This window comes from Arachis stenosperma, chromosome 3 (genome assembly GCF_014773155.1).
Source record: "Arachis stenosperma cultivar V10309 chromosome 3, arast.V10309.gnm1.PFL2, whole genome shotgun sequence".
Lineage (NCBI taxonomy): Eukaryota > Viridiplantae > Streptophyta > Magnoliopsida > Fabales > Fabaceae > Arachis > Arachis stenosperma.
Window position 1 is genome coordinate 73412940 of NC_080379.1, and position 66767 is coordinate 73479706.

A 66767-nucleotide genomic window follows, 5' to 3' on the forward strand; every position below is an offset into this window, starting at 1 on the left:
CTGCAAAACCTCCATTTATCATGTGAACGTGTCTTTCAGGGGTTCGCGGGACTTGTTCGGCCCGACCTTCATTGTCTCCCCGTCTTCTCTTCCTGGTCTCTTCTCCTTTCTCTGCTATGTATCTGTCGAGCTTTCCTTCTCTGGCTAGCTTTTCTATAACATTCTTTAGGTCGTGGCAGTCATTGGTAGAATGACCGTAGAGCTTGTGATATTCACAGTATTCGGACCGATCTCTCCCCGCTCTCTTGTGTTTTAGAGGTCGGGGTGGTGGGATCCTTTCGGTGTGGCATACTTCTCTGTAGATGTCTACCAGGGAGACTCGGAGGGGGGTGTAGTTGTGGTACTTCCGTGGCTTGTCCGAGTTGGGTTCTTCTTTCTTCTTCTGTTCCCGATCTCGATCTCGGAATGGGTAGGTTGATTCCTTCCTAGAAGAGTCTCTTAGCTGGGAGGTTTCCTCCATATTGATATATTTTTCTGCCCGCTCCTGTACCTCGTATAGGGAGGTCGGGTATCGTTTGGATAGGGATTGGCTAAACGGTCCCTCTTTTAGGCCGTTTGCTAGTCCCATGATGGCCGCTTCAGTGGGCAAGTGTTGTATGTCCAGGCAGGCTTTGTTGAATCGCTCCATGTATTCTCGGAGAGTTTCTTGGATACCTTGTTTGATCCCGAGTAGACTGGGGGCATGTTTTGCCTTGTCCTTTTGAATGGAGAACCTTGTTAGGAATTTTTTGGTTAGGTCTTCGAAGCTGGTGATTGATCTTGGTGGCAGTTTGTCGAACCACTTCATAGCTGACTTGGTGAGAGTGGTGGGGAAGGCTTTGCACCGAATCGCGTCGGAGGCGTCGACTAGGTACATTCTGCTTCTGAAGTTGCTGAGGTGGTGACTTGGATCGGTGGTGCCGTCGTAGAGATCCATATCGGGTGGTTTGAAGTTTCGTGGTACCTTCTCCTTCATGATCTCTTTTGTGAAGGGATCATGATTGCCTTCGGGGGTGGTGTCGCGTTCTGTCCGATCTTTCAGGTTGGCCTCTATTATCCGCAGTTTTTCTTCTAATTCTCTGCGCTTGCGAGCCTCCCTTCTCAGATCTTGTTCAGTTTCTTTTTGCTTCTTTATGTCCTCTTCGAGTTGTTTCAGTCGGTTTTGTTGTGCCCAGACTGCTTCTAGAATTTCCGAGCTCTTTTCTCTTTCGGGATTTTGTGAATCTTTGTTTGGGAGTGATGTCTTTGGGCGATTCTGTTTGTTTCCTCCTGGAGTGCGTGGTGATAGAGGGCTGTCCGGTCGTTCTCCGGTGTCAACTTCCTCCTCTTGTTCTGAAGCAGCGTGGTCATTGTTGAGAGGGTCGTCCGCCATGGTAAAGGGATGACTTCCAGGTCCCCGGCAACGGCGCCAATGTTCCGGGGGTTACCTGAAACGTGGAGCTCGGTCGTCTGGCAAGACCCGAGGTGGGGGTTCCGTGACCCGAACTTGATGCGCTGAGCGGCGGGTGGTTGTACCTGCAATGACACTCCGATGCTTAAGTTAGCATGGGTCCAAGCAGATATGTGTAGAATGTAGAATGTCTCTCATACCTGGGTGCTCCAGTGTATTTATAGTAGTTGGCCGTGATCTTCCCTGGATAAGATATTCTTATCTTATCTTATCTTTTGGGAGTTTTATCTCTATCTTTGTGGAACCGCCTCTTCTAGGCCTTTTCGGCCTTTAGATTTTGGGCTGTGTTCCTTCTGATGGGCCTTCCTTGCATCATCGTCCGAGGTCCGACCTTTAGGCGTGAGCCTTAAGATGAGGTCGGACCTTTCATGATTTTGCCGAGCTGGAGGAGCTCGGTCAGGGTATGAACAATTGCAATGCTAGTCTAAGACTCCGGTCCAGGAATTAGACATGGCTTCACAGCCAGCCAAGCTTTCAAAGAAAGCTCCGGTCCAAAACACTAGACATGGCCAATGGCCAGCCAAGCCTTAGCAGATCATTGCTCCAATAGCAAGATTGATAGAGATCAACAAGCTCTTGTGATGATTAGTTGAAACCTCGGTCCAATAAGATTAGACATGGCTTCTCAGCCAGCCAGATTTCAGCAGATCATCATGAAACTCTAGAATTCATTCTTAAGAATTCTGAAAAATACCTAATCTAAGCAACAAGATGAACCGTCAGTTGTCCATACTCGAAACAATCCCCGGCAACGGCGCCAAAAACTTGGTGCACGAAATTGTGATCATCAATGGCGCCATCAACATGGTACGCTCATTGCAATCTCAACTTTCTATCACAACTCCGCACAACTAACCAGCAAGTGCACTGGGTCGTCCAAGTAATAAACCTTACGCGAGTAAGGGTCGATCCCACGGAGATTGTTGGTATGAAGCAAGCTATGGTCACCTTGTAAATCTTAGTTAGGCAGACTCAAATGGGTATGGGTGATATATGAATAAAACATAAAGATAAAGATAGAGATACTTATGTAATTCATTGGTAGGAATTTCAGATAAGCGTATGAAGATGCTTGGTCCCTTCCGTCTCTCTGCTTTCCTACTGTCTTCATCCAATCCTTCTTACTCCTTTCCATGGCAAGCTTATGCAAGGGTTTCACCGTTGTCAGTGGCTACCTCCCATCCTCTCAGTGGAAATGTTCAACGCACCCTGTCATGGCACGGCTATCCATCTGTCGATTCTCGATCAGGCCGGAATAGAATCCAGTGATTCTTTTGTGTCTGTCACTAACGCCCCGCCCTCAGGAGTTTGAAGCACGTCACAGTCATTCAATCATTAAATCCTACTCAGAATACCACAGACAAGGTTAGACCTTCCGGATTCTCTTGAATGCCGCCATCAGTTCTTGCCTATACCATGAAGACTCTGATCTCACGGAATGGCTGGCTCGTTTGTCAGGCGAGCACTCGGTTGTCAGGCGATCAACCATGCATCATGTATCAGGAATCCAAGAGATATTCACCCAATCTAAGGTAGAACGGAGGTGGTTGTCAGTCACACGTTCATAGGTGAGAATGATGATGAGTGTCACGGATCATCACATTCATCAAGTTGAAGAACAAGTGATATCTTGGACAAAGAACAAGCAGAATTGAATAGAAGAACAATAGTAATTGCATTAATACTCGAGGTACAGCAGAGCTCCACACCTTAATCTATGGTGTATAGAAACTCCACCGTTGAAAATACATAAGAACAAGGTCTAGGCATGGCCGAATGGCCAGCCACCCAAAGAGGGTTCAATCATCAAAACATGATCAAAAGATCCTAAGATTGAAAGATCCAAAATACAATAGTAAAAGGTCCTACTTATAGAAAACTAGTAGCCTAAGGATGAGTAAATGACATAAAAATCCACTTCCGGGCCCACTTGGTGTGTGCTTGGGCTGAGCAATGAAGCATTTTCGTGTAGAGACTCTTCTTGGAGTTAAACGCCAGCTTTTATGCCAGTTTGGGCGTTTAACTCCTATTTTGGTGCTAGTTCCGGCGTTTAACGCTAGGAAATCTGAAGGTGACTTTGAACGCCGGTTTGGGCCATCAAATATTGGGCAAAGTATGGACTATCATATATTTCTGGAAAGCCCAGGATGTCTACTTTCCAACGCCGTTGAGAGCGCGCCAATTGGGCTTTTGTAGCTCCAGAAAATCCACTTCGAGTGCAGGGAGGTCAGAATCCAACAGCATCTGCAGTCCTTTTCAGTCTCTGAATCAGATTTTTGCTCAGGTCCCTCAATTTCAGCCAGAAAATACCTAAAATCACAGAAAAACACACAAACTCATAGTAAAGTCCAGAAAAGTGAATTTTAACTAAAAACTAATAAAAATATACTAAAAACTAAACCAAATATACTAAAAACATACTAAAAACAATGCCAAAAAGCGTACAAATTATCCGCTCATCACAACACCAAACTTAAATTGTTGCTTGTCCTCGAGCAACTGAAAATCAAATAAGATAAAAAGAAGAGAATATGCAATGAATTCCAAAAACATCTATGAAGATCAGTATTAATTAGATGAGCGGGGCTTTTAGCTTTTTGCCTCTGAACAGTTTTGGCATCTCACTCTATCCTTTGAAATTCAGAATGATTGGCTTCTTTAGGAACTCAGAATCCGGATAGTGTTATTGATTCTCCTAGTTAAGTATGATGATTCTTGAACACAGCTACTTATTGAGTCTTGGCTGTGGCCCAAAGCACTCTGTCTTCCAGTATTACCACCGGATACATACATGCCACAGACACATAATTGGGTGAACCTTTTCAGATTGTGACTCAGCTTTGCTAGAGTCCCCAATTAGAGGTGCCCAGGGTTCTTAAGCACACTCTTTTTGCCTTGGATCACAACTTTATTCCTTTCTTTTTTCCTTCTTTTTTCCTTCTTTTTGCCTTGGATCACAACTTTCTTTTTTCCTTCTCTGGAAAAGATGCCTGGCGTGCCACGCCCATTGTAACCCTTGGAGTCCCTTCTCTTGAAAAGATAACTGGCATGCCACGCCTGGCCTTGGCATGCCACGCCCATTGTGGTTCATCTCCTTGGCATGCCACGCATGGCCTTGGCGTACCACGCCCATTGAAATCTTCATGGGTTCTCCTCTGGAATTGTTAACTGGTGTGCAATGCTCTATAGCTGGCGTGCCACGCCCATAGAAGCTCTTTCACCTTGCTATCTAGACTTGATAGCTGGCGTGCCATGCCAAATCAGATTGTTAGCTCTTTTGTTGCTATTTTCACCTGAAATTCAAACAAGGCCCCTTTCAAAGCAATGTACCATAAAATTCATCATTTAGTTCAAGCAATTACATCAATTGAATGAGATTTTTCTACTTCTATGGTCCTTTTAGATAAGAGAAAGAGGTAGATGATGCAAGTCATCACAACACCAAACTTAAGTTTTTCTTGTCCCCAAGCAAATTAATGTGAATTGTTCTCAATTGATTGAGAATTGACCCTTAAAAGGATGTATTTACAATTAAAGATAGAGGCTAAGTATCAACTCATGCATGAACTCTATTATTGCTTTCCATATCATAATGAACTCCTAGACTTTTGAGGACCCTTTTAAGTGCTTGCTTCTAGAGCCCTTTCTATTGATTGCTAATGCGTGAGCATCTTTTCTATCTTTTCCTAGTGAATTTGCATCTATTTTGTTGAGTTTAATTAGGAATTAATTATATTTTAGCCATTATGGATGCTATTTTGAGTTTTGTGCAATTTTATTTATTTTAGGTAGCATTCGGAGGGATTTGATGAAGTTTCTACAAAGAAAAAGAAGAAACCAAAGAGATGACCAGCGAAGACCGACGCGGTCGCATGGCTCACGCGACCGTGCAGAATGGAGAAATCGCAATGACGCGATCGCGTGCCTGACGAAAACACGTGGACTGGAATCTGCACAAATGACGCGAGCGCGTGGACGACGCTGGTTACGATTTTGGGCCGCATTTTGACCCAGTTTTTGGCCCAGAAAACACAGATTGGATGCTGCAAATTAGACAATCAAGTGGTCCCCACCCATCAGCTGAAGACTTGTTAATTAATTTGAATTTAAATTCAAATCTTATCTTGGAGGAAAAGATATTATTATTTTTATTTTTAGATAATTAGATTTTAAATTTATTAGGATTAGTTATAAATAGGAACTCTGTACATTTAGACATATATACATACATTGTTATTGGAACCCTTATTTTTCTTCTCTGAACCATGAGCAACTAATCCTCCATTGTTAAGGTTAAGAGCTCTGTCTATTTTCATGGATTCATTCGTTTGATATTTTTAATTTAATTCATGTCTTGATTTATATTTCAATAATTGTTTTCGCTCTTTATTTTATGAATATGGGTCGAACGGAAGTATGACCCATGTTCTAATTGAGTTCTTGTAAAACTTGGAAAAGCTCTTTACTTGAACAACAGCTTGTAAACATATTATACTGAATTTTTAATTGTTTGTATTTAACGGGATACGTGACATATAATCCCCTTATTTGTGGATAATTAGGATTCTTTTGACATATAAACTAGAAATTGATCATCACCCTCTAATTGGAATTAATGGACCAAGGAATTGGCAATTAATGAATTTTAGAGGAGACTAGGAAGGTCTAAGGAATTAGGGTCTAGTCACATATAGTTTGCCATGAAATTAAATCCTGCATGATTAAATTAATTAGTAATAAAAGTTAATCCGGAAATTAGATAACTCTGAAACCTTAACAGTTTTCTCCATATTTTATTCCCAATTTATTTATTTGTCTATCCTTTTTATATTCTGAGTTTGAATTTAAACCTTTTGAATATCTCAAAACCATTTTTTGCCTACCTAACTAATCCTATCAAATGCTATTGTTACTTGATCCATCAATCCTCATGGGATCGACCCTTACTCACGTAAGGTATTACTTGGTACGACCCGGTGCACTTGACGGTTAGTTTGTGGGTTGTAAAATACTGCACCAAGTTTTTGGCACCGTTGCCGGGGATTGATAATGATTAACAACTATTAATTGTTTGATTGCTTAGATTAGGCATTTTATTTTTAATTTTATTAAAAATATATTTTTAATATATATATATATATATATATAATATAATTTCGAAAATATATATATATATATATATATATATTCTCTTATTTTACGTGAACCCCCTCCCTGTTTCGTTTTAATTTTTTTCTTTTATTACTTGATTTTCGAAAAAAAAAATATATATTTTAATTAAATTTTAAATTTTCAAAAACAAATTTAAAAAAAAAATAATTTTTTAAATAAATAAATAGCACTAATATCTTTCTTAATTTCTGAAATTAAGTTTGGTGTTACCTGGTTATTTGTTCTATTTATTTATTTATTTATTTAGTATTTTTTTATTTCTTTACACAGGTTACCTCACTGGAAATTCTCTACACTCTGACGTAGAGATTCCCATTCTTTCTTGTTTTCTGTTTGTTTATGCGTAGGAAAAGAGACAAAGAACATCTTTTAGGCTTTGATCCTGAACCTGAAAGGACTTTTAGGCGGCGTTTACAACAAGTAAGACTTTACAAGGCTGTAGAATCCACTATAGATCCGACTAATACTGAGAATGCCAATGCGGCAAACCCAAATGGGAATGAACAAAGGAGAGTACTTGGCTCTTTCTCTGCTCCTACTGCAGATCTGTATAGAAAGAGCATTGTGGTGCCTCTTATTACTGCGAACAACTTTGAGTTGAAGCCTCAACTGGTCACTCTGGTGCAACAAAACTGTCAGTATCACAGTTTTCCCCACGAAGACCCAAATCAATTTATTTCTAGTTTTCTGCAAATTTGTGACAATGTGAAGACAAATGGAGTAAACCCAGATGTCTATAAACTCATGCTCTTCCCGTTTGCTCTGAGGGACGGAGCAAAGCTATGGCTAGATTCCCAATCCAAGGAGAGTTTGGACACTTGGAACAAGGTGGTTACTAAGTTTCTCACTAAATTTTTCCCACCAAAGAAGCTGACTAAGCTTAGGGTGGAGGTTCAGACATTCAGACAGAAGGATGGTGAAACTCTGTATGAAGCTTGGGAGAGATACAAGCTACTAACTAGGCAATGCCCTCCGGACATGTTCTCCAAATGGACTCAACTAGATATCTTTTATGAAGGCTTGGGTGAAATATCCAAGATGTGCTTAGACAATTCTGCAGGAGGTTCATTGCACAAGAAGAAGACACTTGAGGAGACTATTGAGCTGATTGAATTGGTTACAAGCAACCAATATTTATACTCCTCTAACAGGACCTTTGTGAATTCTGAAACCCCTTAAAAGAAAGGCGTGTTAGAAATAGATGTTGTTAATGCTCTTCTTGCTCAGAATAAGCTGATGTCTCAGCAAATAAATCTACTTACTCAACAGATGGGTGGCATGTAAGTCTCAGCTATCAACACCCAAAATCTACCACATGAAGTCTCCTATGACATGGCAGGTAATTTTGTGCAAAATGATAATTATGATTATGCTCAACCTTTTTTTGAATAGGTGAATTACAAGGGGAGTAGTCCCAGAAATCCCAACAATGACCCATATTCTAAGACATACAACCAGGGATGGAGAAATCACCCAAATTTTGGATGGAGGGATCAACCTCAGAGACCTCAAAACTTCAACAATAATTCTCAGGGCAATTTCCAACAGAACAATGATTTGGAAGCAATATTGACAGGTTTTAGACAGGAAACCAGAGCATCCATCAAGAACCTAGAGACTCAAATGGGTCAAATAGCCACCAGAGTTAATGAAATTGATCAGAGGACCACTAATAGCCTTCCCAGTAACACAATTCCAAATCCAAGAGAGGAATGAAAGGCTATCTCCGTAATAAGTAGACAAGTGGCAAGTACAAAAGTACAAGTTATGCAGGAAACCAGAGCCTCCATTAGAAATTTAGAAGTGCTAGTGGGCCAACTGAGCAAGCAAATACTTGAGAGGCCTGCAAGTACATTTCAAGGTGATATAGTGGTGAACCCAAGAGAAGATTGCAAGGTTATTCAATTGAGAAGTGGTAAAGTAGCTGGCTCTGAGACCAAGGCGAATGAAGAGCTAGTTGAAAAGGAAGCTCTAGAGGAGAAGAAAGGAGAATTGGAGCACGCCCCTCCAAAGCGTGCGGACAATCCATTCCCAGACTCTCTTGACACTCATCCTACATTGCCAAAGGCTCCTGACTACAAACCTAAGATGCCATATCCTTAGAGACTTCAAAAGGAGACCAAGGACAAGCAGTTCTCAAAGTTCTTGGAAATCTTCAGAAAGTTACAAATCAATATTCCTTTTGCTGAGGTTTTGGAGTAAATGCCTATCTATGCCAAATTCATGAAGGAGTTGTTGTCAAAGAAAAAGCGTTTAAAGGGAGATGAGACAGTAGTCCTGACTAAGGAATGTAGTGCTGTCATTCAGAATAACTTGCCAAGAAAGATGCCAAATCCAGGGAGCTTTCAAATTCCATGCACCATTGAGAGCACTACCTTTGAGAAAGCACTATGTGATCTAGGGGCAAGCATAAATCTAATACCCTTATCTGTGATGAAGAAGCTGCAAATCCAAGAGGCACAACCCACAAATATAGCATTGCAGATGGTAGATAAATCTATGAAGCCTGCATATGGATTAGTGGAGAATATCCTGGTCAAAGTGGGTAAATTCTTCCTCCCAGCAGACTTTGTGATTCTTGACACGGGGGAGGATGAGAATGCCTCTATAATTCTAGGAAGACCATTCCTAGCCACTGGAAGAGCTCTGATTGATGTAGAAGTAGGTGAATTAGTGCTTAGAGTGCATAATGAGCAACTGGTCTTTCATGTCTTCAAAGATATACATCCAACAGGTGAAGAAGAGAGGTGCATGCAGGCTGAGCTTATTAATCCAAACCTTCAAAAACCCCCTGATGATGCACAGCAGAATCTACAGCTCAAACCTCCCTTGGTAATAGTCAATAAAATTCCTCCTGATATCAAACCTAAGTTTGGTGTTGGGAATGCATCATCTACCAAGGAGGAGGTTCCCAAAAAGAAGAAAGTACCAGAGGATGGACAAACAAAAAGATTCTCACTGAAGGTTTCTCCCCAGGAATGAAGGTGGTGTTGACCAGCAATCCAGCATGGGTTTATACAGTAATCTGAATCCTCTCTCTGGAGCATATTGAACTACGTTATAGAGACACCGGAAAGAAGTTCAAAGTAAGGGGTGAAGAGCTGAGCCTCTATGATCCTCCTCCTTAGAGGAGCTGACCGTCAAGCTAGTGACGATAAAGAAGCGCTTGTCGGGAGGCAACCCGATGATTTTGTATCCTTAGCTATTTTTATTTTATGTAGTAGTAATTTTCTTATTTGTTTTTTATTGAGTTCTTACTGATTTTCTAATAATGCTGCTATTTTATCACAGGAACCGAACACCTCAAGCTCTATATATAAAAAAAAGCGCATACGACGCGCAAGCATCACTGACGCGAACGCGTCGAACATGTGTGAGTCTAAAAAATTTTTTTGACAGATAGTTGCGCAGGAGTGGTGCCAGAATGGAGCCTTTCGCACAAACGATCCCACGCGTTTGCGTACCCCACGCGTTCGCGTCGTTTGTGATTTTCACCATTCACGTGGGCGCGTCATTGACGCGAACGCGTGACCTGCAAATTCGATGTAAAAGAGTGTTTGGGCAGAGAGTTGTGCGGGCATGGGGCAGGAAGTGTGCTAAAAGCACAAGTTAGAGCACCCGGACGCATGACTAACGTGTTTGCGTCAGTTGCACATATGGCCATCCGCGCGAGCGCGTGCATGATGCGAACGCGTCGTATGAAAAATTGGCTCCCAAGCCATGCGAACAGAAAGTCGCACGGCTCGCAGCTGGCTTCGCACGAATCGCATAAAATCCAGGGCATGCGGACGCGTGCCTGATGCTAACGCGTCATTATGAAGAATGCGCGACCCACGCGTACGCGTGCCGTACGCGTATGCGTCGCTTGCACCGCCCAGTTTTCTCTCTCTTCCAATCCTAAATTCTCTCTTATTCTTTTATCCTCTTCTCTTTCTCTCCTCATAATATTTGTTTCTTCTATTTTCAGTTCTTCTTTTCTTGAGGACAAGCAAACCTTTAAGTTTGGTGTTGACGCTGCACTTATTGGTTTTTTCTGGCACAAAAGGGAGGCGAATCATCTTAACTGAGGAACATAACCTAAAGAATAAAGCGACCGCTAGGATAACTAAGGTGGTTGAGTTCCTTTCATTTTTATTCCTCCCCTCTTTTTCTATGTTATGTTCCGGTTTTCTGTTATTTTACTTTGTCTGTTGCATGATCCTTTATTAGTTAGAATCCTAGGACTAGTTTAGTTTTCTTTTAATTATTTTAATGCTGAAAAGATGTTTCATGTACCACTCACTGAACTTGAATCTAGAAAGAAAAGAAAAAGAAGTGATATATTGTATGAGAAATTGAGTTAATTTTAAGAATAGTCTGATTTACTTAAATGTGGTGGTATTTTCTGTGATTTTTTTGAATGCATGATATGAACAGTGCATATTTGAATTTGAATCAAGGGATGTTAATGTATAATGAACAGGAATTTAGAGAATTATTATGACTTCTCTGAAATTTAGAAAAATTTAATCCTTGAAGCAAAAGAAACAGCAAAATAATAATAATAATAAATAATAAATATATATTTAAATAATAATAATTAATAAATAAAAAGCAAGGTCCAAGGCTCTGAGCATCAATGACTAGGGAGGTCAGACATGATTAAAAGCTCAAAGAGTTGTTTCCCTAGTCATATGCTTGTGGTGTGATTGTGTCAAGTAATCCTGGATACAAAACACTTAGAGTCGAGATCAATTGCATTTAACAGAGTATGCCAAAGGCTTTGACCACCATTGTTTGGGATTAATTAAAAGAAAAATCAAAACTCAAAGAGAGTTCCCCAGTTAAGTGCTTGTGGTGTTTTTGTGTCAAGTAAAGCTTGAGACAAAATATTTAAAGTCACGGCTAGGCTCAAGGTGCAAAGCACCAAATAAAAATAAATTAAAGTAAATTTTGCTGTGTTCAAGGATTAAACTGAAATATAAAAGAACAGAGAATTCATAATATTATCCGGATTCAAATTCTGAATGACAATGACATCCTCCTTATTCAAATGAGAGTGAGAGGCCAAACCTATTCAGGATTATAGTTATAAACCCCACTATAAGACGAGACACGAGCTTAATCAAACTCTCATTCTCATGCAAATTCACATCCTAATCTTATATTAGTTTTGGTTGCTTGAGGACAAGCAACAGTTTATGTTTGGTGTTGTGATGCGTGAGCATCTTTTCTATCTTTTCCTAGTGAATTTGCATCTAATATGTTGAGTTTACTTAAGAATTAATTATATTTTAGCCATTATGGATGCTATTTTGAGTTTTGTGCAATTTTATTTATTTTAGGTAGCATTCGGAGAGATTTGATGAAGTTTCTGCAGAGAAAAAGAAGAAACCAAAGAGATGACCAGCGAAGACCGACGCGGTCGCATGGCTCACACGACTGCGCGAAATAGAGAAATCGCAATGACGCGATCGCGTGCCTAACGCGAACGCGTGGACTGGAATCTACACAAATGACGCGAGCGCGTGGACGACGCGAACGCGTCACATGCGCGATCTGCAATAATACAGAAAATGCTGGTTATGATTTTGGGCCGCTTTTTGACCCAGTTTCTGGCCCAGAAAACACATATTGGAAGCTGCAAATTGGACAATCAAGTGGTCCCCACCCATCAGCTGAAGACTTGTTAATTAATTCGAATTTAAATTCAAATCTTATCTTGGAGGAAAAGATATTATTATTTTTATTTTTAGATAATTAGATTTTAAATTTATTAGGATTAGTTATAAATAGGAACTCTGTACATTTAGACATATATACATACATTGTTACTGGAACCCTTATTTTTATTCTCTGAACCATGAGCAACTAATCCTCCATTGTTAAGGTTAGGAGCTCTGTCTATTTTCATGGATTGATTCGTTTGATCTTTTTAATTTAATTCATGTCTTGATTTATATTTCAATAATTGTTTTCGCTCTTTATTTTATGAATATGGGTGGAACGGAAGTATGATCTCCACTAACGTTTGCAAAGTAAAAAGACCCACGTTAACAGCCACGTTAACTACATTAACGTGGAATTTAACGTGGAAGGAAAGGGAGATGCCAACGTTAGTGGAAAAGGTGATCTCCACTAACGTTTGCGAAGCAAAAAGACCCACGTTAACAGCCACGTTAACTACATTAACGTGGAAGTTAACGTGGAAGGAAAGGGAGATGCCAACATTAGTGGAAAAGGTGATCTCTACTAACGTTTGCGAAGCAAAAAAGACCCACGTTAACAGCCACGTTAACTACATTAACGTGGAAGTTAACGTAGGCAAAAATCTCACCTGGCAGCCTGACCATGCCTTCTTCAAACAAAAATAACTTGAGCCACAAAACTCCAAATGAGGTGATTCCAAAAACATTTGAAAGTAGGATTCCAGAGCTTTCCAAGCATATATGGAACTACATGGTGGACACTAAATTTGAGGGAGAAAATCTGCCCCGAAAGTGCAAAGATGAACATGGTATCAACATGTAGTAAGGCCAACTGACCTCTTCACATTCCAAGCCGTGTAACTCGAGCTGTAGAGCTCTAAATGATGCGCTTCCAAAAACGTTGAAAAGTAGACATCCAGAGCTTTTCAACAATATATAATAGTATGGGGTGGACATCAAGTTTGACCTCCAGAACCTGGCAACATTAAGCCCCTGGTCGCTAGCGTTATCGTGACTCACGTTTTCCAGTAACGCTAGCGACTGTGCCAGCGTCCTTGTCCACTTCAAAGGAGCATAACTTGAGTTACAGAGGTCCAATTGAGGTGATTCTAGTTGCGTTAGAAAGCTGACATGCAGAGCTTTCCTAAGATATCTAATAGTCTATAGTGGGCATGAAATTGGAGGACAAACAAGAGATATCTTTTAAGCCCCAAAAACACCAATTGGTAACAAGTGCAACGCTAGCCACAATAACTTTGGCACTAACGCCACACTTGTAGCGTTAGTGTGGCTAACGGTAGCACTAACTTTAGCACCTGGACCTCAACTTGATTCACTTCTCTTTCAAGGACCACCCAACCTCAAGGAAGCAAGCCCACAATCGTCAACCAATCAAGGCCACAAGAAGCATCTAGAATAGGAATTTTCATTTAATTGTAATTTGCTTTTAATTTCATTTTGTAATTTAGGAGAGCCTATATAAAGGCCTTAGTTTGTACATTCAAGGTAGGCTGGAAATTGGGGATTGAAGAGGTGTCTTCGGACTCCCTCCCCTCACACACTTTTCCTTCTCTTTCTTTTCTTTGTACTTTTTATTTATGAATTTGGAAGTTTCAATGTTAGTTTTAATCTTCATCTTTACTTTTTTGCACTTTCTTTCTTTTCTATTTTGGTAGAGCAATGATCAACTATCTCTTTTCATTGGGTTAGAGAGCTCTATTGTGATTCAATGGATCAATTGTAGTTCTTATTCTTCTTCTTCTTTCTTTTCTCTTGATTTTACTAGAGAGCTTTCGATCTTCATCCAATTGGGTAATTGTCTTGGAAGAGAAATTGCTCATACTTGGATTTCCTCGGAACCTTGGAAGAGGAATGAGGAAATCATGCCAGAAATGCTTTCTCACATTGGATTAGGTTGGGGGTTGGATGGATATTGTGACATTTAATCCTACCAATACTTTGATCTATGAATGTGTGTGGTATAATCAGTGACCAAACTTCATCTCTTCCCATGAGCAATTAAATCAAGGAATTGGGAAATTGTTCAAGCTTAGAGAGATTGGATTGCCAAGGAATTGGGATCCAATCACTTAAGATTGCCAAGGAGATCAATGAATGCATTGATTGAGGAAGAGATGAGAATGAACTTGATTCGGAGGATTCAATATCTCTTGATCACAATGTTCATTTTATTTTTAGTTCTGACATTTACTTTTCTTGCCATTTTACTTTTCTGCACTTTATTGCTTTCTTTACTTTTATGCCATTTACATTTCCTTGTTACTTATCACTCCAATATGATTCGTCTAACTAGGATAATCAATTCACTATTGATTGCTTAATCCGTTAATCTCTGTGGGATTCGACCTCACTCTATTGTGAGTTTTACTTGACGACAATTCGGTATACTTGCCAAAGGAAAATTTGGTGAGAGAAAAGTTTCCCATGCATCAAGTTTATGGCGCCGTTGCTGGGGATTAACTGTGATTAACAAACTGCCGGTTAATTGATTTACTAGATTAAACACTTTTCTTTTGTCATTGTTTTCTTTTGTTTCTTTATTTTGTTTTGCTAACTAACTGTTCGTGATATTGCCTCATTGGGAATTTCCTCAACTGTGACAAGGGGAATTCCAAATCTCTTTTATCTTAGTGATTGTTGTTTGATACAGAGTAATTTGAAGAAAAATGGAGTATAGATCATCTTTTGGTCAATCAAGTTACTTGGGATACTTCTCACCACCACAAAATAATTCATGCTATTATGATAATGGTGGCTGGGAATATCAAGAACATGAAACGGGGTGCTTCCCAGGATCACAAAATGGTCCATATTTTGATGACTTTGGTCACTACTCAAGCTGTGTCTGGGAAGATCAAAACCAAAGAGATTTCACTTATTCACACCCCAATCATCAAGAGCCATCATTCTTTAATTATTCAACCTCACCTCCTAGCTTTCCGCATCAAAACCCTTCATCACTTGGACATGCCTCAACACAAAATTCTTTCCCACGTCCATATAATTCATCTCACCACTCGCACAATGCATTCCATTACACACAAAATTCTTCTCACAGTCCACAAAACCCATATCATTACCCAAAAAAGTCATACCACTCTCAGAACATACAACCACAAAACAACCAATTCCATTGACAAAGTAGCCACCCTCAACCTCCAAATTTCACCCTAGCTGCACACCCTCCTCTCGAGGATAAGCTATCAAGGATAGAGAACCTATTGGCAATTCTCTTGGAAGAATCTAAGGACACGAAGACTTTCCAAGAGGAAGTAAAATCCATTCTGCAGAACCGGGTGGTTGCCATTAAAAAGCTTGAGGCACAAGTTGGATATCTATCAAAGCAATTCCATACCTATAATTCCCTTAGTGACACCATGTCAAACCCACGGGAGGAATTAGAAGAAAAAGAAAAGGAAGCACCCATACCAAGTGAGATTTCTATGAAGAAGGAGGAGGTTGTGAGAATATATAAGCCTAAGGCTCCATACCCACAGAGGTTACTAGTGGTGACAAAGGAACATGCAAACTCACTCCCAAAAGACTTAATGCAACATCATGTAGAAAAAAGGGAGGAAGTCAATCAAGGGAGCCCACACTCCAATGAAACAGAGAGTTGCATAGAGGGTGAGTTCATTGAACCACCAATTCAAGAAGCACTTGATGAAGGGGATGCTCTAACCATCATACAACACCCAAGTCCTGAAATCAAGGTGGTGAAGGCAATCAACATGAGCACTAAAAAGAGGATGGTGACCAAGAAAAGAATGACAATATCCATGAAGAAGAAAAGGTCAACCAAAAGCCATCCTACCCCTACCCCAACAAGCAAGTTTACTCAAGCTAACAACAAAAGAAAGCTTGCTGGGGAGAGGCACTCTAAACAAGGGGCATTAACTGGCTCCTCTTTCCTCTTGAGGTCATTCCTGTTAACAAATTGGAAGAAGAGGAAGAAAGTCATGAAAAACATGTAAAGCTAATGACATTAAAAGAGCGCTTGTTGGGAGGCAACCCAACCGTAGGTAACATTTTCTTTCCTTGCTTAGTTTACTTTCAATAATTTGGCATATGATTGCATTCTAAGTTTGGTGTTGCCATGCAACAATTTCATTTTCAATCTTCACTGGGTACTTGCAACATTCTAAATTGAGAGTGTCACACTAAGTTTGGTGTTGCCACTTATTTTTCATGCAAGGTACCATGCACACCACTTATTAATGCAATCAAAATGTCTCTGTTTGTATCTCGTGCCTTTATTGTATCCTTAATCTGGCTTGCTGAAACACATGCATACTCACACTTCATTCTAAGACATTCATGATCCAGAATAGACCCCATCACCACTGTTTTAATTGTTGCTTGAGTATAAGCAAGCATTCTAAGTTGGGTGGGGGAAGGAAAAGAATAAGAGGAAAAGGGCAACAACAATGAAGAAAAACTACAAGGTGGTAAAGTTCCTTTCTCCTCTTACTTATTTCCAGCACTTTAAATTGCATGATTGTCTTCTATTTTCTTTGTATGCATGTGTGATTACTCCTTGTGAATAAGCATAATTTGATATTTGATTTGTGACATGTTGCTATGATATCATGATTATCATCTTGAGTTTTACTTGTACCCAATATCTTTAATAATGCAACAAAGAAATCATTCTTTTGAAAGGAAAATGTTGAAAAATTTTATAAATCATGGGGCAAGCAAAAGATTAAGAGGAGTGGAGGTTCTAATTGTATGATTGTGTATTGAGGTTGCATGTTTGTGAAAACTTGCATGGGAGCTCATAGACAGGAAATGAAGTTTAGAGAAGTATTATGAAATTTCTCAAACATCTATTGATCCAAGAAGCAGTAACAAAAGAAAACAAAAGAAAAAGAAAAAAAAAACAAATAACAAGCCCAAGGCTCTGAGCATCAATTACTAGGAAGAAAAAGAAAGAAACAAGAACTCAAAGAGTTATTGTCCTAGTTAAATGCTTTTGGTGGATTTGTATCAAAGAGAGAGGCTTGAGCAAGTAAATCCTAAGGGGTGCTTCAACACCTAATACTTTAGACCAACTGGTTTGGGAGTATTGATTGAAAGATTATCTTAAAAAGTCGCTTTGATACATGACACCTAGAGTCGAGGCCAAGATACAAAAAGAAAAGAAAAATGCTAGAAACTAAGTACTGCTTCAAGGTGACAATCTATAAAGAGACTTCCATAATATCATTTGAATGAAAGTCCTAAGATCTAAGACTTGCAAAATGTGAGGACTAATGAGCACTGGAATCCTTGCATAAGCATACAAATTAGAGTTCACCTCATTGTCACTTATTCACTTCATCCACTAAGGCATCATAAGAATTTCTTCAATACATTCCAATTAAGAGAATTCTTTGTGCATAGTTCTTTTCTTGCTTGGGGACAAGCAAGATTTAAGTTTGGTGTTTTGATGACAGGACATCTTGGCTAGTTTTACTAGCCATTTTTTGTATGCTTTAGGTTGGTTTCATGCATTTTCTTAGGAAATAAGCAAGTATTTAGTTGAAAATGCAATCATACCATGATTCAAGCAAACATTGTAAATTTTGAATGATTTCATGAGAATTATGCATGAATTGAATGATAAATTGGATGATGCATGATCCCATGATTAAGAGCAAGACTTTGATGCACTTTGTTTGATTGATTTCAGGTAACAAGAAGCAGAGAAGAGCCACGTTAGTGGCTACGTTAGTGCCACTAACGTGGCCATTAACGTCGAAGAAAAGAGAAGCCCCAACGTTAGTGAGAAAGTTAGTGGCATTAACTTTGAAGAAGGAGAGCATGCAACGTTAGTGGAAAAGGTGATCTCCACTAACGTTTGTGAAGCAAAAAGACCCACGTTAACAGCCATGTTAACTACATTAACGTGGAAGGAAAGGGAGATGCCAACGTTAGTGGAAAAGGTGATCTCCACTAACGTTTACGAAGCAAAAAGACCCACGTTAACAGCCACGTTAACTACATTAACGTGGAAGTTAACGTGGAAGGAAAGGGAGATGCCAACGTTAGTGGAAAAGGTGATCTCCACTAACGTTTGCGAAGCAAAAAAGACCCACGTTAACAGCCACATTAACTACATTAACATGGAAGTTAACGTAGGCAAAAATCTCACCTGGCAGCCTGACCATGCCTTCTTCAAACAAGAATAACTTGAGCCACAAAACTCCAAATGAGGTGATTCCAAAAGCATTGGAAAGTAGGATTCCAGAGCTTTCCAAGCATATATGGAACTACATGGTGGACACTAAATTTGAGGGAGAAAACCTGCCCCGAAAGTGCAAAGATGAACATGGTATAAACCTGTAGTAAGGCCAACTGACCTCTTCACCTTCCAAGCAGTGTAACTTGAGCTGTAGAGCTCCAAATGATGCGTTTTCAACAGCGTTGGAAAGTAGACATCCAGAGGTTTTGAAAAATATATAACAGTATGGGGTGGACATTAAGTTTGAGCTCTAGAACCTGGCAACATTAAGCCCCTGGTCGCTAGCGTTATCGTGACTCACGTTTTCCAGTAACGCTAGCGACTGTGCCCGCGACCTTGTCCACTTCAAAGGAGCATAACTTGAGTTACAGAGGTCCAATTGAGGTGATTCTAGTTGCGTTAGAAAGCGGACATGCAGAGCTTTCCAAAGATATATAATAGTTTATAGTGGGCATGAAATTGGAGCACAAACAAGAGGCATCTTTTAAGCCCCAAAAACACCAATTGGTAACAAGTGCAACGTTAGCCACAATAACTTTGGCACTAACGCCACACTTGTAGCGTTAGTGTGGTTAACGGTAGCACTAACTTTAGCACCTGGACCTCAACTTGATTCACTTCTCTTTCAAGGACCACCCAACCTCAAGGAAGCAAGCCCACAAGTGTCAACCAATTAAGGCCACAAGAAGCATCTAGAATAGGAATTTTCATTTAATTGTAATTTGCTTTTAATTTCATTTTGTAATTTAGGAGAGCCTATATAAAGGCCTTAGTTTGTACATTCAAGGTAGGCTGGAAATTGGGGATTGAAGAGGTGTCTTCGGACTCTCTCCCCTCACACACTTTTCCTTCTCTTTCTTTTCTTTGTACTTTTTATTTATGAATTTGGAAGTTTCAATGTTAGTTTTAATCTTCATCTTTACTTTTCTACACTTTCTTTCTTTTCTATTTTGGTAGAGCAATGATCAACTATCTCTTTTCATTGGGTTAGAGAGCTCTATTGTGATTCAATGGATCAATTGTAGTTCTTATTCTTCTTCTTCTTTCTTTTCTCTTGATTTTACAAGAGGGCTTTCGATCTTCATCCAATTGGGTAATTGTCTTGGAAGAGAAATTGCTCATACTTAGATTTCCTCGGAACCTTGGAAGAGGAATGAGAAAATCATGCCAGAAATGCTCTCTCACATTGGATTAGGTTGGGGGTTGGATGGATATTGTGACATTTAATCCTACCAATACTTTGATCTATGAATGTGTGTGGTATAATCAGTGACCAAACTTCATCTCTTCCCATGAGCAATTAAATCAAGGAATTGGAAAATTGTTCATGCTTAGAGAGATTGGATTGCCAAGGAATTGGGATCCAATCACTTAAGATTGCCAAGGAGATCAATGAATGCATTGATTGAGGAAGAGATGAGAATGAACTTGATTCGGAGGATTCAATATCTCTTGATCCCAATGTTCATTTTATTTTTAGTTCTTACATTAACTTTTCTTGCCATTTTACTTTTCTGCACTTTATTGCTTTCTTTACTTTTATGCCATTTACATTTCCTTGTTACTTATCACTCCAATATGATTCGTCTAACTAGGATAATCAATTAACCATTGAGTGCTTAATCCGTTAATCTCTATGGGATTCGACCTCACTCTATTGTGAGTTTTACTTGACGACAATTCGGTATACTTGCCGAAGGAAAATTTGTTGAGAGACAAGTTACCCATGCATCAATTAGCACTCCCAAACCAGTTGGTTTTAAGGTACTAGTGTTGAAACACTCCTAAGAATTTACTTGCTCAGGTCTCTCTTCTTGACACATCTTCACCACAAGCATCTACTAGGATTTTGGCTCTTTGAGCTATTTGTTTCTTTCTTTAATCCTAGTAGTAGATGCTTAGAGCCTTGGTCTTTTTCTTACTACTTTTTGGTTCTATGGATATTCAAAGGTCATCCTTGGCATCTACTTATTATGTCCTCTATGCCTAAGTGTTCATTATGATCTACTTACTTTCAGATTTTTATTCATGATTCCATACTTGTTTCTCATCTCTTAATTTGAATTATCTCACTTGGGTCTTAGTCTCTTGCTCTTGTTTTTGCAACAACTCATCATTGATTCTTGTAAAAATAAACTACTTTTATTGATGTACTGACAACTTAACAAAAGGACTTTTTCTTTCTCAAATTAAAAATAGAATTCAAAGGACTCATAGAAAGATTCTAAAATCATAAGCAACAACAACTACTATATCAAAATAACTACTAGCAGTAAATTTAGGAGATGAATTTCAACCATGGAACTCAACAACCTTGTACTTTTGAGTAGCTTTAATGCATAGGTCCCTTCCTCTTATCCTTCCTTTTGGAGGACTCATCACCATCCTTCTTCTTGGAGGATCCTTCTTGTGCAGGGGTGTCCTTTGGCTTCCAAAAGCCTAGCCTCCTCATGAAGGTTCTCTCATCCTCTATGTGCTTGGCCATAATTTCCTCCTACCTTGCACTAAGCTTTTCCATTCCTTGCATGAATGTTGGATGATTGGGGTTCAAATTGGCTACCGCATTACACAAGTGATTCAACTTTGCTTGTGTGTATACATCATACTCTCTCCTAGCTGTGGTTCTAGCCTCATAGAGGGACCTTGATACGTAAAAATTAGATTTCACGTATAACCGGCAAGTATACCGGGTCGTATCAAGTAATAAAACTCACTAAGAGTGAGGTCGATCCCACGGAGATTGGTAGATTAAGCAACTTTAGTTAAATGGTAAATTTAGTCAAGCAAACATAGTTTTGATTTCATGAGCATTTTTTATTTTTGAACCTAATTGCAAGAATTTAAATGGCAAAGAATGTAAAGAACTAGAGAAGAGAAATAAAGTGAAGGTAAATAACGAAAACTTAAAGAGCAAGAAACTTAAATGACATCAAAGTTAAATTGCAAGGAATTAAAGATTGCAGAAATTTAAAGAACATGAAAGTAAATAGCAAGAGTTAAAGGAACAGAATATAGAGAACAAGAATAATAAATTGCAAGAGTGTAGAAGGGAATTGGGCAATGGGTATTCAAACACTAAGAGCAAAAGAAATGAGAATTAATGATAGAGAAAATCATTAGGGATCAGAGATGCAAGTTTTCATGAATTGATGTTAGTCAAATCCTTCTCAATCATGGGTATAGATCCATGGCAAGTGGTTAATTGAATCCCAATCTCTTGGTGATTCAATTTCTCTCAACATAACCAATTGCCACTCTCGTGATCTAATTGTTCATGAGAAGAGATGAAGCTCAAATCTAATCCAGCCACACAACTCCCATAACCTCAACCAAGGAGAGTTACATCTCACATACTAACCAAGGTGTATTGATTAAAGAAATCATGAAAGGATGAATTCTAAACTGAATTATGTGACTCATTCCTCAAATTCACCAAATAATTCATATAGATTAACCCCTCTCTCGATGGTGGTTGAATCTTTGAAGAACAAGAATTCCCTCTTTAGATCAACCACTAGAATTGAGGAGGAAAAGATGAGTTCACCAATGCATTCCAACAAGCAGAGCTCTTCCCCCTAATGAAAGTGGGGTTTAGTGAGTCATAGCTCCAATTTCAACAACAATTGCCATAAACCAAAATTAAACTAAATGCAAAGAAAGATGATGAAGAATAAGGAAATGCTTAAAGCTTAAAAATGAAGAAGAGAAGTTCCAAGAAGAATCAAAAATTGCTCTCCGGGTATCCTCCCGGAAGTGCTAAAAGAGTTCTCAAAATAAAGTGCTAAGAGTCTAAAATTCTAAGTGTCAAAAGTCCTTTACAAGTACACCAATCTCTTCTATTTATACTACTCCCAAAACTTCTTCAGAGATCTTCAATTTGGGCTAGCAATGTGGGCTTTCTCATTGTTGAATTCTTGGTTCAATTGAAGAGGTTGCTGGCCTTTGTGAGGCATAGGGGAAGCAGAGCAAGTTGGCAACCATTCTGGCCCATTGAGGGGCGTTGTTGTCAATAACTCTAGGCATAATGCACGTTGGCAACGTGCAAGTGACTTTCCTGGAAGTGAGCTTTGAGACTTGGGCGTTGTTGGCCCAAGTTGTTGCTAACAACTTGCTCTTCTTCTTATTGACTCTTCTCTCATGCCTAATGTTGCCCAGAATTTGAGTATCTATCCTTTGCTTCAATATGGACTATCATACATCATTGGAAAGCTCTTGATGTCTACTTTCCAATGCCACTGGAATCACCTCATTTGGACCTTCCTAGCTCAAGTTATGCTTCCTCAAAGAAGGTAAGGTCAAGCTGCCAAGTTGTTGCCAAAAACGCACCCTTGCTAGCACGTTGGCAACGTGCTCGTGCCCCCCTCCAGGGCTCATCTCTAGCCTTCTTGAATTTCAACTTCAAAATCTTGTTTTTAGGGCCTAAAGATGACTCTGGTTTGGCTTTAATTTTGTGCTCCACCATAGACTATCATATATGGTTGGAAAGCTCTGAACGTTAGCTTTCCAACGCAACTGGAAGCACTCAATTTGGATCTCTGTAACTCAAGATATCTTCCATTGAAGGAGGTAAGGTCAGGCTGCCTTGTTGGAGTTGTTGTGGATAACGCCCCTATATTCCAATTTGGCAACGTGCTCTTCACCATCCAAAGCTTCCTGGCATTGTTACCAAACACGCCAATGCTTTCTTGAGTTGGCAACGTGCTCGATGCTCTTTCCTAGCTCCAAATATTGCTTCCCACGTTGCCATTGAACACGCCTATAGAAGCTGGCGTTGGCAACGTGGTTGGCACTATCCCCTGGCGTTGGCAACGTGAATGGCACTCCTCCCTGGCGTTGGCAACGTGAATGGCACTCCTCCCTGGCGTTAGCAACGTGAATGGTGCCTTGATTGGCGTTAGCAACTTGGTTGGCACCCAAGACTTGGTGCCTAGCCAAGCAACCATTCCTGGCGTTGCCTTAGAACACGCCCATGGTTCCTGGCTCAACAACGTGCTCGAGCTCCTCTTTGGTGCCAAAGTTACTTGCCACGTTGCCAAGGAACACGCCTTCATAACTTGGCATTGGCAACGTGCACCTCCTTTTCCTGGACCAAGCCTTGCTTGTGTGCGTTGCTTGCCTGCGTTGTCCTCAAACACGCCCCTCATCTCTAGGCTGGCAACGTGCTCGAGGTTCCCAACTAGCTCATCAAGATTGCTTGCCTGGGCGTTGCCTTCAAACACTCACTCCTTTCTCCAAGTTGGCAACGCCACTTCTCTTCCAAGGTTGCCTGGCGTTGCCTCCAATAACGCAGCCCTTCTCCAAGTTGGCAACGCCAACTTTTCTTCCAAGGTTGCCTGGCGTTGCCATGAACAACGCCCACTATCTCCAAGTTGGCAACGCCAACTTCTTCTTGCCCAGCTTGCATCATTCTTGCTTCCATGCTTTCTTGTTTCATCACCTATCATCAACAAGGGAAATAGCTTCAAAGTCTTACCAATTCATGCAATAAATTTCATGAGATTCATTCATACTCATTCATATATGCATTCCTTAAATCATTTGCATGAATTTGGCTAGAATCACATGTTCCTTGGTATTCTCATGCATGGAGACAGAACTCATAAAAGGACTTGTTTATTTAGAGAAAATGAGTGAAAGTAAGCTAAAACCAACTAAACTAACTAACTAATATAGCAAATATGCACTTGCATCACAACACCAAACTTAAAGTGTTGCTTGTCCTCAAGCAAAATATAAAGGACTTTGTCACAAGAATCTAAGATGTAAGACTTGAATGTTTTTCCAGAGAAGAATTTTTTCATTGAACATGTCATCCTCATTTGTGTGATCCTTGATTTATTGTAAATAAACATGGCTATTCAATTTTTCAATTAAAATGCTTGCTTCAATACTAAATTGGTTAACTTCACTAGACTTCCTTTTTCTATACCGTAGCACATGATCCTTGAACCATTTTTTTCTGCTTCTTTTTTTTTTCTTTCCTTTTTTTTTTTTTCAATTAAGCTCGAAATCTTGTCTTAAGGCGGCTCTTTAGCATAAGCTTTCAATCAACAATCCCAAACCAGTTGGTTCAAGTTGTTAAGTGTTGAGACACTCTTAAAGATTTACTAACTCAAGCCTCTCTCCTTAACACATTCAATCACAGGCATATAACATTGAAATTTTTGTTTGGATAGTGGTGTCCAGCACCTCTTTGGGTTGCTAAATGTTCTGTTATAGAGCTACTCTTGATTGTAAGTTTTCAATCGATAATCCCGAGTTAGTTAACTCAAGTTATCGGGTGATGAAGCACCCCTCGGATTTACTAGCCCAAGTATGTCTCCTAACATCAATCACCACAGACACATATCCAAACTTTGTCATTGATGCCTAGCCTTTCATTCTTTGTCTTCTGTTTTCCTTATTGTCAAGGTTATTTGTGCTATTACTGATAAAGTCTTTGTGATCCTTAACCGAACTAGTCTTGTATAAGCAAGCATTCTTTTGAGTTCATTGAGCCTTGACTCTTTCACAATAAATGCATGTATGCTAGCACTTTTCTCATGGGATAACATGATTCTTTTTAAACTAAGATTCTCTCTGTTCTTGCTCAAACTACATCTTTTATTCCATTGACAAGTAAAAGTACTTAAGACAAACAACCATTCCAACTCTGTGAGTGGTGATGCATGGAATGGGCAACATAAAAGATAATGCTTCAAAAAGAAAATGCATCCTAGAAGGTATACCATATTTCAGACATACATCTTCTTTATTTATTAAAGCATAAAGAAAAACAAAGGAACTTCACCACCTTTAGTCTTCATGTCCCTTTTTCTTTGCTTAATTCTCCTTGCTTTCCTTTGCCCTTTGGATCTTCTTTCTTTTTCTTCCTCAACTCTCCTTGTTGTTTTGTTGTTGAATCCCCCTTTGGATCTTCTTTCTTTTTCCTTCTTAGCTCTCCTTGTTGTTTTGTTGTTGTTGAATCCCCCTCTTCTCTTTGCCAAATTTCTGAGCTTATCATTGTCTCCTTTAGCCTCTGTTGATTAAATCTCACCCTTGCAAGTTTCTGCTCTTCAAATATCTTGCGAGCTTCATTAAAGGTTTTAATTTGTGGGTTGAGTAATGGGGGTGTGGAACAGAGGTAACTGAGCTTTTCTTGGGTGCATATATCATAGTCAAGTCTGTCCTTATGCCTGGCTTCCCTGAACATTCTGCTTTCATTGAAATCTTTGTGAAATGTATCATGTCTAGCATCCAACCTATGGAGAAGCTCCCTTTGCTGAGCTTGCTCTTTCCTTAGTTGAGCTTGTTCTTGTATTACTTTCTCTATGGCTTTTCCATATTTAACAGTTGAATTGTTGATGGCTTCATGCATCTTAGCATATTGTTCTTGTTGTAGTTCCATCATGTGTGCTTGGTATTCATTTTGTTGGTTCATCCATTGAACTTGAACCCCTCTTTGTTGATCCATCAATTGCCAAAGGTCCCTTTGTTGTTGAGCTTGTTCCTCTTGGCTTCTTTGAATTTGTGAATATTGCCCAGAAATTCCTTCCAAGGCGGCTTGGAGTTGGTTCATGTTTAAAGTATGGGGTTCTTCCATTTCTTGAGGCTCCTCCTCTTGTCTTGCTTCTTTCCTTTTCTTCCTTCTTGCTAAAGGTTGCCTTTCCAATTGGGTTGTGGTGATGAACTCCAACCTTTCTCGGGTAAGAGGTTTTCCAACAGAGACCACATCAGTTTCTCCAAATTCTTCCAGAGGCACTCCAGCTTCTTCACATAGGCGCAGAATAGTACTGGGATATCCTAGCCAGCTGTCCTGTTTGACTTTTTGAGCTATGTCAATGATGTTCTTGGCTATAATGTCTCCAACATTGATTTCCCCTCCTTTCATTATACAATGGATCATTATTGCTCTATTCACCGTTACCTCAGAATTATTTGAAGTGGAGATCAATGACCTCCTCACTATGTCATGCCATCCTTTTGCTTGAGGTATGAGATCACCTCTCCGAAGTTTGAGTGGTTGTCCATGTGAATCCAACACCCAATCCGTGCCTATTCTGCATAAGTCACTCACCACATCCACATATCTTGGGTCATTTTCAACCCTTTCTTCATAGCTAGCTCGTTTGAACTGTTTTGCCTTGACCTTTAGCACCCTGTTGATGGTGTCCGGGCTAAAATCAACAGTCACACCTCTTACATAACTCATGTATGGTTCTTCATCATCATATTCTCTTATCACATTAGTGTAGAACTCATGGATGAGAAGCATGCTCACTTCTTGAGGTTGGTCACAGAGAAGCTCCCATCCCCTTTTTCTGATTATTTTTTGTATTTCAGGGTATTCATCTTTTCTTAGCTTGAATGGTAACTCTGGAACAACATCTTTGCTTGACATCCAGCTGAAGATACGCTCGTTGTGTTTGGATTTGAATCTTCTTTGATCAAAGGTGTCTTGTCCTTCATCTCCTCTCCTATCCCTTGATGATGAGGCCATTGAAATTCACTTGCAAGGGTTGAATCTTCCACACCAAACTTAGATGAATGCTTGTCCTCAAGCACAAGGAAAATGGTTGTGAATGGGAGAGATATATGACAACAACGTGACTTAGGCAAGCTAGAAAATGATGGTGAGGGGAGGTGGAGTGTTTCGGTTATGTGAGGGGATGTAGTGCTTCATGAGTTTTGTTGGGTAAAGATTAGGCCTAAGGCAAGAATATAGGAACATGGAATGAGTTGGGGGTGTAGTGTGACTTCGGGTGATGAAATGAGGTTATGGGGGGTAGAAGAATGAGTGATGAAGAGTGAGGTTTGATGAATATGGTTGAAGTATTTAAAGTGAACTTTGGTGGGGATGCATGATTCTAGTGAGTTCCGTGGTGCTATGCATGGCTCTAAGGGTTCGGTCATAGCATGGGGAGCATGCTTCCTTGTGCCCAATGCATGTTGAGTTGTTTTTCCCATGCACAAAGTTCAAGACTCATGTGACTTTCTCTTCCTTGTGTATCCGTGACCTCTCTCTCCAAGATTCCCCATCACTTCTTTCTTTCTTTCCTGCAACAAAATTCCAAAATCTTGAGATTCTTAAAGTGACATTACTAACTAACAACTCATGATGATATTCATATGCAAAATTGACTAAGCAAAAATTAAAATTTATGAATTGATTCCCTAATCTAATTTTTTCCTAGCATTATTAATGTAAGTAAAGACACCAAACTTAGTTTGTGACTAAGTGTTCTATGGAATTAATTCCAAAGATAGCCACATCAAACATAGTATTTTACCTACATTATATGCTATTTCACGTTTTTTTTTTTTATATATAACTAAAATGATGACTGTACTTTCATAGTCTAGCATTTTCGTGTATGTATGGACACCAAACTTAGTTTGTGGCTAAGTGTTGTAGAACACACTTTTGCCATTACTTCAAGATTGGCCACACCAAACTTAGTGCCTTGCATACACCATGTACTAGTCTACTTAATCATTATTGGTTACTAAAGTATGAAAATAAAAGACTCCCTGTGCATGGGTTGCCTCCCATGAAGCGCTTGTTTATTGTCCATAGCTTGACACTGCAGCTTCTTTGCTCATGTTAAGAGTTGCACACTCTCTTCCTTGCTCCAGGGGCCACCAAAATAGTGCTTCACCCTATGTCCATTAGCTGTGAAGGTTTGTTTTGAGGCTTCATCAAGTAATTCGACATAGCCATGAGGTGATACTTTGGTGATGGTGTATGGACCAGTCCATCTAGACCTCAGCTTCCCAGGAAAGATCTTCAATCTTGAATTGAATAACAACACCCTTTGGCCTGGTTCGAATGTTCTTTGAGAGATCCTCTTATCATGCCATCTCTTTGCTCTCTCTTTGTATATTTTGGCATTTTCATATGCCTCCAATCTGAACTCCTCAAGTTCATTGAGTTGTAGCAACCTTTTCTCTCCTGCTGCTTGAGCATCTAAATTCAGAAGTTTGGTGGCCCAAAAGGCCTTATGTTCAAGCTCCACAGGGAGATGGCATGCCTTTCCATACACCAGCTGAAATGGAGATTTTCCTATGGGTGTCTTGAAGGCTGTCCTATATGCCCAAAGTGCATCATCCAGTTTCCTAACCCAATCCTTTCTTGTTGTTCCCACAGTTTTCTCCAAGATCCTTTTTAGCTCTCTGTTGGCAAGTTCAGCTTGCCCATTGGTTTGTGGGTGATATGGTGTGGCAACTTTGTGAGTAACACCATATTTGTGGAGTAGAGAGTTTAGTTGCTTGTTGCAGAAGTGGCTTCCCCCATCACTTATGAGTCCTTTGGGCACTCCAAATCTAGTGAAGATGTTCTTCTTGAGGAATTGCAAGACCACGTTGGTATCACATGTGGTGGTGGCTATTGCTTCTACCCATTTAGAGACATACTCTACTGCTACCAAAATGTATTTGAATGTGTAAGATGGAAGGAAGGGTCCCATGAAATCTATTCTCCACAGATCAAAGAGTTCCACTTCTAAAATGAACTTCTGAGGCATCTCATTTTTCTTTGACAAACCCCCTGTTCTTTGACATTCATTGCATTGGCTTACAAACTCCCTAGCATCCTTGAAGATTGAAGGCCAGTAGAAACCACTTTGAAGGACCTTTGCAGCTGTTCTTTCAGCTCCAAAATGACCACCATAACTAGAGTTGTGACAATGCCAAAGTATGTCCTTCATCTCACCTTCTGACACACATCTTCTTATCATTCCATCTGGGCATCTTTTGAACAAGAATGGCTCATCCCAGAAGAAGAACTTAGCCTCATGCAGCAGCTTCTTGACTTGTTGTTTTGTGTACTCTTGTGGAATGATTCTTCCCGCCTTGTAGTTGGCCATGTCTGCAAACCAAGGGACATGTTGAATTTGCAAGAGGTGCTCATCTGGAAATTCTTCATTTATTGATGGAAGGTTGTCTTGGCATGCATCTTATGGTACCCTTGATAAGTGATCAGCAACTTGATTTTCATTGCCCTTTCTATCTTTTATCTCAATGTCAAACTCTTGTAGGAGTAGCACCCATCTGATTAGCCTTGGTTTGGCATCCTGTTTTGACATAAGATACTTAAGGGCAGCATGGTCAGTATACACTAAGACTTTAGATCCAATCAAATATTGTCTAAACTTATCAAAAGCATATACCACAGCTAGTAGCTCTTTCTCTGTTGTGGTGTAGTTTTTTTGAGCTTCATTCAATACCTTACTTGTATAGTAGATAACATGGAGCTTCTTTTCCTTCCTCTGCCCCAACACAGCACCAATTGCAAGGTTACTTGCATCACACATGAGTTCAAAAGGTAGTCCCCAACTTGGGGGTGTGATGATTGGTGCTGTGGTGAGCTTAGCCTTTAGAGTTTCAAAAGCATGTTTGCATTCATCATCAAAGATAAAGGGATTGTCTACCACCAGCAAATTGCTTAGTGGCTTTGCTATTTTGGAAAAATCTTTGATGAATCTCCTATAAAATCCAGCATGTCCTAAGAAACTTCTAACGGCTTTCACACTAGTTGGCAAAGGAAGTTTTTCTATAATTTCTACTTTTGCCTTGTCAACTTCTATACCCTTTCTTGAAATTTTATGACCAAGAACGATGCCTTCGGGTACCATGAAATGGCATTTCTCCCAATTCAAGACTAAATTGGTTTCTTGGCACCTTTTCAAGACTAAGGTAAGATGGTGCAAGCAAGTATTGAAAGAATCACCAAAAACAGAGAAATCATCCATAAATACTTCAATAAATTTTTCTACCATGTCTGAGAAGATTGATAGCATGCACCTTTGAAAGGTAGCTGGAGCATTACACAGTCCAAATGGCATTCTCCTGTATGCGAAGACTCCAAAGGGACAAGTAAAGGAAGTCTTCTCTTGATCCATGGGGTCAACCACAATCTGGTTATACCCAGAATATCCATCAAGAAAACAGTAATAAGCATGGCCAGCCAATCTTTCAAGCATCTGGTCAATGAAAGGTAGAGGGAAGTGGTCTTTTCGTGTGGCATCATTCAGCCTCCTATAGTCTATGCACATTCTCCACCCTGTCACTGTTCGTGTTGGAATAAGCTCATTCTTCTCATTAACAATGATGGTCATCCCCCCTTTCTTAGGTACTACTTGCACTGGACTGACCCATGGGCTGTCAGATATAGGGTAGATGATCCCAGCCTTACACAACTTCAGGACTTCTTTTTGAACAACCTCCTTCATTGTGGGATTCAATCTTCTTTGGGGTTGTACCACTGGTTTGGAATTCTCCTCTAAAAGTATCTTGTGCATACATACGGCAGGGCTTATGCCTTTCAAGTCATCAATGGTCCAACCCAACGCCTCTTTGTGAGCTTTCAAAACCACAAGGAGCTTTTCTTCTTCCTCTGCACTCAATGTGGAATTGATGATCACTGGGAAGCTGTCCTTCTCACCAAGGAATGCATATTTAAGATGAGGGGGTAATGGTTTCAACTCTTGTTGTGGTGCCTCTTCTTTCGTAGCTTCACTTGGTTCCTCTGATGCTTTCAATTTGTTCTCTTCTTGTCCCTTGATGTTATGGACTTCCTCTTGTTTCATTTGATGGTTTGTGTCAAGCACTTCTTCAACCAAAGAATCTACTACATCAATCCTCATGCAATTTTCTTTCTCAACAGGGTGTTGCATTGCTTTGAAGACATTTATGGTCATTTGCTCATCATGCACTCTGAAAATCATCTCTCCCTTTTCCACATCAATGATTGTTCTAGCTGTAGCCAAAAAGGGTCTACCAAGAATAACTGAATTGTTTCCCTCTTCATCCATGTCTAGGACCACAAAATCAGCTGGGAATATGAAGTTTCCCACCTTCACCAAGAGGTTCTCAACTACTCCATTTGGTATTTTGATGGATCTGTCAGCAAGTTGGAGTGACATCCTTGTGGGTTTAAGCTCTTCAATCATCATTTTCTTCATCATGGTAAGGGGCATTAGGTTAATGCTTGCTCCCAGATCACAAAGTGATTTGTCAACGGCCATGCTCCCAATCGTGCAGGGTATGAGGAAGCTGCCAGGATCTTTGAGTTTTGGAGGTAGCCCTTTTTGAATGATGGCACTACACTCTTGATTGAGAACCACCGTTTCTTTTTCTTGCCAACTTCTCTTCTTGGTGATCAATTCCTTAAGAAACTTTGCATATAATGGCATCTGTTCCAGAGCTTCTGCCAATGGGATGTTGATTTCAAGTTTCTTGAAGATTTCTAAGAACCTTGGGAATTGTTGGTCCTTTGCTCCTTTATGTATCCTAGTTGGGTATGGAAGCTTGGGTACATAGGCTTTTACTCCTTCATTTTTGTTTTCTTGTTGTGGATTCACACTCTCATTGCTATCATGGTTGCTTCTTTGTCTGGGTGGATTGCCTTGTGGCTTGACAACTTCTTTGCCTTTGTTAGATTTTGAAGCCTTTTCTTCATCTTGCCTTTCCACATGAATTTCCACTGTGTCTTGCTCTTTGGGTTTTATTGCTTCTTTATTCGAACTTTCACCAACTACCTTGCCACTCCTTAACTGCAGTGCTTTACATTCTTCTCTTGGGTTGGGTATTGTGTCACTTGGGAGAACATTGGTTGGTCGCTCAGCTTGTTTGGCTAATTGTCCCACTTGTCTCTCAATATTCTTCATGATGACCTCATGTTCCTTGTGTCCCTTAGCTAAGGCTTGAGTGGTTTGAGCAAGTGCTTGCAAGGTTGCTTCAAGACTTGAAATTCTAGTCTCATGATGGTCAATTGGGGATATGATGGGGGTTGATTGTTGTTGAAAGTTGTTGGGTGGATTAGTGTGGTAATTCTGTGCGTTGGATGTTGGTGCAGGAAAGTTGCTTTGGTAAGTTTGTGAGTTATTATGAGGGTGTTGATATGTGTTTTGTGTTTTTCTATATTGGTTAGTGTTGTTGGCATGGTGATTTTGGTTATTTGTGTTGCGGGAGTGATTGTGGTTGTTGTTCTTTTGCCAATGGTTTTCACCCCACTTTAAATTGGGATGTTCATCCTGAGAATTTGAAGTATTCTGCATGTATTGAACTTGTTCTTGTGGTTGTTCAACAGTGGTCCCTTCACCTTGGCCTCATTCAAGTGATGATTGATTTGTTGTGTTCACTGCTGCAAGTTGCAAACCATCCATTCTCTTTGTTATCATCTCCATTTGTTGTTGGATTTGTTGGTGCATTAACTTGTTTTGTGCCAAGATAGTATCAACACCTTCAAGCTCCATTACACATTTCTTTGGGGTCGGATTATGATGCCTCTCTGATGAGTAATAATATTGATTGTTTGCCACAATCTCAATGAGGTCTTGAGCTTCCTCAGCAGTCTTCATCATGTTGAGTGATCCTCCTGATGAGTAGTCTAGTCCTTTCCTTGCTTCTAAGTTTAAACCTTCATAGAAGTTTTGGAGTTTGACCCAGTCACTAAACATGTCAGGTGGACATCTTCTCATGAGTGCCTTATATCTTTCCCAGGCTTCATACAATGACTCCCCTTCCATTTGCCTGAAAGTTTGTACCTCTGTCTTCAACTTGATGATTCTTTGAGGTGGGTAAAACTTTGCTAGAAATCTGCCCATCACATCATTCCAATTGTTGAGGCTTTCCTTGGGGAATGACTCTAGCCATTGAGTGGCCTTGTCCCTCAAAGAGAATGGAAATAGTAGCAGTTTGTAGACATCTGGATACACTCCATTTGTCTTCACTGTGTTGCATATCCTCAGAAAGACAGATAGATGTTGATTTGGGTCTTCAAGAGGTCCCCCCCCATAAGAGCAGTTGTTCTGTACCAAAGTGATAAGCTGAGGTTTCAACTCAAAGTTATGAGCATGGACATTTGGAGTGGCAATACTGCTCCCACAATGTCTTGGATCAGGGATGGTATAAGAGGATAGCACCCTTCTAGGTGGTCCATCATTGTTGTTGACCCCTCCAGGAGGATTGTGCATCTCATCCTCCATGACTTGATCTTCTCCCTCTGACTCCTCTTCACCAACTATTCCCTTTCCTCTTTCTGCTCTCCTTATCCTTCGGAGAGTTCTCTCGTCCTCAATATCACGTCTATTAGTTCCTGACATACACAAACAAAACCAAAATCACAAGTGAGACACTCTAGAACTAGAGTGGAATTGGGGTTAGTGAAACAAAGTATCAAACAGTTAGTGGACTTAACAAAAACACTAAAAAAAATGCTTAATCTAAACCACCTTTCACTTAATCATTGTCAATCTTTTCCAATCCCCGGCAACGGCGCCAAAAACTTGATACGTAAAAATTAGATTTCACGTATAACCGGCAAGTATACCGGGTCGTATCAAGTAATAAAACTCACTAAGAGTGAGGTCGATCCCACGGAGATTGGTAGATTAAGCAACTTTAGTTAAATGGTAAATTTTGTCAAGCAAATATAGTTTTGGTTTCATGAGCATTTTTTATTTTTGAACCTAATTGCAAGAATTTAAATGGCAAAGAATGTAAAGAACTAGAGAAGAGAAATAAAGTGAAGGTAAATAACGAAAACTTAAAGAGCAAGAAACTTAAATGACATCAAAGTTAAATTGCAAGGAATTAAAGATTGCAGAAATTTAAAGAACATGAAAGTAAATAGCAAGAGTTAAAGGAACAGAATATAGAGAACAAGAATAATAAATTGCAAGAGTGTAGAAGGGAATTGGGCAATGGGTATTCAAACACTAAGAGCAAAAGAAATGAGAATTAATGATAGAGAAAATCATTAGGGATCAGAGATGCAAGTTTTCATGAATTGATGTTAGTCAAATCCTTCTCAATCATGGGTATAGATCCATGGCAAGTGGTTAATTGAATCCCAATCTCTTGGTGATTCAATTTCTCTCAACATAACCAATTGCCACTCTCGTGATCTAATTGTTCATGAGAAGAGATGAAGCTCAAATCTAATCCAGCCACACAACTCCCATAACCTCAACCAAGGAGAGTTACATCTCACAAACTAACCAAGGTGTATTGATTAAAGAAATCATGAAAGGATGAATTCTACACTGAATTATGTGACTCATTCCTCAAATTCACCACATAATTCATATAGATTAACCCCTCTCTCGATGGTGGTTGAATCTTTGAAGAACGAGAATTCCCTCTTTAGATCAACCACTAGAATTGAGGAGGAAAAGATGAGTTCACCAATGCATTCCAACAAGCAGAGCTCTTCCCCCTAATGAAAGTGGGGTTTAGTGAGTCATAGCTCCAATTTCAACAACAATTGCCATAAACCAAAATTAAACTAAATGCAAAGAAAGATGATGAAGAATAAGGAAATGCTTAAAGCTTAAAAATGAAGAAGAGAAGTTCCAAGAAGAATCAAAAATTGCTCTCCGGGTATCCTCCCGGAAGTGCTAAAAGAGTTCTCAAAATAAAGTGCTAAGAGTCTAAAATTCTAAGTGTCAAAAGTCCTTTACAAGTACACCAATCTCTTCTATTTATACTACTCCCAAAACTTCTTCAGAGATCTTCAATTTGGGCTAGCAATGTGGGCTTTCTCATTGTTGAATTCTTGGTTCAATTGAAGAGGTTGCTGGCCTTTGTGAGGCATAGGGGAAGCAGAGCAAGTTGGCAACCATTCTGGCCCATTGAGGGGCGTTGTTGTCAATAACTCTAGGCATAATGCACGTTGGCAACGTGCAAGTGACTTTCCTGGAAGTGAGCTTTGAGACTTGGGCGTTGTTGGCCCAAGTTGTTGCTAACAACTTGCTCTTCTTCTTATTGACTCTTCTCTCATGCCTAATGTTGCCCAGAATTTGAGTATCTATCCTTTGCTTCAATATGGACTATCATACATCATTGGAAAGCTCTTGATGTCTACTTTCCAATGCCACTGGAATCACCTCATTTGGACCTTCCTAGCTCAAGTTATGCTTCCTCAAAGAAGGTAAGGTCAAGCTGCCAAGTTGTTGCCAAAAACGCACCCTTGCTAGCACGTTGGCAACGTGCTCGTGCCCCCCCAGGGCTCATCTCTAGCCTTCTTGAATTTCAACTTCAAAATCTTGTTTTTAGGGCCTAAAGATGACTCTGGTTTGGCTTTAATTTTGTGCTCCACCATAGACTATCATATATGGTTGGAAAGCTCTGAACGTTAGCTTTCCAACGCAACTGGAAGCACTCAATTTGGATCTCTGTAACTCAAGATATCTTCCATTGAAGGAGGTAAGGTCAGGCTGCCTTGTTGGAGTTGTTGTGGATAACGCCCCTATATTCCAAGTTGGCAACGTGCTCTTCACCATCCAAAGCTTCCTGGCGTTGTTACCAAACACGCCAATGCTTTCTTGAGTTGGCAACATGCTCGATGCTCTTTCCTAGCTCCAAATATTGCTTCCCACGTTGCCATTGAACACGCCTATAGAAGCTGGCGTTGGCAACGTGGTTGGCACTATCCCCTGGCATTGGCAACGTGAATGGCACTCCTCCCTGGCGTTGGCAACGTGAATGGCACTCCTCCCTGGCGTTAGCAACGTGAATGGTGCCTTGATTGGCGTTAGCAACTTGGTTGGCACCCAAGACTTGGTGCCTAGCCAAGCAACCATTCCTAGCGTTGCCTTAGAACACGCCCATGGTTCCTGGCTCAACAACGTGCTCGAGCTCCTCTTTGGTGCCAAAGTTACTTGCCACGTTGCCAAGGAACACGCCTTCATAACTTGGCGTTGGCAACGTGCACCTCCTTTTCCTGGACCAAGCCTTGCTTGTGTGCGTTGCTTGCCTGCGTTGTCCTCAAACACGTCCCTCATCTCTAGGCTGGCAATGTGCTCGAGGTTCCCAACTAGCTCATCAAGATTGCTTGCCTGGGCGTTGCCTTCAAACACTCACTCCTTTCTCCAAGTTGGCAACGCCACTTCTCTTCCAAGGTTGCCTGGCGTTGCCTCCAATAACGCAGCCCTTCTCCAAGTTGGCAACGCCAACTTTTCTTCCAAGGTTGCCTGGCGTTGCCATGAACAACGCCCACTATCTCCAAGTTGGCAACGCCAACTTCTTCTTGCCCAGCTTGCATCATTCTTGCTTCCATGCTTTCTTGTTTCATCACCTATCATCAACAAGGGAAATAGCTTCAAAGTCTTACCAATTCATGCAATAAATTTCATGAGATTCATTCATACTCATTCATATATGCATTCCTTAAATCATTTGCATGAATTTGGCTAGAATCACATGTTCCTTGGTATTCTCATGCATGGAGACAGAACTCATAAAAGGACTTGTTTATTTAGAGAAAATGAGTGAAAGTAAGCTAAAACCAACTAAACTAACTAACTAATATAGCAAATATGCACTTGCATCAGACCTAAATTTAGCAAGGTTCCTCTGTTGCACTTGATTTTGCTCCATGATCTTGTTGAGGCTACCTTGCATTTCTTCCCAATAAAATTGTCCTTGTTGCTCTTTCATGTACTCCACACTCCCTTGGAGTTGTTGGATACTCTCTTACATTTGTTCCCATTGATTTTGCTGTTCCCTAAGTTGAGTGACGTCTTCTCACAGATGGTTGATGTCCCATTTCATTTGGTGGATGTCTCCTGGCATTTCTTCCCAATCAAAGCCTTCCAAGAATTGTGCTTGGAACTGTGGAATTGGTGCTAGTAGTTGTGGAAATAGTGCTTGGATGTAAGCTTCTTCTTGTTGTGGTGGCCCTTGTGGCTGTTGCACATGAGCCCTGTGTTCCTTGGCTCTTTGTAGTGGGTTGATGGCCACCACTTTCTCCATTTTCTGGGCAGTGATTGGTTTGTCTTCCTCAACCAATGTTTCATCGATGATCTTCTCCACTCCAGCCTCATCACAAAGTCACTGAATGATGCTTGGGAAGGCAAGTCTTGTGCTATCTTTGGTGCTCTTCAGCACCCTGTGGGTATTGGTTGCTATCATCTCCCCCACATTGATGTTCTCCCCCTACAGCCCTTTCCAAAGTAACCTCCGAAGTGTTGGAGGTGGGGTTGAGGGATCTCCTCATAAAGTCTAACCACCCTCTAGCTTGAGGGCATAAGTCTCTTCTTCTCAGCTGGTTTGGCCTTCCATCTTTGTCATTAATCCACTAGACATTGATGACACAAATTTCATTTAATATTTCTTCAAACCCAAGATCAATTTGTTTCACCCTTTCTTTATAGCTTCGGGTGGAACTTGTGCGCTTTACCATCAGTATTCTGTCTAGGTTGGTAGGGCTATAGTCAATGCTCTTCCCCCTCACATAACTTTGGTAGTCATATGGTTGCCCAGGTTGAAGGACGGCATTGGCATAGAACTCCCTTACTAGGCTTTCCTCTACCTTCTTTGGTGGGTTACAAAAGAGTGCCCAACCTCTATTGTTGATTTTGACGTTGATCTCCCTATGCTTATCTCTCCCTAGTTGGAAGCCAACTTCAGGGTTTATTTGCCTCTCACTCATACACCCACCCATAAAACTGGTTTTGGTAGAAAAATGAGAGGAACTTGAATTCATTATAGCTTGAAGAGCCAGAGGAAGCCTCTTTGGTCTTTCTCTTCTTTTAACCAGTGGCTCTTGGTGGTGCTATTTGGTTGTGATGAGTGGGTTTAAAGAGTGATGAAAATGGTTAAAAGAAGGGAAAGAAAGAAAGCAAAGTAGGGGTTTGCTTCAATAGCAAACTTAGGACTTGATTATCCCAATGAAGAAAGTAAGAAAGAAGGGAAAGAAAGCAAAGCAAGTAGAGAGAGGAAAGGAGTTTTGGCTAAGAGGAGTTTGAAGTGTGAAGAAGAGGGTTGGGAAGTGCATTATATAGAGGAGGGAGGGAAGAATCTGGAAGGTGTGAAATGGGCAAAATTTTAAAGCTTTCACATTTGGGAGTGGCGCCCAGCGTGGGGAGAGACGCCAACCCCTAAACTGTTCAGCTTTCTTTTGAATTTTGAGTTCTAAAGTTTGAAGTACACTTTGACTCCTTGACTTGATGAGTGTTCAATGCCATGTGGGTCCTACCTCTTCCTGAAAATTCAATTACAACCCTCATTAGTGATTAAAAATTGCTTCAATTTCCTCTTGTTAAAAAGCAATTAATATGTGTCTTTTGGACACCAAACTTAAGTTCATTGCATATAGTAATTGATCTTATGATTGAAATTTATTGTGTATATTATGAGTGGAATAAATTTAATTCTTTCATACTATTCCACTTCTATTTCATATGTACACAATTAATTATCCCTTTTATTCATCCCACCAATATACTATATGCATTAGGATATCAATTAATTGGGCTGAGCTTGAATGAACGTATGGATCTCTCATGGTGGTGGCCACACCAAACTTAGTTTTGGACTTACTTCTTGAGATTAATTCAATTGTGTGTTATGTAAGCTCAAAATAAGTGGGTTGGTGGCCACACCAAACTTAGCTCTTTAGCTAGTTTCTCAACCCAAATAATAACATCATGTATTGTAGCAAGCAAGGTTGAGTTTTCAGCACACTAGAAACTATTGGAGCTTAAATAAAAGAAACTATCACTAAACAACTAACAACTAAAACTGAAAAACAAACAACCTAAGTGACTAAACATAAACTAATCTAAAAAGCTAAAAATTCAAAGGATATGAGTGTTGGGGTGCCTCCCAACTAGCGCTTCTTTAACGTCACTAGCTTGACGGTTCTTCTTCTTCAGTTGTGGTTGTAGTTCACTCTTTGCTCATCCAAAGAGTCTCCCAAGTAGTGCTTAAGCCTGTGGCCATTGATAGTGAAAGTCCTCTGTGTTTTGTCATCCATGAGCTCCACATGACCATCTGGAGAGGCCTTGATGATTGTGAATGGTCCAGACCATCTTGACTTCAACTTCCCTGGGAAAAATTTGAGTCTTGAGTTGTGTAGCAGCACCTTTTGACCCTCTACAAACTCTCTTCTTGCCAGCTTTTGATAATGCAATTTCTTTGTTTTCTCCTTGTAAATCTTAGCATTTTTATAGGCTTGAGATCTGAATTCTTCTAACTCGTTGAGCTGCAGCAATCTTCTTTCCCCAGCAGCTTGATTATCAAAGTTCAACATGTTTAGATCCCAAAATGCTCTATGTTCAAGCTCCACTAGTAGATGATAAGCTTTTCCAAACACTAATTGGTATGGTGACATGCCAATAGGTGTCTTAAAAGCTGTTCTATAAGCCCACAATGCATCATCTAGCTTCTTGGACCAATCTTTTCTTGCGTTCCTAACAATCTTCTCAAGGATTCTCTTGAGCTCTCTATTTGAAATTTTAGCTTGACCATTGGTTTGTGGATGGTATGGGGCTACTACCTTGTGCTTAACACCATATTTGAGGAGGAGTGTCTCAAGTTGCTTGTTGCAAAAGTGAGTTCCCCCATCACTTATAAGAGCTCTTGGAACCCCAAACCTACTAAATATGTTCTTCCTCAAGAAATAGATCACCACTTTGTTGTCATTTGTTGATGTTGCAATGGCTTCTACCCATTTGGACACATAGTCCATAGCCACCAATATGTAGTTGTTTGAGTATGAAGGTGGGAATGGTCCCATGAAATCAATCCCCCAAACATCAAACAACTCCAATTCCATAATGAATCTCTTGTGACATTTTATTCTTCTTAGGTAGGTTACTAGCTCTTTGACACTCATTGCACCTTGTCACAAACTCCTTTGCATCTTTGAATATTGTAGGCCAAAAGAATCCACACTGTAACACCTTGGCTGTAGTCCTTTCTCTACTAAAATATCCTCCAAAGGTGGACCCATGGCAGTTCCAAAGGACCTCTTGTCCTTCCTCATGAGAGATGTATCTTTTTAAAATCCTATCAGCACACTTTTTGAAGAGGTAAGGCTCATCCCAAATGTAATGATTGGCATCATTGATAAGCTTCCTTCTCAAGTGCTTGTTGATGTTAAAAGGTAACTCTTCAATAGCCTTGAAGTTTACTATGTCTGTGAACCATAGAGCCTCTTGGATCATCATCAATTGTTCATCCGGAAAGGTCTCATTTACCCCAGGATTGTGTGCTTCATTCCCTTCATGTGGGTTCCTTGATAGGTGATCAGCCACCTTATTTTCTGCTCTACTTCTATCTTTGATTTCAATATTGAATTCTTAGAGTAGTAGGATCCATCTTATCAATCTGGGCTTGGATTCTTGCTTGGTTAACAAGTATTTGAGAGCTGCATGGTCAGCAAACACAATAATTTTAGAACCAATGAGGTATGATCTGAATTTATCAAATGCAAAAACTATAGCAAGAAGTTCTTTCTCTGTGGTGGTGTAGTTCCTTTGGGCTTCATTAAGAACCTTGCTAGCATAATAAATGACATGCACTAGCTTGTCTCTCCTTTGTCCTAAAAAAGCACTAATAACAAAATCTGATGCATCACACATCAATTCAAAAGGTAAGTCCTAGCTAGGTAGTGCTATAATAGGTGCAGAGGAGAGCTTGCTTTTAAGCACTTCAAAAGCTTGCATACATTCTCTATCAAATATGAATGGTACATTAGAGACAAGCAAGTTACTTAAAGGTTTGGCAATCTTTGAAAAGTCTCTAATGAACCTTCTATAAAACCCAGCATGTCTCAAGAAACTCCTAATTGCTTTGACATTGCAAGGTGGAGGTAACTTTTCAATCACTTCCACCTGGCTCTATGTACCTCTATGCCTTTCTTACAGATTTTATGGCCAAGGACTACCCCTTCGGTAACCATAAAATGACACTTTTCCCAGTTCAAAACTAGGTTAGTCTCTTGGCATCTCTTGAGCATCAAGGCAAAATGGTGTAGGCAATTAGGAAAGGAGTCACCAAACACTGAAAAGTCATCCATGAAAACCTCAGTAAACCTCTCAATCATATCAGAAAAAATGGACAGCATGCACCTTTGGAATGTGGCAAGTGCATTGCACAAACCAAATGGCATTCGTCTATATTCAAAAACACCATAGGGGCAAGTGGAAAAAGTCTTCTCTTTGTCTTTAGAATCCGTTACAATCTGGTTGTAGCCTAAGTATCCATCCAAGAAACAGTAGTACTCATGTCCAGCAAGTCTCTCCAACATTTGATCCATGAATGGTAGAGAAAAATGATCCTTCCTTGTGGCTTCATTGAGCTTTCTGTAGTCTATACACATGCACCATCTAGTCACTGTTCTTGTTAGTATCAACTCATTTCTTTCATTTGGCACAACTATGATTCCCCTTTTCTTGGGAAATACTTGAATCGGGCTTACCCAAGGACTATCTTAGATGGGGTAAATCACCCTTGCTTGCCATAACTTCAGCACCTCTTTTTGAACCACTTCCTTTATTATTGGATTTAATCTTTTTTGTGGCTATATTGAGGGTTTGGCATCCTCCTCAAGAAGGATTTTATGCATGCACATTGAAAGGCTAATCCCCTTTAAATCTGAAAGTATCCATCCTATGGCATCCTTGTGTTGCCTCAACACATTGATGAGCTTCTCTTGTTCTTCACTTAAGCTTGAGTTGATGATTACAGGATATGTGTCATTGCTCCCCAAGTAAGCATACTTCAAGCTTGGGGGTAGGGCTTTCAACTCCAGCTTTGGTGCTTTCACTTTCTCTTTAGTTGCCTTGTCTAGCATGATTGAGCCTTCTATAATTTCTTGTGGTAGTTCACCACATGGTGTTTGTTGATCTTGCTCCGTTGCTTCTTCACATTTTCTTCTTCTAGAACTCCTTGAACCAGCTTCTCTATTGTGTCTACCATCATGCATTCACCAATGGACTCCTTTGGGTAGCTCATTGCAGTGAAAACATTGAACACCATCTTTTCTTTATGCAGTCTTAGAACCAACTCTCCCTTTTGCACATTAATTATAACCCCAGCTGTTGCCAAGAATGGTCTCCCAAGTATGATTAAAGAATTTGCCTCTTTCTCCATATCAAGCACTACAAAATCTGCTGGGAAAATGAACTCTCCCACCTTAACCAACAAGTCTTCCACCACTCCATGGGGAAACATGAATGTCCTATAAGCTAGTTGGAGTGCCATCTTTGTTGGCTTGGCCTCTTCAATTCTCATTCTCTTCATCATGGCCAAGGATATAAGGTTAATGCTAGCTCCCAGATCACACAATACCTTCTCAATATTTATATCCCCTATTATGCAGGGGATTTGAAAGGTCCCAATATCTTTCATCTTTTGGGGAAGCTTCTTTTGTATGATGGCACTACATTCTTCTGTGAGCACTACAGTTTTCTTTTCTCCCCAGTTTTTTTTTGTCATGAGCTCTTTTAGGAAGTTGGCATAGAGTGACATTTGCTCTAATGCCTCATTAAAGGGTATGTTAATTTGAAGTTTCTTAAAGATCTCCAAGAACCTAGAAAACTAGCTGTCTTTCCCATCTTTTTTCAGCTTTTTTGGGTAGGGTGCTTTTGGCACGTAGGGCTTCAAGACTTGCTTTGGTGGAGCTGGAGCAGGTGTCTCTTCTACCTTCTTGGTTTCAGAGTCATTTGTAACCTCTTCTTCTTGTAAGTTGTGGCTTGAGGATGTCTCCTTCACCACCTTCCAACTTCTTAGAGTGATGGCCTTGCATTCCCCTCTCGAATTGGTCATGGTATCACTGGGGAATGTATTTATAAGTGTTGGTATCTGCTTGGATAGGTATCATAATTATGATTTCAGTTTTGAGATTGCTGCCCCGTAGTTCTTCATGTTGGATCTGGCCTCCTCTTGGATTGGCTCTCACAATTCCCAGGATTGGGATTGATATAAAAACTAAGTATTCTCCTTTCTTGTGGGAGGGCATGGTTGCTCATAACCTCCTCTTGATGGTTATGTGCTTCACCCTCCATGTTTTGAGTTGGAATCTCTTCTTGTCATTCTTCACCAACTACCTTCTTTCCTCTTGCTACTACTTCCGTTCTCAACCTTAGAAATGTCCTTTCCAATTCAGAATCATAAGAGGTTGCAGCTCCTCTTCTCCCTGTCATACACAGCACAACAAAACTAAACTAAGATAAACACCCTCTTGGAAGAAGGGTGGGTGAGTTAAAAGTTAGTTTAAGCAAAATGTCAAACAGTTAATGTGCTTCTTGTTAGAATGAATATATGTACAATGAGTAGCTGAGAATTCAAGTGCTAAAAGAATTAAAGAAAATATGGACTGAAATTTAAGATAATAACAAAGCAGAGAAAATCCTTAATCTAAATACCCATCAACTTAATCATTGTTAATTCAGAATCAATCCCCGACAACGGCGCCATAAACTTGGTGACATGGAATCTTGTATCTCTACAAAAATTTTCTTCAGCAAGTATACCAAATTATCGTCAGGTAATAACTCACAATAAAGTGAGGTCGAATCCCACAGAGATTGATTGATTGAGCAACTTTAGTTACTGGGTGGTTTAGTCAAGCTAATCAAGAAGAATTATTGAGTGCAGAATTCTAAATAGCAGAATTATAAATGACTTAAAGGTAAAAGAAAGCAATAAAGTGCAGAAATGTAAATGGCAAAAATGTAAAGTGCTAAAACATAAATGGCTGAATTGTAAATGGGGAATGGGTGATAGCAGAAATTAAAGAAAGCTATAAAGAATAGGGAAGATAAGAATAGGAAAAATTCATTGGGATTAGGAGATATTGCTCTCTTTGGATTAAATCTAGATCATATCATCTTCAATCATGTAACTCATTGACCTCTTGGCAATCATGATTTATTGAACCCCAATTCTTTGGTGATTCAATATCTCAAATCTTGATAATCAGCCAATTCCTTGGTCTAATTGTTCATGAAGAGAGATAAGCTTGGCCCTTGATTATACCACACATCCTCAAGTGTGAGAAGGGATTTCAAACATGGTTCCATGTTTCCTTTTCCAAAGTTCCATGAAACCCAATTTGCATTCAACCTCTTTTCTAAGATGATTGAATGCTATACTTGAGAAACGAAATTCCTTCTAGCAAATCAAAGAGAGATGAAAAGAAGAATAAATTCACTATCATTAATCCATCAAGTACAACAGAGCTCCCTCTCCCAATGAGAGGGAGTTTAGCTACTCATAGCTTAGAGAAAAGTACAAGAGATGGAAGAAGATGAAGTGAAGTGAAGAGTAAAAACAAAAACTAGCTAACCCCAACCCCTTTTTCAGTACTCTAAAGGGGTATTTAATTATACTACTCCTGTTGCTAAAAATGAAAATTACCACAAAGGAAAAGAAAATTACAACTGAAATTTAAAGGAAAAACCAAGTAAATTGATATATGTGCCTGGCATGTGAGTGGCATTTGAGCGGCGTGCCACGCCTGGCTTCTAAGTGGCACGCTCCCTTTGTACAGCTAGCCTGGCGTGCCACACATTCGAACTCAAGTGGCATGCCCATTGTGATTTCTCTCTTCTTCCTCTCTAAAAACTTGAACTAGCGTGGCACGCCCAGAACTGTTGTGCTATGCCCTTGTTGAATGCTTCTTCTTTCTTCTTTGGTCAAATAAACTGGTGTGCCATGCCTAGGTCTGGCGTGCCACGCCCTCAATAAGTCTTTCATTCTCTTCTCTGGAAAGTAGAACTGGTGTGCCACGCCCATTATATTGCATGAATAAGCCCCTCTGGTCTGGTAAGTGGTGCACAAAATTGTGATCATCTACAATGGCGCCAAAGACTTGGAGCTCTCAAACGTGAATCACACTTTGTCACAACTTCGCACAACTAACCAGCAAGTGCACTGGGTCGTCCAAGTAATACCTTATGTAAGTAAGGGTTGATCCCATGGAGATTGTCGGCTTGAAGCAAGCTATGGTCACCTTGTAAATCTCAGTCAGGCAGATTCAAATGGTTATGGAGTTTTAATAATCAAAAGATAAATAAAACATAAAGTAAAGATAGAGATACTTATGTAATTCATTGGTGAGAATTTCGATAAGTGCATAGAGATGCGTTGTCCCTTCTAAATCTCTGCTTTCCTACTATCTTCATCCAATCCTTCATACTCCTTTCCATGGCAAGCTGTATGTTGGGCATCACTGTTGTCAATGGCTACTTCCCATCCTCTCAGTGAAAATGGTCCAAATGCACTGCCACCGCATGGCTAATCATCTGTTGGTTCTCAATCATGTTGGAATAGGATTTACTATTCTTTTGCGTCTGTCACTACGCCCAACACTCGCGAGTTTGAAGCTCGTCACAGTCATCCCTTCCCAGATCCTACTCGAAATACCACAGACAAGGTTTAGACTTTCCGGATCTCAGGAATGGCCGCCAATAATTCTAGCTTATACCACGAAGACTCTGATTTTTCGGAATGGAGGCTAATAGATACACGTTCAATCTTAAGTAGAATGGAAGTGGTTGTCAGTCATGCGTTCATAGGTGAGAATGAAGATGAGTGTCACGGGCCATCACATTCATCAGGTTGAAGTGCGAGTGAATATCCTAGAATAAGAATAAGCTGAATTGAATAGAAGAACAATAGTAATTGCATTAATACTCGAGGAACAGTAGAGCTCCACACCCTTAATCTATGGTATGTAGAAACTCCACCGTTGAACATACATAAGTGAAAATAGGGTAGGCATGGCCGAATGGCCCGCCTCCCAAAACGTGAACAATCGTCCAAGATTCTAAGATTCCAAAGATTCCAAGATGAAAATACAATAGTAGAAGGTCCTATTTATAATGAAACTAGCTATTAGAGTTTACAGAAATAGGTAAATGATGCAGAAATCCACTTCCGGGCCCACTTGGTATGTGCTTGGCCTGATCATTAAGCTTTACACGTGTAGAGGTCTTCCTTGGAGTTAAACATCAACTTTGGTGCCAGTTTGGCCGTTTAACTCCAACTTTTATGCCAGTTATGGTGTTTTAATGCCAGAAAAGGGCAGGGAGATGGCATTTTGACGCCATTTTATGTCATCAAAACTCGCGGAAAGTATGAACTTTTATATATTGCTAGAAAGCCCTGGATGTCTACTGTTCAACGCAATTGAGAGCGCGCCATTTTGAGTTCTGTAGCTCCAGAAAATCCAATCCGAGTGTAGGGAGGTCAGAATCCAATAGCATCTGCAGTCCTTTGTCAGCCTTTGAATAAGATTTTTGCTCAAGTCCCTCAATTTCAGCCAGAAAATACCTGAAATCACAAAAAAATACACAAACTCATAGTAAAGTCCAGAAATGTGAATTTTACTTAAAAACTAATAAGAATATACTAAAAACTAACTAAATCATACTAAAAACTATATAAAAATAATGCCAAAAAGCGTATAAATTATCCGCCCTTTTTGGCATTGTTTTTAGGTAGTTTTTAGTAAGTTCAAGCTACTTTTAGGGATGTTTTCATTAGTTTTTATGGTAAATTCACATTTCTGGACTTTACTATGAGTTTGTATGTTTTTCTGTGATTTCAGGTAATTTCTGGCTGAAATTGAGGGACTTGAGCAAAACTCTGATAGGAGGCTGACAAAGGACTGCTGATGCTGTTAGAATCTGATCTCCCTGCACTCGAAATGGATTTTCTGGAGCTACAGAACTCCAAATGGCGCGCTCTCATTGGCGTTGGAAATTAGACATCTAGAGCTTTCCAGCAATATATAATAGTCTATACTTTATTCGGGAATTGATGACGTAAACTGGCGCTCAACGCCAGTTCCATGTTGCTGTCTGGAGTCAAACGCCAGAAACACGTCACGACCCAGAGTTGAACGCCCAAAATACGTTACAACATGGCGTTCAACTCCAATAGAAGTCTCAGCTCGTGGATAGATCAAGCTCAGCCCAAGCATACACCAAGTGGGCCCCGAAAGTGGATTTATGCATCAATTACTTACTCATGTAAACCCTAGTAGCTAGTTTATTATAAATATAACTTTTTACTAGTGTATTAGATATCTCTGGACGCCTAGTCCTTAGACCTTCATGGGGGCTGGCCATTCGGCCATGCCTGAACCTTTCATTTATGTATTTTCAACGGTGGAGTTTCTACACACCATAGATTAAGGGTGTGGAGCTCTGCTGTACCTCAAGTTTCAATGCAATTACTACTGTTTCTATTCAATTCTCTTTATTCCTATTCTAAGATATTCGTTGCACTTCAACTTGATGAATGTGATGATCCGTGACACTCATCATCATTCTCACCTATGAACGCGCGTGACTGACAACCACTTCCGTTCTACCTTAGACAGGGCGCATATCTCTTGGATTCCTTAATTAGAATCTTTGTGGTATAAGCTAGAATTGATGGCGGCATTCATGGGAATCCGGAAAGTCTAGCCTTGTCTGTGGTATTCCGAGTAGGATTCTGGAATTGAATGACTGTGACGAGCTTCAAACTCTTGAAGGTTGGGCGTTAGTGACAGACGCAAAAGAATCAAGGGATTCTATTCCAACCTGATTGAGAACCGACAGATGATTAGCCGTGCTGTGACAGAGCATTTGGACCTTTTTCATTGAGAGGATGGGATGTAGCCATTGACAACGGTGATGCCCTACATACAGCTTGCCATGGAAAGGAATGATGTAAGAAAACTGTAATTTGAGCAGTAGGAAAGCAGAGATTCAGAAGGAACACAGCATCTCCATACACTTATCTGAAATTCCCACCATTCATTTACATAAGTATTTCTATCCTATGTTATTTATCTTTATTCCCTGTTTATTATTTATTATTATTCGAAAATCCATAATCAATTATAATCCGCCTGACTGAGATTTACAAGATGACTATAGCTTGCTTCATACCAACAATCTCTGTGGGATCGACCCTTACTCACGTAAGGTATTACTTGGATGACCCAGTACACTTGCTGGTTAAGTTGAACGGAGTTGTGTCCACACATAGCAAAGAGCCACAATAATGATTCCATACAATAACAAAGAGTACTATATTGATGTGATCACAATTTCGTCCACCAAGTTTTTGGCGCCGTTGCCGGGGATTGTTGAGTTTGAACAACTGACGGTTCTCTTGTTGCTCAGATTAGGTAATTTTCTTTTCAAAAACTTTTCAAAAATCTTTTTCAAGATTTTTCTTTTCTTTTTCGTTTTTTTTTCAAAAATATTTTCGAAAAAAATAATAAAAATCCAAAAAAAATTCATAAATTCATAAAAATAAAAAATATTTTGTGTTTCTTGTTTGAGTCTTGAGTCACATTTTAAGTTTGGTGTCAATTGCATGTTTTAAAAATATATTTCTTGCATTTTTCGAAAATTCATGCATTCATAGCGTTCTTCATGATCTTCAAGATGTTCTTGGTAAATCCTCTAGTTTGATCTTGATGATTTCTCGTTTTGTGTTGTTTGTTGTTTTTCATATGCATTTTTCGTTTGTTAGAGTCCATGCATTAAAGATTTCTAAGTTTGGTGTCTTGCATGTTTTCTTTGCATCAAAAATTTTTCAAAAATTATGTTCTTGATGTTCATCATGATCTTCAAAGTGTTCTTGGTGTTCATCTTGACATTTATAGTATTCTTGCATGCATCTTGTGTTTTGATCCAAAATTTTCATGTTTTGGGTCATTTTTGTGTTTTTCTCTCTCATCATTAAAAAATTCAAAAAATCAAAAAAATATCTTTTCCTTTTTTCTCTCAAAATTTCGAAAATTTGAGTTGACTTAGTCAAAAAATTTTCAAAATTAGTTGTTTCTTACAAGTCAAGTCAAATTTTCAAATTTTAAAAATCTTATCGTTTCAAAATCTTTTTCAAAAATCATATCTTTTCCATTTTTTCCTTTTTTCGAAAATTTCAAAAATCTTTTTCAAAATATTTTCAAAATCTTTTTCTTATCTTTATATCATATTTTCAAAAACTCACTAATAATTAATGTGATTGATTCAAAAATTTGAAGTTTGTTACTTTCTTGTTAAGAAAGGTTCAATCTTTAAGTTCTAGAATCTTATCTTGTAGTTTCTTGTTAGTGAAGTAATTAATTTTAAATTTTTAAAATTAAATCTTTTTCAACCATATCTTTTTATCATATCTTTTTCAAAATTTTATTTTTTTTTCAAAAATTTGATTTCAAAATATCTTATCTAACTTCTTATCTTCTTATCTTTTCAAATTTGATTTTAATATCTTTTTCAACTAACTATTTGACTTTTTGTTTGTTTCTTATCTTTTTTAAAACCACCTAACTACTTTTCTTTCTCTAATTTTCAAAAATACCTCTCTCTTTTTCAAAATTTCTTTTTAATTATTTTAAATTTTAATTTTAATCATATCTTATCTTTAATTTTTAAAAATCACTAACTCCTTTTCAAAAATTAATTTTCGAATTCTCCCTCTCTTTTCTCATTCTATTTAATTATTTATTTACTAACACTTCTCTTCACCTCTCTTCATCCAAAAATCCGAACTCACTCCTCCCCTTGTGTTTGGATTCTTCACTCTTCCTTCTTCTATTCTCTTCTTCTTTTACTAACATAAAGGAATCTCTATACTGTGACATAGAGGATTCCTCTTCTTTTCTTATTTTCTTCTCTTTCATATGAGCAGGAGCAAGGAAAAAGGTACTCTTGTTGAAATTGATCCAGAACCTGAAAGGACTCTAAAGAGGAAACTAAGAGAAGCTAAACAATCCAGAAACAACCTTTTAGAAATTTTCGAACAAGAGAAGGAGATGGCAGCCGAACCCAATAATAATAATGCAAGGAGAATGCTTGGTGACATCACAAAACCAACGTCCAAGTTTGATGGAAGAAGCATCTCCATTCCTGCCATTGGAACCAACAATTTTGAGCTTAAACCTCAACTAGTTGCTTTAATGCAACAGAACTGCAAGTTTTATGGACTTCCATCTGAAGATCCTTACCAGTTTTTAACCGAGTTCTTACAGATTTGTGAGACTGTTAAGACAAATGGAGTAGATCTTGAAGTCTACAGGCTCATGCTTTTCCCTTTTGCTGTAAGAGACAGAGCTAGAATATGGTTGGATTCACAACCTAAGGATAGCCTGGACTCCTGGGATAAGCTGGTCACGGCCTTCTTGGATAAATTCTTTCCTCCTCAAAAGATGAGCAAGCTTAGAGTGGATGTTCAGACCTTCAAACAAAAAGATGGTGAATCCCTCTATGAAGCTTGGGAAAGATACAAGCAGTTGACCAAAAGGTGTCCATCTGACATGTTTTCAGAATGGACCATATTAGATATATTCTATTATGGTCTATCTGAGTTTTCGAAAATGTCATTGGACCATTCTGCAGGTGGATCCATTCACCTAAAGAAAACACTTGCAGAAGCTCAAGAACTCATTGACATGGTTGCAAAAAACCAATTCATGTACACTTCTGAGGGGAATTCCGTGAATAATGGGACACCTCAGAGGAAGGGAGTTCTTGAAATTGATGCTCTGAATGCCATATTGGCTCAGAACAAAGTGTTGACTCAGCAAGTCAACATGATCTCTCAAAGTCTGAATGGATGGCAAAATGCATCCAACAGTACTAAAGAGGCAGCTTCTGAAGAAGCTTATGATCCTGAGAATCCTGCAATAGCAGAGGTAAATTACATGGGTGAACCTTATGGAAACACCTATAACTCATCATGGAGAAATCACCCAAATTTCACATGGAAGGATCAACAAAAGCCTCAACAAGACTTTAATAATGGTGGAAAAAATAGACTCAGTGATGAGCGGATAATTTATACGCTTTTTGGCATTGTTTTTAGTATGTTTTTAGTATATTTTAGTTTGTTTTTATTACATTTTTATTATTTTTTAGTTAAAATTCACTTTTCTGGGCTTTACTATGAGTTCGTGTGTTTTTCTGTGATTTCAGGTATTTTCTGGCTGAAATTGAGGGACCTGAGCAAAAATCTGACCTCCCTGCACTCAAAGTAGATTTTCTGGAGCTACAGAAGCCCAATTGGCGCGCTCTCAATTGCGTTGGAAAGTAGACATCCTGGGCTTTCCAGCAATGTACAATAGTCCATACTTTGCCCGAGATTTGATGGCCCAAACTGGCGTTGCAAATCAGCTTCAGAATTCCCGGCGTTTAACGCCGGAACTGGCACAAAAATTGGAGTTAAACGCCCAAACTGGCATAAAAGCTGGCGTTTAACTCCAGAAAAAGTCCCTACACATGAAAGCTTCAATGCTCAGCCCAAGCACACACCAAGTGGACCCCGGAAGTAGATTTTTACGTCATTTACTCATTTCTATATACCCTAGGTTACTAGTTCACTATTAATAGGATCTTTTGACATTGTATCTTTACCTGATGACACTTTACACATTTCTCATTGTATCTTCTACGGCATGAGTCTCTAAACCCCATGGTTGGGGGTGAGGAGCTCTACTGTGTCTTGATGGATTAATGCAATTACTACTGTTTTTCATTCAATCATACTTGCTTCCATTCTAAGATATCACTTGTTCCTAAACCTGATGAATGTGATGATCCGTGACACTCATCATCATTCTCAACTATGAACATGTGCCTGACAACCACCTCCGTTCTACCTTAGATTGAGTAGATATCTCTTGGATTCCTTAATCAGAATCTTCATGGTATAAGCTAGAATTGATGGCGGCATTCAAGAGAATCCGGAAGGTCTAAACCTTGTCTGTGGTATTCTGAGTAGGATTCAAGGATTGAATGACTGTGACGAGCTTCAAACTCCTGAAGGCTGGGCGTTAGTGACAGACGTAAAAGAATCACTGGATTCTATTCCGACCTGATTGAGAACCGACAGATGAATAGCCGTGCTGTGACAGAGCGCGTTGAACATTTTCACTGAGAGGATGGGAGGTAGCCATTGACAACGGTGAAACCCTACATACAGCTTGCCATGGAAGGAGCCTTGCGTGCTTGAAGAAGAAGACAGTAGGAAAGCAGAGGTTCAGAAGATAGAGCATCTCCAAAACCTCAACCTGTTCCCCATTACTGCAAAACAAGTACTTATTTCATGTTCTTTTGCTTTTTACAATCAACCCTGATAATTATTGATATCCTGACTAAGAGTTACAAGATAACCATAGCTTGCTTCAAGCCGACAATCTCCGTGGGATCGACCCTTACTCACGTAAGGTATTACTTGGACGACCCAGTGCACTTGCTGGTTAGTTGTGCGGGATTGCAAAAGTGTGATTGCAATTTCGTGCACCAAGTTTTTGGTGCCGTTGCCGGGGATTGTTCGAGTTTGGACAACTGACGGTCTATCTTGTTGCTTGGATTAGGACTGTTTTATTTTTGTTGGCTTAGAGTCTTTTATTTGAGTTTAGTTTCATATTTTAAGTTTGGTGTCAATTGCATGCTTTTGTTTTCTTTTAATTTTTCGAATTTGCATGTTCTTAGTCCTTTCTTGTTCTTTAAAAAATTCTAAGTTTGGTGTCTTCTTCGTGTTTTTCCTTTAAAATTTTCAAAAATTTGTGTTTGATTTTCTAAAAATTTTAAGTTTGGTGTCATTTTGTTTTTTTTCTCTTTCCTCATTTCAAAAATCAAATCTTTTTCAAAATAATTTTCAATCATATATTTTCAATTGCTAATTCTAAAATCTTTTTAATTAACTAATTGATTTAGTTCTCAATTGTTTTGATCTTATTTTCTTTTAGTTTTCGAAATTTGATCTTATTTTCCATTTGTTTTATTTTATTATTTTCGGTCAAATAAAAAAAAATACTTTACTTGTGAATTCATATCATATTCCCTTTCTCCGTCATGGACCTAAGTGGAATTGAACAGTCCAGAAGGACTCTGGGGTCTTATGCTAACCCCATTACAGCTGCATATGGGAGTAACATCTGTATACCTCCCATTAAAGCAAGCAGCTTTGAGCTAAATCCTCAACTCATTATCATGGTGCAGCAAAATTGCCAGTATTTCGGTCTTCCACAGGAAGAACCTACTGAGTTTTTGGCACAATTCTTACAACTTGCTGACACAGTACGTGATAAAGAGGTGGATCAGGATGTCTACAGATTATTACTATTTCCATTTGCTGTAAAAGATCAAGCTAAGAGGTGGTTGAATAACCAACCTACAGCAAGCATAAAGACATGGAAACAGTTATCAGACAAATTCCTGAATCAATTTTACCCTCCAAAACAGATGACACAGCTAAGGCTGGACATCCAAGGCTTTAAAAAAGAGGATAATGAATCCCTTTATAATGCCTGGGAGAGGTACAGAGGTATGCTAAGAAAATGCCCCTCTGAAATGTTTTCAGAATGGGTACAGTTAGACATCTTCTACTATGGGCTTACAGAAAAAGTTCAGATGTCTCTAGACCACTCAGCTGGTGGATCTATACATATGAGGAAGACGATTGAAGAGGCTCAAGAGCTTATAGATACTGTTGCTAGAAACCAACATTTGTACTCTAGCAATGAGTTCTCTACAAAAGAAGAAGTTATGGCAGTAGCCACTGATCCTAATCCTCAAGAACAGATGGTTGAGCTTAATCAGCAATTACACCGGATGACAAAACAGTTAGCAAAATTTAAAGAGATGCTCCAAGAAACTAAAATTGCTAACAAGAACATAGAATCACAGTTGGATCAGGCAAAACAGCAGTTATCTAAACAGATAGCAGAAGAATGCCAAGCAGTTCAACTGAGGAGTGGGAAGACATTGAATAACACTGCTCAAAGTAGCAAAAAGCCAATAAAGGAACAATTGACAGAGGATAACCAAACCACTGTCCAAAATCCCTCTGAGGACAGTAAGAGCCCAGAAAGGAATATTCTTGGCGTTCAAACGCCAGAAAGGGGGGAAAGCTGGCGTTAAACGCCCATTCCCTGCCCAGTTCTGGTGTTCAAACGCCAGAAAAGAGGGAAAAGTTGGCGTTAAACGCCCGTTCTTCACCCAATCCTGGCGTTCAAACGCCAATGGGGAATCAGACACCTAAGAGTGCAGATAGTAACCCCTCGAAAAAGGCTTCTCCAACCACTTCTGTAAGGAATAAACCTGCAGCAACTAAGGTTGAAGAATATAAAGCCAAGATGCCTTATCCTCAGAAACTCCGCCAAGCGGAACAGGATAAGCAATTTGCCCGCTTTGCAGACTATCTAAGGACTCTTGAGATAAAGATTCCGTTTGCAGAGGCACTTGAGTAAATACCTTCTTATGCTAAGTTCATGAAAGAGATCTTAAGTCATAAGAAGGATTGGAGAGAAAATGAAAAAGTGTTTCTCACTGAAGAATGCAGTGCAGTCATTCTGAAAAGCTTACCAGAAAAGCTTCAAGATCCAGGAAGCTTTATGATACCATGCACATTAGAAGGTGCTTGCACCAAGACAGCCCTGTGTGACCTTGGAGCAAGTATCAATCTAATACCTGCATCCACTATCAGAAAGCTTGGGTTGACTGAAGAAGTCAAACCAACCCGGATATGTCTCCAACTTGCTGATGGCTCCATTAAATATCCATCAGGCATAATTGAGGACATGATTGTCAAGGTTGGGCTATTCGCCTTTCCAACTGACTTTGTAGTGCTGGAAATGGAGGAGCACAAGAGTGCAACTCTCATTCTAGGAAGACCTTTCCTAGCAACTGGACGAACTCTTATTGATGTACAAAAAGGGGAAGTAACCCTGAAAGTCAATGAGGATGAGTTCAAGTTGAATGCTGTAAAAGCTATGCAGCATCCAGACACACCAGATGACTGCATGAGCGCTGACATTATTGACTCTTTGGTGGAAGAGATCAATATGACTGAAAGTCTAGAATCAGAGCTAGAGGACATCTTCAAAGATGTTCAGCCTGATCAGGGGGAAACAGAGGAAACAAAAGAATTTTTGAAAATTCCTCAAGAAGAGGATAAGCCTCCCAAACCTGAGCTCAAACCACTACCACCATCCCTGAAGTACGCATTTCTGGGAGAGGGTGACACTTTTCCAGTGATCATAAGCTCTACTTTGAATCAACAGGAAGAGGAAGCACTGATTCAAGTGCTAAGAACACACAAGACAGCTCTTGGGTGGTCCATAAGTGATCTTAAGGGTATTAGCCCAGCAAGATGCATGCACAAGATCCTACTGGAGGATAATGCCAGACCAGTGGTTCAACCACAAAGGCGGCTAAATCCAACCATGAAGGAGGTGGTGCAGAAAGAGGTCACTAAATTACTAGAGGCTGGGATTATTTATCCTATTTCTGATAGCCCCTGGGTGAGCCATGTCCAAGTTGTCCCCAAGAAGGGAGGCATGACAGTGGTTCATAATGAAAAAAATGAACTGGTTCCTACAAGAACAGTTACAGGGTGGCGTATGTGTATTGACTATAGAAGGCTCAATACAGCCACCAGAAAGGATCATTTTCCTTTACCATTCATAGACCAAATGCTAGAAAGACTAGCTGGTCATGATTATTACTGCTTTTTGGATGGCTATTCAGGTTACAACCAAATTGCAGTAGATCCTCAGGACCAAGAGAAAATAGCATTCACTTGCCCTTCTGGCGTATTTACCTACAGGAGAATGCCTTTTGGTCTGTGTAATGCTCCTGCAACTTTTCAGAGATGCATGCTATCCATCTTCTCTGATATGGTGGAGAAATTCCTGGAAGTCTTCATGGATGACTTCTCAGTATATGGAGACTCATTCAGCTCCTGTCTTAACCACCTAGCACTTGTCCTGAAAAGGTGCCAAGAGACTAACCTGGTTTTAAACTGGGAGAAATGTCACTTTATGGTGACTGAAGGAATTGTCCTTGGGCACAAAATTTCAAGCAAGGGAATAGAGGTGGATAAGGCAAAGGTAGAGGTAATTGAAAAATTACCACCACCTACCAATGTTAAGGCAATCAGAAGCTTTCTAGGACATGCAGGATTCTACAGAAGGTTTATAAAGGATTTTTCGAAAATTGCAAAACCTCTAAGCAACCTGCTAGCTGCTGACACACCATTTGTGTTTGACACACAGTGTCTGCAGGCATTTGAGACCCTGAAAGCCAAGCTGGTCACAGCACCTGTCATCTCTGCACCAGACTGGACATTACCATTCGAATTAATGTGTGATGCCAGTGACCATGCCATTGGTGCAGTGTTGGGATTGAGGCATAACAAGCTTCTGCACGTCATTTATTATGCCAGCCGTGTCCTAAATGACGCACAGAAGAATTACACAACCACAAAAAAAGAGTTACTTGCAGTGGTCCATGCCATTGACAAGTTTAGATCCTATCTAGTGGGATCAAAGGTGATTGTGTACACTGACCATGCTGCTCTTAAGTACTTACTCACAAAGCAGGATTCAAAATCCAGGCTCATAAGATGGGTGTTGCTTCTGCAAGAGTTTGATATAGAAATAAGAGACAGAAAAGGGACAGAGAACCAAGTAGCTGATCATCTATCCCGAATAGAACCAGTAGATGGGGCGTCCCTCCCTTCTACTGAGATCTCTGAGACTTTCCCAGATGAGCAACTTTTTGCCATTCAGGAAGCTCCATGGTTTGTAGATATTGCAAATTACAAAGCTGTGAGGTTCATACCTCAGGAGTACAGCAGGGTGCAAAGAAAGAAATTAATTTCAGATGCCAAGTACTACCTATGGGATGAGCCATATCTCTTTAAGAGATGTGCAGACGGAATGATCCGCAGATGTGTACCCAGAGAGGAAGCACAAAGGATCCTGTGGCATTGCCATGGATCACAGTATGGGGGACATTTCGGAGGTGAGTGAACAGCCACTAAAGTCCTCCAATGTGGCTTCTACTGGCCCACTCTCTATAGAGATGCCCGAGAGTTTGTGCGTAACTGTGACAGTTGCCAAAGATCTGGTAACTTGCCTCATGGATACGCCATGCCTCAACAAGGGATCCTAGAGATTGAATTGTTTGATGTATGGGGTATTGACTTTATGGGTCCGTTCCTACCATCATACTCAAACACTTACATTCTGGAGGCAGTGGCTACGTATCTAAATGGGTAGAAGCAATTGCTACACCCACTAATGATACTAAGACCGTGCTGAAATTCCTCCAGAAACACATCTTCAGCAGGTTTGGTGTTCCCAGAGTACTAATCAGTGATGGGGGCACTCATTTCTGCAATAAACAGCTCTACTCTGCTATGGTCCGATATGGAATTAGCCACAAAGTGGCAACCCCATATCATCCACAGACAAATGGGCAAGCTGAAGTCTCTAACAGAGAGCTAAAAAGAATCCTAGAACGGACTGTAATTGCCCATAGAAAGGATTGGGCAAAGAGCTTGGATGATGCTCTGTGGGCATACAGAACAGCATTCAAGACTCCAATAGGAACCTCTCTATACCAACTTGTGTATGGCAAGGCCTGTCATCTGCCCGTGGAACTGGAACATAAAGCCTACTGGGCAACCAGATTCCTAAACCTGGACGCTAAGTTAGCTGGTGAAAAAAGATTACTCCAGCTAAATGAGCTAGATGAATTTAGACTCAGTGCCTTTGAAAATGCAAAAATTTATAAGGAAAAGGCAAAGAAATGACATGACAAGAACTTGTCATCCAGAGTCTTTAAGCCAGGACAAAAAGTTCTGCTCTTCAATTCTAGGCTCAGATTGTTCCCAGGAAAACTTAAATCCCGGTAGAGGGGTCCGTATGTGATTACAAGAGTGTCACCATATGGATATGTTGAGCTTCAGGATACTGATTCTGACAAAAAGTTCATTGTTAATGGACAGAGGATCAAGCATTATCTTGAAAGCAACTTGATGCTACGATTTTAGGAAATTGCACGATCGGCAAAAATTCCTTCCGGCAAGTGCACCGGTTATCGTCAAGTAAAAACTCACAATAGAGTGAGGTCGAATCCCACAAGGATTGGTTGAGTGAGCAATTCGGATTAGAAGTGTGTTCTAGTTGAGCGGAATCAAGATTTAGATGAGAATTGCGGAATGTAAAATTGGCGGGAAACGTAAATGGCAAGAAATTGAAATTGCGGAATCTTAAATTGCATGAATTAAAGAGCGAGAAGCTAAATTGCTGAAATTAAAAAGGGATCGGGGTGATTGCATGAATTTAATTGCAGAATGTAAAGAGAAAGTGGTAGATCAGAAATGGGGAATTCATTGGGTTTCAGGAGATATTGAGATCTCCGAATCAAAACATTTTTATCCCTTCCTCAACCAATGCATTCATTGAATTTTGCTTGGCAATCTTATATGATTGGATCCCAATCCCTTGGCTCACCAATTCTCTCTAAAAACAAACAAATTCCCAATCCCTTGGTTTAAATGTTCATAAGAAGAGATGATGCTCGATCACTGATTATACCACACAGTTTCATGAACCACAATTTGGTAGGATTACATGTCACAATATCCATCCAAACCCCAATCCAATTCACTGTGAGAAAGCTTCTCTAGCATGAATCCTCCATTTCTTTCCCAAGGTTCCGAAGGATTCCAATTATGGATAGTTTCTTTCCCAAGACAACTAACCAATGGAATTAGATCGAGAAGCTTTCTAACAAAATTCAAGAGAAAAGATTGAAGAAGAAGATAAAAACTATTATTGATTCATTGAATTACAATAGAGCTCACTAACCCAATGAAAGGGGTTTAGTGAGTCATAGCTCTGAATTCAATTACAAAAAGTATGAAAACTCCAAAAATGATCCAAAGTCCCTTTTTTACTAACTTAAATTCTATCCTATTTATACACTTTCTAAATTGAGCTTCTGTTGTGTTTCTTGGGCTTTGAGGCCTTTCCCTGATTTCCTTTTGCTTTGGGTTTATGATCCATAATCCTGATGAGGCTGCTGATCCAATTCTGTAACATTCATTGAGCCAACTTAGTGATAATCAAGTAATGACACATGACTTAACAAATTGAAATTCCAGACTCATCAATTCTTCAGGCCCAATCCCATAAACCATGATATTCAATTGGGTTTCATACCAGAGTACGTTTAAGTTAATGTTTGTGCTCAAATGCTAACTTAAACTGCAATATCTTTGGCCCAGAAACCTTTTCAAATAGTGGCGTTTAAGTTGCAGTTTAAGCTTAAACTGCAACTTAAACGCCAGACACTTCCAGTGATGCCTTTTGTGGAAGCACGTTTAAGTTCCAGTTTAAGCTTAAACTGGAACTTAAACGTTGGACACTCCTGGAGGTGGTATAACTCAAGCACGTTTAAGCTTCAGTTTAAGGTTAAACTGAAGCTTAAACGTGGAAATGGAAGAAAGCAACCCTAGAGTGTGGAATGGTCGAACACGTTTAAGCTTCAGTTTAAGGTTAAACTGAAGCTTAAACGTGGAAATGAAGAAAGCAACCCTGGAGGAGAATTTGGTCGAACACATTTAAGCTTCAGTTTAAGGTTAAACTGAAGCTTAAACGTGGAAATGAAGAAAGCAACCCTGGAGGAGAATTTTGGTCGAACACGTTTAAGCTTCAGTTTAAGGTTAAACTGAAGCTTAAACGTGGAAATGAAGAAAGCAACCCTGGAGGAGAATTTTGGTCGAACATGTTTAACTTCCAGTTTAAGGTTAAACTGGAGGTTAAACGCTACTTTCAGCTTTTCCTTAGCTTTCATGATTTTGGCGTTTAAGCTCCAGTTTAAGCTTAAACTGGAGCTTAAACGCCACTGATAGTTCCCAGCATTATATGGCTTGGCAGTTTAAGTTCCAGTTTAAGCTTAAACTGGAACTTAAACTCCACATGTGATATTCAAGCTTCCTTTATTGATTTTGTTGCTTCCTTGCCTAGCCTCTTCTTCCCTGAAGTCATCCAAACAACTGAATCAAAGTCTTGCAAAATTTCATGAGAAATCTTCCATTCATAGCATTCAAGTAATATAACTAAAAACTCATGGAATTTGCATCAAAATCATACTGTTTGGATGGTTCATTGCTTTGTTATTCATTTAACCATTCTTGGTTACTTTAAGCTCAAGAAAATGCATAAAACAACTAAAACTAACAGAAAAATGCTAGTGAAACTAGCCTAAGATGCCTTGGCATCACACAACACCAAACTTAATACTTGCTTGTCCCTAAGCAAGTTCTGAGTTATTTGAGAAGAAAGTATGAAACAGAAAGCAATTACATTGGCTATATTAGCAAGCATTTGAAGTTCATCAGAAGGGTTTTATGCAGAAAGTTGCAGCATCACTTTTTCATTCTTATCAGGTAAGATTATCACTTTTTCATTGCATCCATCAAACACTGCTATGGCCTCTTGTTATTCTTATGTCCTTGGCACTTTTCCCTTCTTTGTTTTTCTTTTTCTTAGAGCTCCTTTGCTCCTTGTTTGCTCAGTGTCATGTGTTGCACAAGCCTTTGGCATTTTCTTTTTCTTATCAGTGCACTACACATATCCACTACAGGCATTTTAGTTCACATTTCTTCTTGAGACATTAGTGCCCAGCACTTCTTTGTGTGACTAAATGTTTTGTATTTAGGTTGCTCTTGATAATGGACTTTTGGTTGATAATCCCGGGTTAGTTAACCCAAGTTACCAAGTGTTGAAACACTCCTCAGAACCTATTCATCCAAGCATATCCTTAATACATAAACACCACAGGCATTTGTCTCAGAAGTTCAAACCATTGGTGCCTAGCTTATTTTCTCAATTTTTTTTTTGCTTTTTGGTTGCCCTTTTTCAGTGGCTTTTTCTTCTTCTTTTTCTTTCTTTTTCATGGCCAAAGACATTTATTCATCAAGATCCATAGACAGTATTCAAACTTCTACACAAAAATGATAATTCTACACTCAATTTCCAGTGATCTGACTAAACAATCAAGCATGCATACCACCACTTAATTCTACTTGATTTGTCACTAATTGAGCCAAGTTACTTTTGTTCAAACTTTTATTTTATTTTTGGAAACAGAACAAGCATGGCAAGCATTTGTTTAAGAAGGTGAAGTTATATCCAAACATCTAGACATTCACTTTATTCAAAGCAGTAAACAGACAAACATACTAGAAATTTCACATAAAACTTAAATGACTTAAAATGAAAGAAAGCTCATATAGACAATTCACAAACTATTATTTGATTATTAAGGAACAAGACCACCTCTCATTTGTTGCTTGGTTCTTCTTGATTCTTGGGGTCCTGCTTCTTCTTGCTTCTTGCCTCTTTTTGACCACTTGTACTTCCATTGTCTTGTTCATCCATTCTTATCCTTCCTTTTGTACCTGCACAAACAAACAACTTTGCTATCATTTTTTTCGGTCCATGTGAATAATGAATAGTACTTGCACATGTTTTTCCTTCTTTTTGAATTGTAAATCAATGATTGACTTCATGAGCTTATAGCCGTGACCCTTGTATGTATGCACACTTATTACTGGACACCAAACTTAGTGTTTGGTAATGTCTCCTGATGACATGAAATCCATGTTGGTTGTCCTTAATGAATGTGCATAATTCTAATAAATCATAGTCACTTTGGCTCTTTGATCCTAAACAATTTTACTACCTAAAGTAATTGAAATCAAAGTATTAAAACATGCAAATGGTATACTTGTCATGAATTTCTAAATCCAGAGGAACTTCTTGATTTTCATTAACTGTGTTCAAAGAGGAACACCAAACTTAATGTTTGGTTGTGCACCTTGAATGAAAGATTGAATACAATTTGAATAAGATTTGGGGTGCCTTCAGGCACACCAAACTTAGAGACCAATTGTATTTTACATGCAATGTTTAGTGCACCTTATCAACAGTTGTCCTGAGGATTCAAGTTCATACATAAGAAACCATGCTTTATTAAATGCAAAGCAAAACAATAAAGAGTAAGGATACTAAAACATGGGTTGCCTCCCATGAAGCGCTTCTTTAACGTCACTAGCTTGACGGTTGTCCCTTGTTAGGGTGGATTGTAGTGCTTGATGTCCTCTCCTCTCACTATGAAAATGTCCCCATTTGATTCCTTCATGATTTCCAAATGTTCCATAGAAAGAACTTTCCTGATTGTGAACACTTGAGGGAGCTGGGAAGGAATGGTTTTGAGGCCAGGTGGGATTGGCAGATAATGACTTGATATCACTTTATCTCCTGGAGAGAAACCTTCAGTGGAAATTTTCTTGTTTCTCCACCCTCTTGGCAATTTCTTTACAATTCTTCCCTCTCTCTTGAGGATTTCTTCATTGACCCTTATGCCAGGAGGATCCTTCTGAGCTGTTTCTATTGATTCTTGTGGCTTTAACTCTTGCAATTCTTGTTCGCCTTCCAAGGACTGTTTCAGAGTTTCAGCTGCTGGGTTGCTTTCCTCCAAACACAGATGGCTACTATCATCCTTAGGCTTTTCAGGTTCTGGTTCAAGCTCAGATGCAGGTTTGAAAACATGGAAAATGAGCTGTTCATCATGTATTCTCAAAATTAGCTCTCCTTGTTCTACATCTATGAGCGCTCTAGCAGTGGCTAGAAATGGCCTTCCCAGAATGATAGGGTGTAGGTAGCTTTCCTCCATGTCCAAAATGACAAAGTCTGTGGGGAAGAAATAATTTCCCACTTTCACCAGCACATTCTCAACTACCCCTTCAGCTTGCTTCTGAGTTTTGTCAGCCAGTTGTATGATTACATCAGTGGATCTCACCTCATTCAGTTGTAGCCTCTTCATAAGAGTCAGAGGCATCACATTTATGCTAGCTCCTAGATCACAGAATCCTCTGTCAATTTTTGTTTCCCCTATGATGCAGGGGATATGAAAACTTCCTGGGTCTATTTTCTTAGAGACTATGTCCTTCTTGATGAGGGCACTGCATTCTTTGTTCATTATTACAGTTTGTCCTCCCTTCAAAACTCTTTTCTTGCTCAGCAATTCCTTCAAATACTTGATATGTGTAGGCATCTGCTGGAGAATCTCAAGAAAGGGAATATTGATATGGAGAGACTTAAATGTCTCTAAAAACCTTGAATATGTTTTCCCTTTTTCACCTCCTCCTAACCTCTGAGGAAATGGTGCTTTTGGTTGGTATGTTTCTAGCATGCCTTTATTTTGCAGTTCCTTGGCTTGCTCAGTTTCACTTTCCTGCTTAGCTTCTTCCACACCTTCCTTCAAGATTTTTGGCTCCTGTTCTGAGGGTCTGATTCCTTCTTCTTCTGAGACTTCCTTCAATATGGTGATGGCCTTGCATTCTTCCCATCTCACTCCCTTTTGTTCCCCTTTAGGATTCTTTTCTGTGTCACTAGGGAACACTGCAGTTGACTTGGGGGCCTGTTGAGATAGCTCTCCTACTCGAGACTCCATCCTCTTGAGTTTTTCACCATGGTTCCTTAAGGTAGATCTCACATCATCCCTAAAGCTTTTCAACTCACTTATGTCCTGACCCATGTTTGCAAGCATTCCTTCTATCCTGTTTAATTGATCTTGAAATTGTTGGTTCGGATTAGGTTGGGCAGGTTGATTATTTTGGCCATGATATGGTGGTTGGGAGTAAGTGTTTTGTGTGGCTTGGTATGATCTTTGGTTGGAGTTTTGGTATGTGGAATTGTTATGTTGGTTGGGGTTGTAAGGTTTGTGGTTTTGTGGTTGGGTTTGCTGGTTTCCCCACCCAAAGTTTGGGTGGTTTTTCCAGCCTGGGTTGTAAGTGTTGGAATGTGGATCATATGGTTGCCTTTGTTGATTTCCCACATAGTTGGCCTCTTCCCAATCACCTCCTTCAGTGCTTACTTCCTCTTGATCTTGTGTGTGTATTGCAACCACTTGATTTGTTTCTAATTTTCTGGTGAGCTCTGCTAGTTGCTTGGCAAACACCTTGTTTTGGGCTAGAATTGTATCAACATGGTTCAGCTCCATGACTCCCTTAGTGTTGTGTCTCTCTGAAGCATAGTAGTACTCATTCTCAGCCACTGTCTCAATCACTTCAATGGCTTCTTCCACAGTCTTTTTCCTGTTCAATGAACCTCCTGATGAATGGTCTACAGCCTTCCTTGATTCATAAGAAAGTCCATCATAGAAAATATGCAATTGCACCCAGTCATGGAACATGTCTGGTGGGCATTTCCTTGTCAAATCCTTGAACCTCTCCCATGCCTCGTAGAGAGTTTCACCATCTTGTTGTCTAAAAGTCTGAACCTCAGATCGAAGTCTATTGACCTTTTGTGGGGGGTAGAAACGTGCCAGAAACTTGCTTTCCACCTCATCCCAGGTTGTTAGGCTCCCCCTTGGGAATGATTCCAGCCACTTAGCTGCCTTGTCCCTAAGTGAAAATGGGAACAAGAGCAGTTTATAGGCATCTTCCTGGACTCCATTGGACTTCACAGTGTCGCAAATTCTCAGGAATTTTGTGAGATGTTGGTTTGGATCTTCATTAGCACTCCCACCAAATGAACAATGATTCTCCACCAGTGATATTAGCTGTGGTTTGAGTTCAAAATTGTTGGTCTGAATGGGTGGTTTCTGAATGCTGCTACCACAATTCCCAGAGGTTGGGTTTATGTATGAACCAAGAACCCTCCTCTCGGGAATGGCATTGTTTCCATCAGCTCTCTCATGGTTGTGAACTTCTCTATCCATGTGGAGATCTAGAGCTTCCTCAAAATTGTCCTCAGATTCTCCTTCAAATTCTTCTTCTCCCAGTACTCTCTTCCCTCTTGCTTCCCTTCTAAGTTTATGAAGGGTCCTCTCTGGTTCGGTATATAGAGGAGTTGATGTCTCTCCTCTCCTACCTGTCATACAAGAACACAGCACAGGCAACAAACAAGTGAAATACTCTTGGTTAATGGAAGAGTATGGTTAGAGCAGTTGAGGAATTAATTCAAATAGTTAGTGAGTCAGTGAGTTAGTTGCTTGAATTTAAAGGCATAAAGAAAGAAAGCAAGTAACAGAGTGCAGAAATTAAAATTCAACAAGTAACTTGAACTGAATTAACAAAACAAGAAAAATGCTCAATCTAGTTAACTTCCAATTTGAGAATTGTCAATCGAAAACCAATCCCCGGCAACGGCGCCATAAACTTGATGCTACAATTTTAAGAAATTGCACGATCGGCAAAAATTCCTTCCGGCAAGTGCACCGGTTATCGTCAAGTAAAAACTCACAATAGAGTGAGGTCGAATCCCACAAGGATTGGTTGAGTGAGCAATTCGGATTAGAAGTGTGTTCTAGTTGAGCGGAATCAAGATTTAGATGAGAATTGCGAAATGTAAAATTGGCGGGAAACGTAAATGGCAAGAAATTGAAATTGCGGAATCTTAAATTGCATGAATTAAAGAGCGAGAAGCTAAATTGCTGAAATTAAAAAGGGATCGGGGTGATTGCATGAATTTAATTGCAGAATGTAAAGAGAAAGTGGTAGATCAGAAATGGGGAATTCATTGGGTTTCAAGAGATATTGAGATCTCCAAATGAAAACATTTTTATCCCTTCCTCAACCAATGCATTCATTGAATTTTGCTTGGCAATCTTATATGATTGGATCCCAATCCCTTGGCTCACCAATTCTCTCTAAAAACAAACAAATTCCCAATCCCTTGGTTTAAATGTTCATAAGAAGAGATGATGCTCGATCATTGATTATACCACACAGTTTCATGAACCACAATTTGGTAGGATTACATGTCACAATATCCATCCAAACCCCAATCTAATTCACTGTGAGAAAGCTTCTCTAGCATGAATCCTCCATTCCTTTCCCAAGGTTCCGAAGGATTCCAATTATGGATAGTTTCTTTCCCAAGACAACTAACCAATGGAATTAGATCGAGAAGCTTTCTAACAAAATTCAAGAGAAAAGATTGAAGAAGAAGATAAAAACTATTATTGATTCATTGAATTACAATAGAGCTCCCTAACCCAATGAAAGGGGTTTAGTGAGTCATAGCTCTGAATTCAATTACAAAAAGTATGAAAACTCCAAAAATGATCCAAAGTCCCTTTTTTACTAACTTAAATTCTATCCTATTTATACACTTTCTAAATTGAGCTTCTGTTGTGTTTCTTGGGCTTTGAGGCCTTTCCCTGATTTCCTTTTGCTTTGGGTTTATGATCCATAATCCTGATGAGGCTGCTGATCCAATTCTGTAACATTCATTGAGCCAACTTAGTGATAATCAAGTAATGACACATGACTTAACAAATTGAAATTCCAGACTCATCAATTCTTCAGGCCCAATCCCATAAACCATGATATTCAATTGGGTTTCATACCAGAGTACGTTTAAGTTAATGTTTGTGCTCAAATGCTAACTTAAACTGCAATATCTTTGGCCCAGAAACCTTTTCAAATAGTGGCGTTTAAGTTGCAGTTTAAGCTTAAATTGCAACTTAAACGCCAGACACTTCCAGTGATGCCTTTTGTGGAAGCACGTTTAAGTTCCAGTTTAAGCTTAAACTGGAACTTAAACGTTGGACACTCCTGGAGGTGGTATAACTCAAGCACGTTTAAGCTTCAGTTTAAGGTTAAACTGAAGCTTAAACGTGGAAATGGAAGGAAGCAACCCTGG

At 39.6% G+C, this 66767-nt stretch overlaps 1 protein-coding gene and 2 non-coding genes across 3 annotated transcripts; 1 reads left to right on the forward strand and 2 right to left on the reverse strand.

Moving 5' to 3' along the window:
• Window positions 1-42109: 42109 nt before the first annotated feature.
• LOC130966258 (uncharacterized) lies at window positions 42110-42775 on the reverse strand. The gene has a single exon (XM_057891046.1). The coding sequence runs from the start codon at window positions 42773-42775 to the stop codon at window positions 42110-42112; it is 666 nt and encodes a 221-aa protein (XP_057747029.1).
• A 7693-nt stretch (window positions 42776-50468) lies between these two features.
• Window positions 50469-50572, reverse strand: LOC130971374 (small nucleolar RNA R71). The gene has a single exon (XR_009082596.1). It is a non-coding gene; the product is annotated as a small nucleolar RNA R71 (small nucleolar RNA).
• Window positions 50573-64309: 13737 nt separating this feature from the next.
• LOC130970969 (small nucleolar RNA R71) lies at window positions 64310-64413 on the forward strand. The gene has a single exon (XR_009082210.1). It is a non-coding gene; the product is annotated as a small nucleolar RNA R71 (small nucleolar RNA).
• The last annotated feature ends 2354 nt before the right edge of the window (window positions 64414-66767 follow it).

Excerpts from the sequence above, each read along its gene's own strand:
- LOC130966258 (XM_057891046.1), bottom strand. The coding sequence starts at position 42,775 with ATGTCACTCTATGCCAACTTCCTAAAAGAGCTCATGACAAAAAAAAAC.